This window comes from Astatotilapia calliptera, chromosome 19 (genome assembly GCF_964374335.1).
Source record: "Astatotilapia calliptera chromosome 19, fAstCal68.1, whole genome shotgun sequence".
NCBI classification, from domain to species: Eukaryota; Metazoa; Chordata; class Actinopteri; order Cichliformes; family Cichlidae; genus Astatotilapia; species Astatotilapia calliptera.
In genome coordinates this window covers 17,543,302-17,614,247 of record NC_137440.1, presented here as the reverse complement: position 1 = coordinate 17,614,247, position 70,946 = coordinate 17,543,302, and the positions used below count along the sequence as shown (strand labels likewise).

Genomic DNA, 70,946 nt, shown 5'->3' with positions numbered 1-70,946 from the left:
TCATTTTTATTTTTAACTCAAATTCTGTCAAATGTTCAATTTATGTCACTAAATTTGAAAAACTGCAAAATCATTTTGGATTAATTGTTTTGCCTCTCAAAAAGTCTAGAGTCAGGAAATAATGGAACTTCAAGGAGCTAAATATTCTTCATTGGCTAAGTCCCCCAGAATTATTCAGAGGATTTATAAATATTTTTTTTTAAACTAGGACAGAGTACAAGTATCAGTTAATTGACAAGATTTGTGTCTAACCATTTATTAGAAGAAAAATAACCACTTTGAAAGAAATAATAATTATAAACTTTGGTAAACTTTTTTTGTTTTTGTTTTGTGGTATCTGTAAATTACGGAGCCCCGCAGGGGACATGGGAGAAAAAAAATTAAGACTGACTTTTGCAAGATCTCGCAAAACAAACTCGGGATCCCGCAAAAGTTTTAGCCGCATTTTTCGGAGGCCGAGGCACGATGTGCCGGGAAAGCTGTGTTCCTCCCGGCTGTAGTAGGTCTCGACCTCCCGTTAGCTTCGAGATGGTGGGTGTCAGATCTCCGAAAACGTCGGCGCACTTTTGCAAATATGTGATGTCTTGTAAACCGAGCAGGTATCTGATGTCTACACAACTACATTCACGCCTCAAAATATCTTAAGTGTATTTTGTGACCCAGAAAGAGTAATATTGCAACTAAGTAGCTGCCGCCATTGTTGGAATAAAACTTTTGCAAAAGTTTTGCGAGATCTCGCAAAAGTCCGTCTTAAATTTTTTTTTTTTTTTTTTTTTCTCCCATGTCCCCTGCGGGGCTCCGTAGTAAATGGATGTGGTAAAAGATGTATTTTTAAAAACTGAAATGTGAAAGCTGTCTAATCTTGAACTGAGGACTTTATTGGAAACTCATAATGATGTAGCAAATGAGCATTTTGCTTTGAAAGCTGAAGGCCCACTTGACATTATTATCTCTAAAAATACCTCAAATTATAACATTTCCTAGAAGAACTAAAAAAGAAACAAGGCAATAACCTACACTAGGATCTGTGAATACCATCTTTAATTCATTTTGTCTGTCAACAGATATTTGATGATTATTGGACTGGAGAGTCCCAGCATCCCTGGTGGTCCAAAGATCAGCACCATGGACAACAATTATGACACAAAATGTTGTAATTGATTAAACTGTTGAGCTCAGTGTAGCTCTGTTGTGATTCAGAAGCCTCCAGACACATTAAGTTGATCCCCTGCTGGAGAACAGAATTGCTGGGTTAAAAAAATGCTGATCTTTTTGCAAGAAACAACTACACTAAAAAGAAAATGAACCTTTGGTCAGTAACTCTTTTGTTGGAGTTACTGAACAAATTATGGATTCTTTGTTTTTTGTTTTTTTTTTTAATTTACTTGAGTCATTTGTGTTATTTCAATGAAAGACTGTATTTTGGCAGGTTAACTCACTGGTTTTTGCTTGAGGCAGTTCAGGGTTTTAGAGTAAGATACAAACAATTTCTTAGGAGTTATTTAACACCGCTGAGTGGAACCACTAGACACTTGATTTTTATTTTATTTTATTTTTTTTTAAGTAAATCCAAAACCCATGGTAACATTTGTGACAGTGACCTCAGTTGCTGTAGTATTTAAAATGGGAGCAAAGGTGGGGATTTATTCATGTTTTCCCTCTTAGCTTCCCGTTTATTCGGATAATTGATTTTAAAATACTCCAAACTGCAACAACTGTCATGTACCTCTGTGCCGAGGGAAGGAAGTGCAGGAGACAGGACGTGAAAGCGCTTTAACTTTTATTACTGGTAACTTACAAAGAAGACAAAAAACAGAGTCAGGTGAGAGCTGAACTAGGAAACATAAAACTAAGGGTTACACAGCAGGCATATGAGGGATCACACAACAAGGAATACAGATAAACAAAGGGAGAAACAGTTGAAATGAATACACATGATGACACAAGGGGAGGCAAATCGAATGTCATGCACACAGGACAGACTATCACAACAAAACCGGAAACAACCGGAAAGTACAACACACAAACCTGACATAGACATCACTCAGGACAAGATACAGAGAGGCAAGGATTGACATGAGAGCACAGGGAGGCAGGAATACAATGCGACACCAACACTGAGCCAATGACCCAGGACCTATGGCAAACAAAGAATTCAAAACTAGAAAGTCCACAACAGCAGCACAAACACATTTAAGAGAAAAGAGAAGCACAGAGAGACCATTAACAACAGACGGGACAAAACACAAACTGCAGATGAGAAAAGACAAATGTTAAAGCATTTATTGCATAAAAATGTAATATTATGAGCAGTTGAGAAGAAGTGCTCATTGGATCATGGGAAGTTCCTCAGCAGCTTCAGCTTATGGAAGTATAACAAAGGGCTGGATAGACATATCCAGACAGACATATGTGCTATAAAATACAAAGTATGGTACTATCTAAAAAGATGGGTCAATAAGTTTCTGTTCTGTAGAATTTACAGATTAATGAACAGATACAGTCAAGGAAAAAAAGAAAGTATGTCTTCTTTGATTTCTAAGGTTTTATGTCTCATGACGTGATAAAAAATTAATGTTTGTTAGCAGGTCTTAAATGAGGTAAATGAAGCCTTAGATGAGTAAAGCACGATGACATGGTGTTATTATTTATTTAACAAACACTAAGCCAACACTAAGCCAAAACTAAGTCACCCTTCTTCCTTCCATAGGAAATACCAAGGTAAGTAGCAGCCAGGTGGTGATAATCAAAGGTTTAACTGATCATCAGCAAATGTGAGCGCTCTATAAAAGCAGAGATTTTGGCAGTTTGCTCATGTGGAGCATTCAGGTATGTGTTAACACAGTGCCAAGGAGGAAAGACATCAGCAACGATGATAGAGAAGCAACAGCTGCTGCCTATCAATCTGGGAAAGGCTATTAGGTCGTTTCCAAACAACATGAAGTCCAACATTCTGCAAGGACAAAGATTATTTGCAAGTGGAAAACATTAAAGACAGTTGCCAATCTTCCCAGGAGTGGATGTCGCAGCAATTCTAACCCAGGGTCAGAGTGTGCAATGATGAAAGAAACTGCCAAAAACCCAGAGCTTCACATCAGACTCTACAGGCCTCAGTTAAATGTTAAAGTTCATTACAATATAATTAGAAACAGACTGAACAAGTATGAACAGTTTTCAAGGGCTGCCAGGAAAAATCCTGTTCTCTCTAAAAGGAAAATGGTAGCACAGCTCAGGTTGCTTTTGGAACAATATCCTCTGGATAGACAAGACCAGAGCAGAGATGTTTGGCCACAATGCACAGCACCATGTTTGGCAGAAACCAAACACAGCATATCAGCACAAGACTGAAATACTGTGGGAGGACCTTAAAAGAGCTGTGCATAAACTAATGCCCACAAACTTCAAAGAGCTGAAGCATTTTTGGAAAGAAGACTGGGCCAAATTTCCTTGACGATGATGTGAGAGACTGAGAAAGTCATACAGAAGACGATTGATTCAAGCCACTACTGAAGGTGGCTTAACAAACTACTGATTCCTAGTTTTTGTTTGATAAATGATGACAGTGCGATATGTCATGTGTTGTTCTTTATCTTTAGTCACATTTCCATCATTTTAAGACCTGCTAGGGATTATATTATTTTTGTTATGTCCTTGAATTAAAGGAATGTGTACTCTCTTATCATAACTGTATCCCTTTATAGGGATAACCATTCGTTATGTGATCCTGGTTTGGTTCACTTATTCCTCTTGGGTGAGAGTAGTGACCCCATATCTTCCTTCCTATATCAAACACCTTCTGTGCAAGCTGGTATTAGGATGGATTTATTTTTTAAAAACCTTTTTCACTGTAAGTAATTTAGACACAGCTCAGTACAATTATACATTTCATGCTGAAGCTCATAATTAAATGAGCAGCTCACATAATACTGAAATCAAGCTAAACAGCAGATCTACACCTCTGACAATTTGTAGGTGGCTGATTTTGTGGACTTTTAGAATATTTCATTATGCTTTTACACCCACATCTTTTTTTTTTTTTTACTTGCACTGCAGCTCTAAACCAAAAGACATTCTCACATTCTCACTTACCCACAAAACCACCCTGGGTACTGTCAGCGTGTCCTCACATTCAGCCTCTAATTCATTACCAGTGAGGCTGTTCCAGAAAATGCTGCATGATCACATCACACACTGGTCTCGGCTCTTTCTGGAGCTTTTGAAGCAACTTGTCTGTGTCTATATATCTAAATCCAGCTGTCCAAAATCATTGGGAAAAAATGTGGGAAATGTATCCCAGGGTGGATTGTTGCTTTCAGTGTGACCCAGATTTGACTGTTCGTGTTCAGCTTTGCAGTGAGAAGATCTAATCTCTTGTTTACCCAAATCTCATTTTTGTTTTGTTCTTGTGTAAATCCAGCTAACAACATTTGCATTTTCTATATTATTAGTATTCTCTGTGTCATTTAGAATTGTAAAATCTCTCTCTCTTTTTTTTTAATTGTCATTTTGCAGACGGCATCTTATGCAATGCTGGTTTAAAGTCAGAAGCAGGAACAGGAACAGGCAAAAACAAAAACAGCAGAAGGATCTGAATTGTCTTTCCACTTGCGTAAATGGGAACGATTGTGTCAGTTATGATGTCATGCACTGATGTGCATCAGGTCGCTATGGTTACACCAATCTCTTGATAATGGAGCCATCAGATTGGATTTCCACACAGGCAACAGGTCTTTACAGGGTGAGTTAATGGCCTGAAAAAGAAAAAAGAAAATCCTGATGCTTGTTTAGATTTACTCAAATAAGATTCTGTATTAATTGAATTGAAAAAGTGTTGTACAACATTTCCTTTTCACACCAAACATGTCATTTCCTGCCCCTCTATATTCGGCTTTCTGCTATATATAGGCGTGCTTGATGAGTCTACAATAGCCTGGTACTTTACATAGTCGTACTGATGACCACAGTGTTGTCAGGAGTAATGTTATAAAACAGGCAGCCAGTGTGTCCTCCTCCCATCTGTTCTCTCTCCTCTGTCTCTATTTCTCTGTGTTCCATGACGCAAAGCCTGAGTGGGAGTGGACAAACCTTCTGCTCCCTGAGAGGACTGAGTGGGCCGCCGCCATCCGCTGTGCACGCACCAGAGATGGAGGCAGAGATGGAGGTATATGGTAGAGGAGAGGGGAGGGGAGAGAAGGGAAAGCTTTTGAACAAAAGTGAGTGAAGGCTTGAGAGAAAGTGACGGTGATCGATAGAGAAAAAGTAAATAACAGGGAGGAACAGGAAGGCAGAGAGGGAACGAGTGGTTTTTGGAGGGAGGAATGACACGTGGATTAGTGAGAAAATGCAGAGATGAGATGTGAGCCTAATAACAGGGCGACAAGGAGAGATGAGCGGAAACAAGCGGAAGGCAATGACAATGAGAGAGGACTGGTCAGAAAGAAGAAATCAGGATTTAGGAGGACAGGCCTTAAACTGACACGTTGCTGAGAAATCATTGTGAGAACAAGTTATTTTTAAATAAAGTGACTGTTTAAATCATAAAATTTTAGCTGTGGTGTCTGTTCAGTTCACACTGTAATGCAATGTAATTGCCAAAACACCTGTGGAGCTCAGAGTGTCTGCAAATAGAAGGTTAAAAAATGCATATACCATAGACTTTATATAAAATACAGAATGATGTCACCCATTAGTTTTGGACACTGCATTTTGAAGCTTCCAATTTAGCATTTTGGATACTGCCATGTTGTTTTTTAAGAGCCAAAAGTTACAATATTAAGACAAGGTGGTGGATTCCCAAATTGTGTGATAAAGATGGCAAGCTCAGTTAGCAAGGTGGATTCATAAACTGTTAAAGGTACAATACAAAAAAAACAAAGATACCTGATGATTTGTGATAAGTACATTAGTAAAATATTAGGAGTCAGTCATGTGTGTTTATTTTTTTTTATCACTGTGTCAAGCTCGCATGAGTTAGCCATGGTCTCAGTATCAAGCCAAAGTGTCTGCATGTCTCTCTCTCTCGTCCCTCGCTCCCATCCTTGGTATTTAGTCAGTGTACTGAGTTTCTGTGTGTGTGTTTCTCTGTTTCCTGTTTTAATGTGATAGTCTCTATTCCTGTGTGTGTTATGTTTGGTTCTGCTTCCCTCTTCTCGTCAGTCAGACTATGGTCAGTCATGTTCCCCAGGTGTTTCCTCTGTGCTCTGGCTCCCACTTGTGTATTTATTGTCCGTATTTGTCCGTTGTGGTGATCTCCCTCATCCTCCAGCTGTAGAATTCTTGGAATTTTTTTAGCACAATTAAGTGCGTAGCAAGTTATACTAATTCCATTAAAAATACCCCAGAAGGCATCGACGACACAAAGAATGACAGAGAGTACCCTTTCTGTCATAGCAATTATGTGAGCCCTGGAAGACATTGTGGGTACACCTTGCAATCTGCCTCCCTAAATCCAGCATCCAGATGGATGAATGATTAAAAAAAAAACAAAAAAAACAAACAGTTCCATACTGTAAACATTTTTATTTCTGCTGTAAGGTTGGGTCTGTTTACATGAGAGTCTGTTGGTTTAACCCACCTTTGTAGTCAGCCTCTAGTGGTCATTAGAAGAACTGCAGTTTTTGACACTTTACTTTAGAGCCACTCCTCTCTAACTGACTCTAACTGTGAAACCAAGTAAGTAGCTAGCATACCACAGAGCATACCATGAATAATCTGGAAAATCCTTTTCAAAAACGTAGAAAAAAAAACCTTAAACACAACTGAGCGCATAAACTCATCAGGAAAGTGTTTACAGAGGTCAAGCCTGGTGGTTTTCCCCTGGTGGCTATTATAATCCAAGTTTAAGGGCCTTTAGCTTAAACTTAATGTCCACTCTGTTTTTTATGCTGCTATAAGGCGCATCCAGGAGATGCATCTCTGCTGCTAACATCTTGCTCAGGGGTTCTGACTGTGGGCTTTGACTCAATCCTGAATAAAATACCAAACTTGAGTTGTTTTCAGATGCTGTAATGAAAGAAATGCCAAAACAAGCAAAGCAAATAACACTCCCCTGGTGGGAGGTTGTATTTACAATATTTTACTCTTACAAACATGTTAAATTTGATAGGTCTCAATATTAAGTCAGTTTAAAAGGATTACTGTGACTGTTCTGGCACTTAATTTAACTAATGCAGGTGTATTTAGAGAAAAGAAAGAAAAACACAAAACATTACATTTATAATACTGAGGGTTAAATAACTGCTATTTTTTGTATATACCCAAGTTGTAGATACAGAGACATGCAGAGCTGCACAGTTTTACAAAGATTTACGTTGTTGTGTGTAGATTGCCTGAAGATAAAGTTAAGACTTGTGATTTACGAAGCCAGAGAGACTTATTGACTTGTCTGCAGCTCTCATTTCAAGTCAGACCTTCACAGGACTAGACAGCTCTTTAAAATAACTGAGTAGCCCCTTCAGTTTTTATATTTCATGGTCAACTTTTAAAGCAGAATGTGCACCTGCACAGCATCCGCAATCATGCCCTGCCGACTTAAATATGGTACTGGGTTCTGCAGTATTGTTGTTCTTGTTGATGTGAGTGCGGTTGGCAGTGGGAGAGCAGGGGCCGCTGTGTGTATACAAGCAACCGTATTAATAAAGCATGCTGAAGAGCATTGGAATGTCACCGGGTCTGCTGTGGGTTTGTTACACAGAACACTGCAAAAAAGCACCTACAGAACTGTCATATTTTAAAATCTGTATTTTTAGTATGACATTATAGAAAGTAACTAAGTATCCCATATTATGAAACCAGTTTTAGCAATTGTAACAAACTGAAACTGGCTGAAAATCCATTGGAAATTCACGGACGCCTCCATAGACAAACATGCATTAGAAGGCTTATCTGCCCAGTGATCAATCCATGTGTATATATTTGGACTGACACTGTAACAAAAAAACTTAAAAAATGCTAATGGACAAGTACTTTTACTTAATCTCATTTCACTCAAATTAAATGATTAATTAACATAATATTATGTAGCATTACATTACGTAACACTAATGTTAGTTGATAAGTGTAATACCCGTGTGGCTACTGTATGTGATTGTATGTGTCCATCTTAAAACAGTCATGCAAAAATATATTTAGATGAATTTAGTTCATGTTGTTTGACATTTCTGCATGAATTAGCCTGGAATAGGTAAAGCAGTCATCAGCTAGCGAAATGCAACTAAAATGCCTGTCAGTGGGGCCCTTTCCCATAGGAAGTAGCACTGCGCTGACCACTACGTTGAGCAAATGAATGGGTGAATGTTGTATAAAAGGCTTTGAGCCCTCAGGCAGAATAGACAAGCGCTGTATAAAAACCAGTCCATTTACCAACGGGGCCCTGACAAGTGGAAAAATCAGAGTCTAAAAAATAAAGCCAGTGTGGAAGTCCTGAAAGCTACAGTTGCTCTAACAGCCTGTGCCAGACCTAGGGATGGGAACTGATAAGAATTTACTTACTTTACTTGTCACTTATCAATTCAATTCCTTATCGGTTCTCATTGGGTTCTCACTGGCTCCACTTTGAGAGTCAATATCATTGCTAAGCACCATATCAAAGACATTATATTCATGCAAATTAATTGAATGCTGTGGGTGAAATGTTTGTGCATGTTGGAGGCATTTCCACTCTTTGTCCTAGTGTTGGAATTGTTACTAAAAAAATGATTTCACATATTACACAAAACACTTTACTTAAAATTAATGTAGTACATTAATTCATTATACTACTCGTTATCTTACTGTCTCATAATAACCATTTAACATTATAAACATGAGGCTACAGCCCCACACACCAACACAAATCCTAGTAAGGGCACGCGTATGATCATTCTCTTAGTATTTAGGTATGAACACAAAGCCTTCAACAGACTTAAAATTGATCGCCATAGTGATTCTACTTTAGATACAGGAGGTAAATTTATTTTAAACATACATTCGCATATTAGTCTCATTTTGTACATATGGATTTGTCCACTGCCTTCTTTTCAATTAAATGCTGCTTTAAATGTCTCCAGTGCAGCAGTGATGCATCAGTGGACCTCGCAGTGACCTCTGTCTATTTTCTGATCCTGCTGCCTTCTCCTGCTTATCTTTAGTAACTCCATCCCCCTCATGATCTATGGATGGCTATTTTACAATTTGGCTAAATCCAGCTCTGAGGTAACAAGTGACACCTTCTGTTTCCATGCTTCCGGTCGCTAGGCAACCTCAGCAATTTATGCCACTGCCAAGAGAGCGATGGAGGAAGTAGCACCCCGAGGCCCCCCCACCTTTGTTCGTCTTGGCCACGGCCGGCCCGGCGTCATCCGTCATCTAAGAGCAGTGCTTCCATACCAGGCCAGTGACGAGGTCCGCTGCAGCACGCTGCGCTTCCTACTGCTCTCATTAAATCAGCTCTGCTTCCTGCACCACAAGGACGCATAAAAGAGGAGCTCAGCGACTGCACCAAAACACTCTGCTGCCCTCTCTTGATGCTGAACTGAAATATTTTCAGTGTTCTTCACAAATAAAACTACATTCAGCAAAAATAAATGTTAAGAAACATCCAAGCAGAATAAGTAAACACTCCCAGATACATACACTTACATACTGTAAGTGTATGTATTGTTTTTCTTTGCCTACTGTAATCATGAAGTGAATTAGCATGGCATTTGTTCTGTGCTCTCATAGTATGAGCGACAGACGGTGAACATGTCAGCGCTCCAGATTGAGATGGTAAATTAAGCTGTAATGTAGTAAAACTGTACATATGCATAATAGAAGTTTCCTGGTGCACAGCTATGATGAGGCAACTCGTAGAGTCTCCTCCTTAGTCAGGATTGTTTGTGCAACTGTCACCCCCACTACCACCTGACATGGACTTTGTCACTGTTTTCAAAATGGAAATGCTTATGTTTGCTCATATGGGTCACTTAATATAGAAAAAAGAAAGCAAGCAAACCTCTCAAGGCCTGTTCTTCTTCAGACTGACCTGAGCCAAGGTTAGGCGGCAACAATAGCAGACGAGCACTGTTGTTACAATAATAAAAAAAGAAAAAGAAAGTAAAACTGACTTTTGTTTTAGTCATTAAATCACTTGAATTCTTAAAGAATATAAAAAATCCAATTAACTCAAGAGATGAACCTTATATCTTCTTTCTTAAAATAAGAAAGAATTTGAAATAAAGAATCTATTTCAAATTCTCTCTTTGGACACTGTTATTAGCAACATCTCTCTCTCTCTCTCACACACACACACACACACACACACACACACACACACACACACACACACACACACACACACACACACACACACACATATGCAGTTTGTTGCAATTTCTTTTGCTGAATCTATGAAAAATGTCAAAAAAACTGTCTGACAGGGATAAAACTGTATTTTTTTTGCACCAACAAGATGATTCCCACTAGCTACAAACTTCTTGGTTTTGGTATGGTGTGCACTGTGTCCTGAACAAAAGGGAGGAAATTGAAGGAAAGTATGAGGCCTGAAATTATCCAGAAACATCAGTGAAATGTTTCTGGAACACTGAAATGTCAGTCACTCCTCTACCAGAAATGGTCTTCTTAAGGAAATGCTGAGATATGCCAAATCACACAAGAACTGGAAATGTGTAAGCAGGAAACAAGGGGAGCGGTACAATAGTCTGTGTGTACAGGCATCTATAAAACAAGGTGGAGGCTCTGTCATGGTTTGGGCTAATTTTCAGCCAGTGGTGTTGGAGATCTTGTCAAAATTAAAGGAATTAGGAAATAATGTCAGATTTTTATCTGGAAAAGCTTCATTTTCAGTGCAATGATCCCAAAAAGATGCAGTAAAAGCGTACCTGGATAGAAGAACATGCAGTTGGCCTCCATAGAGTGCAGACCTCAACATTGCTGAGGCATTGTGGAATCATCTTAGCAGACAAGAGAATAAAAGGCAGCCAACATCCAAAGAAGAGCTTTGAATACCATTGAAGAAGCCTGGAGAACTATTTCTGAAGACTAATTAAATAAATTACAAGAAATCTGCCAAAGAGAGTTCAGGCGGTGTTAACTAATACAGGTGGTCACACCAAATGTTGACTTTCATGTTTGTTTGAACAGTACAAACTCTATTTTTTGCCTTATGTGTTGTTGTTCTGTGTACATTTGCAGACGTCTCAATATATTTCAGTCTCTAGTTCCTATTTTCCTACCAAAATATATAAAAATAAGAAACTTTTGCACAGAGCTGTAGTTACATTGCAAATCTGCCAGTCACAAAGCAAACAGCCTCTTGCAGCTAATGAGATAATAAAAAGGCTGATTTCATTGACATTCTGTGGAAAAATGCAGCATTTCACAGAACATTCAGCAAATAAATGACTGAATGGGTTTGTTGTTGAATTTGTCACCACAGGTAAAATAATCTGTTCCAATAAATAGAATATCCAGCAACAGAGACTCCAAAAAGCGAAAATTAAATGTGCCCTTTCAGGCCACCATGACCTGTTGAGTGGAACACACACACAAGTGCACATTCATTTGACTGCTGGAACATAAATAAAGGCTGTGTTCCCAGAAAGCTATTCTGTATTTTCCAGCCTCACTAGAAAAAGAAAAGACAATAATAACTAGAATAAAACTTAAATAGAAGCATGCTGCACAGGGGAATGGTTTTTAAAGGTCAGCATGGTGACCTTTTCTTAGCCAACACAGTGTGGAAAAGGTTGCACATGTGTGTATAAATCCCCAACCCTCCAAAGACCTTCCTAAGGAGATCTCACTGTGCCAACATTCAGTTTTAATGCTCAAATTAAACTGGAACTGAACAATTTAGGGAACTATCATTTTAACATTAGAGAAAGAGAGGAGAAATGTCTCCTTCCTCACTGATTTCTAACCGGGGTATATTGAAGGGTATGTGGACACATGCATGACTTAAATAGAGAATATGAATATAACATACTGTTGAAATATCTTGTTCAAACTGGGACTAAAGTCAAAATGTAGGTGATTTTATTGATAAAAGAAGCAGGATAAACATAAAATTAGCAACGATAAGATGGAAATGATTAGAGGTCTTTGTTAGCACTTGCTAAAATTCAAAACACACAATTAGAAAAAGACTGAACAACTTTTGACTCTTAAATACTTTATACATGCTCTGAATTAACTTGGTCTCACAGCTTCGGTTTTCCTGGTTGAATCTGAATAAACTACAAGACTTATGGTTTAATAACATTTGGAAAGATGACAGCAAAGTGGAGCTAAACACAATATATCAGCACAACCATCTCACACCAACTGTCGACACGGTGGTGGAGGGGTGAGGGTTTGACCTTATTTTGCAGCCAGTCAGCTATGAACTCCTCTGAGTATCAAAGTATTCTAGAGTCAAGTGCGACCTAGATGTAGACCTCAACCTGACTGAAATGCTGTGGTATGACCTTAAGTGCGTAAACAAGTGCCCTCAGACTTTAATGAAACGAAGCAACATTGCAAAGACAAATCGGCCAAAACTCCCCCACAATGAAGTGAGAGACTGATAAAGTCATACAGAAAACGATTACATCAAGTTACTGCTGCTAAAAGCGGTTCTAAAATACAAACTATTGAGTCATGGGGCGTACTTAGTTTTCCAGTCACCTTCTCACCTTAGTTTTTGTTAAATAAATATTAAAACTATGTAATATATCATGCATTATTGTTCATCTAAGGCTATGTTTAATTTTTTTTTTTTTTTACATCTGCTAAGGATAAGTTATGTCTGGATATTTAAAAAAAAACTTAAAATATACTACACTTACATAAACCTTTAAATAAAACTGGAAATTGTTACTTAAAATATGGATAATGGTTCAAATCCAAACTTAAATGTTAAACTGTTAGCTAAATGTTCAGTTGCCTTCACCCTACAATAATAGAAAGAAGCCCCAACAATCAAAATGTTGAAACTGTTAAAGAAACATAATAATTAGAGTCTTGATATAGTCAGCAGCCATTAGCAACCATTAAAAAGATCAAAACTAATGACTCAAACTAAGGATAAAAAGTTAACAACGGAGGCCTAATTGGTCACTAAACAGAAAACTTAAAGCAGCATGACAGTTTAGTCTAATATGACATGATGCTAATGAATAGGGTGATCAACAGAGCTTTGGGGTGTTTTGATGAAAAAGGTATGGACTCCGTGGTGGAGGCCACAAGGCTGAGTTGTGGTTAAGAGCAGTTATCTTTAGCTGCAGTGTCAGCATCAGTGGTTTGACCTATAACTGAGATCATGCCCTCTTTTTTCCCCCAATAGTCGTCAGAAATCCCAGTAAGTGAGATTACTTCACATTGTCATATGATTACCGTCATGTGCTTTTGTAATTCCCTTTGTCATATTGTGTTGCAGCGTGAAGTAACACATGACACTTGGTAGTGTTTCTAATGTACCTCTGACACCATATCATTATTCGAGATATGTAGGGGATTAGAGCTCAGCTCAGCATACCTCCAGACTGATTGCAATTACAAGCAATTTATTCAGTTGCATAAAAGAATTAATCATGTTTAAATTTTACAGTTTACTCTTCCTGTAAGAGTGTGCTGCCATGATCCATGTGCAATGTTATGTAAACAGGACTTGTGAAGCAATAGGAGAGAGAACCAGTGAGGGAGACAAGTATTGCGTAAGTAAGCCCGTGCTTTGTGTTTATATTTAAGAAGAAGAAAAAATCAGTGAAGAGAAAAATAGCAGCCTGGGAGGCTAAAAGTAGCCTCTCCACCACAGATGGCACCCACGCTTTCCGCCAGTGGGTCAGTGGGTGAGGGAAGAGTGGAGGGGAGTGGGGGCGAAAGAAGAGGCTGTGGCCGTATGCCGCTATCCAGGGGAGAGTGTGGGCAACACGGGCAGCAGGAAAGAGAAAGACAAGGGCTTCTGAGGCCAAGTGGGCCGAGGTTTTTACAGTGTACGCTGCTAAAAACAGACACAATGACGCTCACGGGTCAGCTGGCTGATGTGTCATCAGCTATTTCAGCAATGTTAAACAAGTGATAATAGAGGGAAAAACGTTGACATCACCGTGAATGCTCACATCACTTCTTTCCCCCCCACGTTCCGCTGATTGTGTAATCATGAAGGCAGAAAAACCAGTTTCCTGGATTTAATATCATGCCTTATTTGGTAACAACGAGGCCAAAGTGGCTGACAAAAGGAGTCACACCATCACCTTTGTGTGCCCTGTGTCACTGTCAGTTAGGAATTGCACAAAATCTTTTGCAATCACTGATAAATCCTGTGGTGAACTTTATCTTAACATCCTGCAGTGGAATTACTGACACACACACATAATACGGTAAAAGGAGAAAGAGATAAACTTTGAACTCTTCACTTTAACAGTAAATGATTCCTGTGCTGTGTTTGGATGTCACAGAAGAATGAACAAATGTCTTCCACACTCCAAATAAGAACCTGGCCAACCTAAACTCATGCATGAAGTATGACTGAGCTGCCAGCAGAGAGCGCTGCTGAAACTGTGGCTGTTAGCAGCTGCAGGCACTGGAGACCACACAGTGAAAATTTCTATTAAATTGAATGGACCTCAAAAAAAAACTGCAGAAAAAAAAATCTGAAAATAGACAGCCCCCAAAAAGTATAAATTAAGTCATCTAAAAGGTTAAAAAAGAAAAAAAAACTAAATTAAAAAAAATTGCTTTATGAAATTATCTAAATAATTTACATTGGGTAAACAGTTTTTATAAATAAAAATATGAAAATAAATTGCTTAAAAAAATCATTATGGAAGTTTTCACTACTTTTTGTGCCACCTGTAAGCTAAAAAAATTAGGTTACTATTTAAAACTTCAAGCCAGTATTTTTTAAATTTTAAGTTATAAGAGTCATAATTCATAATCTATATTTATGTCTTATAACTTTGAGATATTTAGAGAGCTGAAAATTTGAGAAATGGCAAACAAACTTCCTTAAATGCTAGTAGACTAAATAAATGATAGGGAACCATAGGCTACTGGCAAAGTTTTTTTTGGAAGAATTATTTCAACTACTGGCAAAGTTCAAATAATTTGGAAAAATTCTGAATAAAAATTAAAATCTAAATACATGCTAATAGCTAGAAAATTTAGTATTAATTCATAAATTTAATTAGCAAAACTGCCTACCATTACAAATAAGTAGTATTAGCTAAAAATATAGCAATTAAAAAAATATATTAACACAATTATTTGCTAAAAATAGAAATACAGGCCACTGGCTAATTAGCTCGAAAAAAAATAGCTTAAATGATCAATGTAAAAATACAGTTTTATAAACCCAAAGTATAATCAATTATCTAATTAAAACCAATATAGATAGAAAATAGACTGCATAAAATTGTAAACACACTCATCCTTTCACACTTATCACCTTGCATGAAGTTGGCCATCAGCCACTTTACCCTTAATAAACTGACCTTTTTATTTAGGCTGCAGAACTTAGCAGACCATGGCTTGCAGACAGAAACAAGAGGATAAAACATACGTATTCAGCTGAATCTTAATTAAAATACCCAATGAAAACCCCCAAGAATGTTAACCACCTAAATCTGAACTCCATGGCATACCTGCAGACAGAAAGTGAGAGACAGTGTTTGGAGTGTGTGTTATAAATAGGGACGTGGAGTGTGGAGGCACACTCAAACACACCTGCCTTCAATTAACTCCCAAGCACAAGCGCTGGCTCTGAGCAAATGCGAAACTCAATCCACAAAAACAAAACCAATCCCAAATTAGTACCAATCAATGTGAAGGTGAGTTGATTGAAATAAATGACAACAAATTTGTGGGATACAGAACCCAGTTAATTAAATAAAAGTAAAAGTAAAGTGAAAAGTCCTGTCGAAGGGAGTGTGTATAGTAGTATTCTCAGAACCAATTCTCAGAAGGGGAAACAGGTGTAAATACTGATTTCAGACAAACTAGCATTTCATAGTTGATAAAAAAGAATGATAAAAAGTCAAATATACTTTGAATCACAGTTCATAATTCACAGGTAAAGAGATTAGTGTCAGTAAGAACACGTGAATGATAAGACAAGACTGACGTGGATCAAACTCAGAGTGAAACATGGTTTCTTAAAGGCTTGCTGGGGGTTTCAGAGACATGCTTGACCTTCTGAACTGCATCTGTGTGGAGAACAGTTCACCCTGCAGCACAATGATGAAGCCCAAACACGCCTGAAAGGTTTCAAAGAGGTGACATAAAGATCTCTTGTTACATTGTAAATTTTTTATTGTGTCTTTTCAAATTGGTACAATAAATCAGTTAAAACCAGCAATCAAATTATCATCCTATAAAATGTAACAGACCATTTTAAGCACTTCAAACTTAAACCACTCCCAGCACTCACACACATGCTTTTTCTTTTACATTCTGGATATTTTCTTTGACATGATTCTCTTAGTCTTGTCTTGCATACAAATACTGCCCTCATGTGGGGGAAAATGTCAAGCAAGAACACCAAAAGTAGCATTAGACTTTCTGTTAAGGCATTACAATAACAGTGATGTTCTTTTTCTTTGGTAAAAATTATCTAATTTTTTTATACTTGACTAAAAACACAGTAAGTGTGTCACGGACGTTTCTCAGGTCTTGAGTACTGTGTTGTTAACAGCTTACCTATATTCAGCCGCAAATAGGATTTTCATTGAGCTTGACCGAGAGCCAAGCCACACAGGTTGTTTAGAAAGTTGAACAGGTCATTGACCGGATGTGTTACTCCATAAAAAGAAAGCCTCTATCTCTCTCTTTCTCCCTCTCACACACACACATGCACACAAATAAGCAAAGCCTGAAGCCTTTAAAGGTGCAGCAGATACAGCGTGTGTGGAAAGGTGTTGAACAATCAGAAGAAAAGTTATGGTGCACTAATCTATTGTCCATTTAGGAATAACCTCATAAGGAGGTGGACTGATGTGGCATGAAAAGTAACTGGTGTCATGGCTGAATGGACAAAAAAAGAGAGCTAGACCTGCAGAAACTCTCCAAAAATTCAAATCAATAATCTTCTGAATTGCAATGCATTAGAAGATTTAGCAATGCTTGCAGTATGCTGCAGAGCAGGACATGTGTGGACTATCTGTGCATGTGCAACACACTTGCAAAGAATGACATCATTGAAACTGGATGCCTCACTTACACCAATTATACCTGCCATGCTCTCCCACTCTGCTGAATTCTCTCTCTGTCTTTATGGGAAAATGTCATGAAATGGTCTGATACACTGTATTTGTTTGCTTTATATCTGCAGCAACTGCAACTGTTTCACCTTCATCCTCAAACCTGAATTATCGCTGAAAAGAAGGATTGTATGATTGTATCATGCTGCCCAGGCTTTAAAACAGTCCTCTGCGTTTTGTTGAACCTTAACAAAAAGCAGCCCCAATTAGAAAACATGCACTACTGGCTATTACTATTATCTATTGTGGGGTACACTTTGATTTATGTTTTAAAACGATGCATGTTTTAAAATGTTTTCATTCACTTTCGACTGCATACTGTCAGTGGGTTTTTGTGATTATTTTAAGTTTCTGGTTTCTCCAGTGCCTCCCTTTCTCTGTTTTCGGTTGTTTCTCGTTTTACTTTGATAGCTGGAATTCTTTTATGTCTTGCTCTGAGCTGTGCTTCCTGTTTTCTGATTGCATTCATCTATGTCTTCTTCACTACCTGTTTTCTAAACCCTACAGTTCAGTCTTCACCTTAGCCTTAGTCAAAATATCTCTTATGTTATGTTCTTTGGGTATACTTCCTGTCTTCTTGTGCTCCTTTTCATTTTTTCCCTTCACCTTTAGCATTACTGTTTGTACCATTTTCTCTTTGTTTTGGATTTTTAACCAGCCACAACAGAGGTCTGCTTTTTGTATAGCATCCATCCTCTGGTCCGACGACCGTGAGACGTGCCACAGAGCTCATGTTCATCTTACACTTTTAATCACAATGTCACAGTGATTTAATTAAAGTCACATGGTTGAATGACATATGGTAAATGGAATGGTTCTTATATAGCATTCAAAGCGCTTTACACAACTTGTACATTCACCCAGCACCTTTTTCTAAGTGCCTCCTAACAAACATCCACACATACTCCGATGGATGCATCAGAGAGCAACATGGGGTTAATATCTTGCCCAAGGATACTGGGATCAAACCACCAACCTTCCGGTGAGTAGGTAACCTGCTCTACCACCTGAGCTACAGCCACCCTAAGAATTCAGACCATATTTTGATCACACAGACACAAACGGTGAAGGGCAGTTGCACATCTTAAGTAACTGAAACAGCTAATGAGCTGTGTTTCTGTGTCTAAAGAATACTCTTCTTGTCATAGTTTCTACAATTACAAATATAGTTTCTTACAATTCGAAGAACATACTGCCGCTTCCTTTTGTTTGTAGTAGTTTCATTCAATGTCAACAAAATTCAAAGCTTGTTACTCTTTAGTGCCATCTAACTTTCTCAGATGACTATGGCATCCTTACTCTAATTAAAACAAACAAACAAACAAACAAACAAACAAACAAACAAACAAACAAACAAAAAAACCCCGCTGTATACATTGGGTAAAAGCCAGACTAGAAAAGTGCATTTCCTGTAGAACCTGTCAGAATGTGGGGCATCATCTCAAGATGTGGGACAGACAGACATAGAACGAAAATACTGTCTGGTCACCATATAGTCTTATGCTTGTTTTATACACTGAAGGTAAAAGGATGCACTACATCTCTACTGTAGTTCCTTTTACCAGCCTCCTCTTACCTAAGTTTTCCAAATGCATTTCCGTGAGACATCCTTTAACACTGAGAATACAACACTAATGTTGGTTTCCAGGTCACAGGCAGGAGGACACGGAAAAGTACCGAACTGAGAAAAGCCTTATGAATAACTTATGTGCAAAACCTTATTCTTCAAAATATTTTCTACACTTGTCTTCTTCATTGTATTTATTTTGCTTAGATAAAATAAGTATTTATAAAGCTGTCATGTAAATAGTGTACTAAATAAATATGTAAGTATAATTTCCTTTCTTTGGTTCATTTAAAAGGAAAAAAAAGAAGTAAATGACCAACTGAAAGGTGCAGGCTGAAGCTAAAGGTTATGTAACACCTATCCCTGATTCAACAATCAGAAATGAAGGAAAATTAAATCAGCCTCATATGTGCTTGTTATCTCTCATTTAACAGCTTCGGGATACGAAGTGAGAATTGGAGTATTCAATTTTTTTTATATTGACTACACTGAAATTGAAAGATAAAAATAAATATAATATGACAAGGACCTTATTATGATTGAAGGAATGATCTTTATTGTCATCATAAATAGTACAATATAATTCAGTTTGCCTTTCTCTTAGGATAGAACTTAAAATAACAATAAATATATACAATTAACAAATAAACAGAATATATAAAATAGGTAAGTACTTACAGATAAAAAAAACCAACTAAAATTAGCAGCAAACGTAAAATGTAAAAATGTATATGGTCAGTTGTATAGGATAAAAAACATTTCTCAGTCTATATATGTGTGTGTGTGTGTGTGTGTGTGTGTGTGTGTGTGTGTGTGTGTGTGTGTGTGTGTGTGTGTGTGTGTGTGTGTGTGTATAATGTAAATGTAAATGTACATATCATATTTATCTATAAATGTAAACATAATCTTGTTTCCTGTCCTGGCTTTTCTAAGCTGGCTCACATCAGATGGGCCCCAAGCTCCATAATGAAAATCCTGGATACGCCCCTGTTGAGGAAATAAACATAGGAGAACTCTTAGCCCGCCTCCTCCTAGAGAGAGTAACACGACGTCACCGGGCCCGGCAGCCAATCCGAGAGCGATACGCTCTAGCTAGAGGAGATCTCCTATGTATTGGTGAAGCTGGTGTGCATTCGGCTGTGTGTATGTGTGTGAGTGTGCGTGTGTGAATGCGAACAAGTTGATATTCATTTAAATTTTTATTACCCCCTCCTCCCTCATCATAAACATATTTGAGTTAAACTCCGGGAGAGATAAAAGTAGTTAAACATACAGCAAAGGCAGAGTGACTCCGATGAACTCGAAAATAAGTTTGCTGCGCACTGCCTTTGAAAAGAAGCCGCATCTACGCAGTTTGAGGAATCTCGGTGTGTCGGTGTTTTTATCGACACCGGAGAGAGTCAGTGCAGCTGCTTTGTTGTGTGCCTTCTTTCAAAGTCGCTGGTGAAGTTGTTGTAACCGTCACGCTATAGGAGGCAGTAAAGCGGGGATAAGCCATTCACGAGAAAATAAGACAAAATGCTGAAGACGCTGACGAAGAAGCTGAGAAGACATTCACTCAATGAGATCCATCCTTTCCAAGTGAAGGTAAGTTCATTACACACCGTGAAATGGTTGTCATGAAACTCGCAGCACAAACAGCTGAGAAAGAAAGTGACTCGTGTCTGTGTGTATGCGTGTGTGAGCGCAGCGTGGCTTTACTTTTGTCTCGTGACTCGCTTATGAACCTTTATTAACACTATTTCTCTTTCACACGCACAGAGCAGCAGTCATTCCCAGCCTTATACACCCCGAGTGGCCACAAGCCCTATCAGATGGACTCCTCCATCTGCACCACCTCTGGTGGTCAAACGAGTTCATTTGGACTTATTTAAACGGAATCTGGACCACTTTCAGCTTACTGTTTACTCTTAGTGATTACATTCTGCTGACCATTTATCAGTTTTGGTTAGTAAATTGTCTCAGCTGTTTACCCATGACTCTTGGACGCTATTTTAACCATTAGTCCATTACTTTTAGTTACAAATTGAATTATAAGTTATTTATTACATCAAGCTACCTGTTTGAACAATGTATCCTTTATCTTAACGAATAGTTGTTATCTACTATTCATAATTTTGAGGTAAAGTCCTTCTAGGAGCTACTTTGACTTCTTGTTTATTACTGTTTGACCAATTCCTAAATAGCGTTTTCTTTCTGTGGGACAGGCTAGAGCTTCATCACTGCTGTGCGTGTTTTTGGAGGTACTCTCAGCCTCATTCATTATCAAGCAATTTACTCTTCATGGGTACTACAGGACTTTCTCTGGTGTTTACAAGTTAAAGTCTTAAAAATCCCTCTTGAGCTAAACATGTTTGCCTCGCTGTCATATAAGAAAGGAGAAACACTGAGAAACATTGGCCTTCTGTGTGTAAGAGAAAGGCTGGTGGAAGTAGTTCAGAGTGTGCATATGTGTGTTTGGGGTGAGTGTGGGGGTACAAATTGAAGCTCATTTAGGATGTACACAAACAAACATTTCAGTAAAAACCGTATTACTGCAAGCTGCCCCCACATCTACATCTTTACCCTCCAATTATCCACCACAGAATCCATGTAAGTGCTCCTCAGTTGTTGCTGGCTGTTCAGCTTGCATAATGCCTCTTTTTGGGGAGTTGAACGGTGAATTGTATCTTGCACGGGTCACTGACTTGCTCCATCTACAACACTATTGTGCGTCAACCAACTGCATAGTCGCATGGCAGCCATTTTGTGCCAAAGTGCGCCCATTCAAAGGCCTGGAGGTGGATATGGGGGAAAGTGTGCCATCCCTATTGTCTGCTATTGTTTGTGCTTGTTGATCTGCTCACTGGTGGAAACGTTCTGCCTGTCGTAGTGATGGGAAAAGTGAGTTGTGACAAGGCTGGTTGCCTTCATGCTGGACTGACACAGGATGGCCTGTGAAAGCCGCTACACAGCACTCTTAAACCAGTACAATGGTGATTTATAAGGAATTTCTGCTGGTATGACCCCTGCTCCAGGACCTGCACTAATGCAGTGTAATGATTCAAGAAGAGGCAGCCAATAGAGCACCTTTCACTGAAGGAATTTTAAATGATAATCAAGGTTTAGTACGATCTTAGAATCTTAGTTAGTGATAGAAAGTGTACTCATGTCGATTATTGCGACACAAAGCCACAAACAGGAAAAAAAATTGTTTTTTGATTGTTTTTTTTTTTTTTTCCATCATGGCTGATTTTTTTTATTTTATTTTATTTATTTATTTATTTTTCTTCTGGTCCTGCTTTTTGTTGTCACTAAGATAGTATTTAGTATTTTATCACTCAGTTGGAGGGATGAAGCTCGCTGAGGCCTAGAGACTGGTTGGCAACCATCTGGCAACCTTGAGTCATGAGGGAAAAATGTTTATTCTTTGATCTTATTGTGAGCGGTTGCTGGCAGTTGCTGTGGAAAACAATTATTAATGTCCTACTGATGCAGCCCTAAAGACCAGACATTGAGCTTCTGTAATCACTAGCTTCTTGGGAATACTCCCACCACTTTGAAAGTGGTTGGTGGAAGTTGCAAAGAAGTATGCAGTGGCAATACTTCCTTGCAATTGTTTTGGTCGCTTGCATGTTGTCGCTGTCACTAATAGTGTGCATGGAAGACATTAACTGTCTGCACAAATTTGCAAACTAATTGCCAAGTGGCCATTAAATTGAAAAGTACAACGCAAACTGAAAATGAAGAACTCCCACCTTCAGAGTAAAAGTGCCTTTTACAGCTTTTACTTTGAAGTAAAAGTTCAAAGCGACAAAGGGGGTCATCTGATTTTTGGCGTTTTCTGTTTTCTTTGTATTATTGTTGCATGTTTTCAATATAAAGCGCCTCGAGGCAACAGTTGTTAATGTGCTGGTTGGAGTGTTAAAGCCCCACATTTTTTCTATAGATGAATGTTTCTAGTTCGTGTCACATTTTTTCAAGTAGCACTGCAGCTCGAAGGGTAAACGGTGAGTGTCCACATCCAAGTCTGTGTCTTCCATGTAAGTTTCTATCTGAAATCTGCTAGCGACTGAAATAATCACAAGGATGATTTTGGTGCAGCATCATCTTTGCGCTGATTTCATTTGTTGAAGTACCGTCTGGCAACCACCTCCTAACCATCTGGGGAAAACACGTTTCCCTAGTGACCGGTGATTCCCGGGTTTTGTGACAAGTCCTTAGCCCTGTGTAATTGAGACCTAACCAAGCTAGCTACCATTAGCTCATAACTTTGCTATCTAGCCTCTTGTCTAAATAGAGCTTAACAATAACTGCCCACTTTTTAAGGGCCCCAGTTCCGGAATTGAAATTCCTATTCATTCTGTCCATTGACGTTCCAGAAAATCCTTGTACAAAGAGTTTTAATCCTCAAACCAAGCCAACCAGCTTTGAAATTAATCATGACCATAAAAAGATTTAATTTGAATGTATAAGGGGTCAGTAGGCTCTAATTATATGTTTTAGCAGATTTTTATGTCAGATGCCCTTCCTGATACACCCTTAGTAGGATTTGTGCCTTTTCCCGAGCTCTAAAGGGAACATTTTATTTGTTAAGGGAGTGTGTAAACCACTACACTGTGGAGCCACAGGAACTACTTATCACACAGTGCATGCACAGCATATGCAAAATCCACAGCAACCTTCAAACCTTTTGAGTTTAATCCATGTAATGTTTTATAGTAGTATTTGTGAATATTAAACATTCATATTTCCATGGTAACAATGACCACCAGCAATCACAGACATCAATTGCGGATTGTGGATAGAGTAGATCTTTTCCACAACATTGGAAACAACACAGTTTTTGTTAAAGTTGATATCTTAAAGATTTCTAGTTTCTACAAGAGCATGCACCATTGTTTCACAGTGTTGTAGCTCATCTACTTTAGATGTCAGTAACATCACTATGACGCATAATCCATAAACCCATACGAAGGACATGAACCTCACTATTGAACTCTGTGTGACGCTGCTGATATTTTATACCTAGTAAAATTTTGGAAATTATGGTCCAGATTTAAATTTTTGCAGCAGATTTTTCTTGTACACTTTGACTCCTCTCCTTGCTGTGTTGGCCCTTTACAGACTCAAAGAAGCCGATGTATTGGCTTCGGGATAGTTTAAAAGAGACTAAACGGTCTCTCAAGGTCCTGGAGCTTCGACAGATTAAAACCACTTAGAGCTACACTACTGTGAGGAAGATCCACCAGCTGAGTGTGAGCTGAAGACAGGCAAGCATGTCTGTCCCTATGCTGTGTGTCTTTATGAGAGGGGGAATGGAGTGTGACAGTGTCCATGACAGTGTGGAAGGGCAGAGCAAAGCTGATATGTGTGTGAACTGGGTGGTGTGTATTTGTGTGCGCGCACGCTGTGACATTGCCATTGATCCAGCTTAGCAAGCTGCTCAGTGATGCAAGGCACTGACAAGGATTTCATTCAACTGTTCTTGACACACAAACACACAAGTCTTTGTATGTGTTTGCATGCGTACACAATAGCAGTTTCTATGCTTTATTCCTGCAGGCTCATTTTCATTTTTGCTTATTTGTCCAAATGAACTTCAAGCACTCTCTTCTTTCTTTCTTTTTTCTTGTCTTCTGTCTTTTTATTCAGGACTAATGTAAAACTGTACTGTGAATAAAACAAAAGTATGACTCAAACTTTTCTCAAAATATCAGCAAATTACCAGGTGAGGAAATGTATGGGTCAACCAAATCTGAACACAATTCTTACCTGACCGCTTCAGAATCAGCTGATTTGTTTGGTTTAATAAGTATACCACATTTAATGAAGCCCTGCAAAATTTTACCTTCAAAATATGAGAATTTTTCCAAGTTACAGGCCCTCGAAGTACATCAGATTGGGCTGAAATTTGGTAGATTTTAATTCATGTGAGATTTTTTTTTTTCTCCGCAGCATGTTTCAGGAACATCAGTATGGTGAAATGTGTATCATATTTAAATAGCAACACAGTAGCAGTTTATTGTCTGTGATACAGAGTAGCAGAAGCAGGCATTGGTACCCCAAATGTTTAATTTCCTTTTCCACAATTCACCGAAAGGAAAAAGTGAAAAGTGCAATTTGGGTAAACTTCCAAAGGCCTTAATACTATGTGGGATAAGTGGCTAGTCAAAGCAGCATGTGCCTACATTGATTCCAGGCTCATCCTGTAGCTGTGATTTATTGTGTGTCATAATAACTTTGTATAATATAACTTGTAGTCACTTCCAACAGTTAAATGAGTTAAATGAAATCATGTTGATTTTGTGGGTAGTTATTCCTATGTTGATTCCAGGGAAATGGATAACTTTTAGCTCTCCATTGTAGGCTTTCTAAACTCAAACAACATATTGGCCACTGACATCTGTAAATGCTATCTTATTTGCTGATATATTGGTTCATAAAGGTCACCTTTTCTATTTTAAAGTTCTTCTGTCATACTTCAACTCTCTAAATGTTTTTTAAGTACTATATAACTTTACTCTTACTGAGCTTTGTAGTTAGTTTGGTGGAGTTATTCTCAGGTGTAGTGCAGACCCACAGCTCACAGCAGTCCAAGCCCTCACCTCAAACTTAATTTGAATATTTGTCATGCAAAGTAGCAGCACAGACCTGGGTAGTAGTTGGACCGGAAGATGAAAATCACCACCAGTGATTAACATCAAAATGATATTTGAATGCTGTCACTGCAGAGCTACCTCCTAACAATGTGAGAATGACTGTGGAGGGTCATTAAGCTTTTCAAATATTTTTTTCACACCTGTTTTCAGATTCAACGCGATTGGGACCTTAAATATTAGTGCAATGCTAATGTGGAAGGTTGTGCCGACTGAACTCCTGATTAGGTTGTGTTTGTGTTTTTTTTTTTTTTCTTTGCATATAGTTCTCTATATCAGTTAAAGAACAAATATAGTTCTTGGCCAGCTTTTCTTGGTGGACTGAAGGCTGGGTGAGAGGTTAAACTTGCCAAGCAGATGTTTCTCGCACAGCTTTCACCTACTTCCAAAGTGAATGGAGGAGATCATAAACTCATCATAAGACATATGATAACATTTATTAAGAAGCCCAAGAATAAGTTGCCTTATTTTCTAAATATTGACATATCCAAACATAACCTTCATTGGATTAGGTTCTTGTCTTTTTTTGTCTAATTGTGTTTCATTCTTGGCTCTCAATGTGTACTTCAGTCACAACATAATATATAATCTTTAGATATAGAGTAGCTAGGTAAGCTTCTGCTCACTTCTAATTTCGATGAACCTTGTAAATCCTTTTTATTGCAATGTTAAACCTAATCTTAAAACATTAATTTATGAGAGCTGAAAGAATTTTTGAAGAATGTGCTTACAGGTGGGGCACTACTGCTTTATATGCTATTTTTAGCAAATGTATTAAGATAAACAAAGTCTGTAAATAGTTGGGATTGTCTTGAAACTGATTGTTTGAAACTGGATAAAAACTGGCAGCCTGAAAGAACTAGAAAGTGTCTAAGTTTGCAATATTTAAATGGACAAAAATGTAGCGATATTGTATTGTGTATATATTATTGCTAGTGCACATGCAAATACTTTTGCAGAAATACTGTTTGCAAGGCACCACCCACTTTTCTGTAATCCATACCTACTCTGGTGTGATGCTGTGACAAGTCAAACGTGGTTATTACATATTCTCTAAAGAGTTGCAATTCCTCTAATAGCCACTTGAGGCTGGATAAAAAATGAGGCAGTTCCCATAGACTACCATGTTAAAATGCCCAACTTTACAGCAGAAATGAACATGTTTACTGCCTGCTACGGAAAAACTGCTTTAGTCTATATTTCTCATTTCCATATTTATATTAACTGTATATAGTTTCATTTTTTAAGTAAAGCAAACTTTTGTATTTTAATCATGTTATTAGAACCTGTTTGAGTCACAGGTCAGACTTGGGCAACTGTAGCTGCTACCTGTCTGCTAGGCTTGCTGTCAGCTGATTGGATTTACTGAACCAGAGCTCTGGACTGAGAGCATTTTAATGCAGTTATCTCTATCATTGTTTGTTTGTTTTTTGTTTTTGTTTTTGTTTTCGTAGCATCCAAGAGAGTCTGGGCTTCATTTTTTAGTGAGTGATATTGTAGTATGCTCAAAAGTTTAAATTGGAAGTCCATACCAGATACTTTGTTAGGCACATTTTGCTAATACTGGGTTGGATATAAGGTAAACCATAAGCTCTATGCTTTTTCTTATCAGACGGATAAAAATGCTAAGAAAATACATACATTTCTGTCAAGTTAACCAACTCAGAATCTTTAAATTAATTACATGCTTCCAATCGCTCATTTTTATCCAGGAAAAAAAATCGTAATATGATGCAGCCTTTTTAAGTTGGAGTTATGCAGTCCAGGCTTGACTAGAGCATTATGCATGAACTGAACTCATTATCTTATGCAGACTACTAAGTGAAATACTGCTCACTTTACAGTAGCAAGGGAGCAACCATTAGCACCATATCCTGGAGCTGAACAGCTGGTGCTACAGCACAGTGTGATGGTGAATGTCAGTTAAGCAATAGCTAGAGTTTGTTGTAGCTAGCTGTGCCAAAGGAGTACCCGTATCAGATGTGGTTCACTGAGAACACATGCAAAGTTTTTCTCTCTTTCATAGTAATACCTGATATCAGATAACTGTCACACGCCAAGTTTTTGCTGTCTAGAAAAACAAAGTGAAACTTATTCAAATACTCATACATGCACCACGGCTTTGCTTCACACTCCCAGAGGAGATTTTGCATAGCTTATTTTTTATCATCTGTTGACATGTACTTGTTTTGCATTAAGAGAAATTCATCAGATGCTGTAGTAGCTTTTGAGTTCATGGGAAGGGGTCTCGTTCTGTTCATGCTTGAGCTGTTGTTGGTCTTTTAACCCCTTCTGGTGAGAAACTAGAAGCAAAGAACTTCTAAAGTCTCATAGCTTAGATAGTCTAGCCCTAAAGAGCCATATCCTCTCCCTCAAAAAACTTTCATGTGGTAAAAGTTATTCTTCTGTCAATTTTTATCACATTTTTAACTGAAGAGGTCTCCAGTTAAAGTCATTTTTGCTTAGGAAGATTTCCAAGTGAATGAACGATACCACTATATCAGTGCTCAATGCTACATTTATTGCATCCTTTAGCAAAGGGTACTTTGGAGCATCCTTTATGAAAGGAAAGTCCCACAATTCATAGCAACCATCAGTTTGTGAAAACAAATAAACATAAATAACAAGTAATAGAAGTCATGTAAATATTAACAGTGCATTTTCCATTTTGTGACCTAACCTGCTAATATGTATGATTCTTTAACACAGTGTTGTTAAACCCAAAAATGAACTCTGAGAATAGATTTTCTATGATTAAACAATTAAGATTATGAGCTTTATCAAAGTGATCAAAGTCATTTTAAGGTTCACTATAATTTAGTTTGCATTAGTTATGTCCATTATTGTATTGCAGTCTTTAGGACTGTCTTGACTTCAGTCCCAGAAAGTCAGAATAAGATCGTCTCTCCAGTAGGACGAGAAAATATGAGTGGACTTGATAAGCAACTAATCACAATCACTGTGACCTCCATGAGATGAAGTATTTAAGATGTGGATGTCATTGTCATCTCCGGCTAGTTCCATGTCAACAACATTCACATTGTTAAGTAGTCTTATGTAAGTATAGTTGAATTCCCTGAGCACCGTGGTTCACTTTTCCTAAGTCCTTAGAAATTCTCCTTTACAAATTTCCCTGACATGTTTTCCATTGAGATCAAGGGTAAAGTGATTACGAAAAGGAAGTCATTTTTTTGGTCTGTTTGACCGCAGCCGGGGTCAAGAGAATAGCTGTTGCTCTATTTTCAGATTTTGATTGCATTAAAGTATCTTTCTGTCACAGTCAAAGTACCATGAGCCACTCCACCATCTGCCATTTTGATTTGTCTTTTTCCAGACACGAGTCACCTTCAGCCACCACAACCACATGCTTCTCACACACATGGGGTTTCTGTTGTGGTTCAACCACTTTACTAATGTTTGTTATCATTTGGAAACGGTTGTCATCGAGGGAGGACTTCCTACCATATATCCTTAGCCAACCAATTAGCATGCATTAGCAGACTCCTTTTTTGATGGACAAAATTGTAAGTGTTGGATTTTTTTTTTTTTTTTTTTTAAGCTGACATTTTTTGGAGGGGGCGTGGGGGGTCAAGATGCAGTCAGAGCATGTTCATGGACATTGGCATGAAAATGTCAAATGTAAACATGCCAGAATTGATCAGAATCATTCATTTTTCCGACTGACAGAGATTTGTCTGTGAAGAAGCTTTCAGAATTCCAAAGAAGCAGAGAAGCAAAAGCTGCTAACTTGATCTCAATGGTGATCTCATTGCGAGTGAAAACAGATTTAAGCGACTCAGACTAAATTCCTGTCTCTTCTGAGTACAATTAAAATGTTTATAACCCGCAACTAGTACCAGTTCGCTCTTGGTATCCTACAACAGTAATGTTAACAGGATTTCGACTGCTTTATGGATGCTGCCCAACAATAACTCTCTGTAGTATACAGTGGAGTTGAAGCCCAAGCCAACCACTTGCCAAAACACATTTCCTCCTCACAGTTATTCCTCAACGTCTTTTTCATATGGAGTTCATGAAGTGAAGCTGTTTAACTCGAGACTCCCTCAGCCAAGGGGTTTTGTCTTGTGAACTGGCTCTGGGTCTGTTCATTGAGTATCCTTCCCACAGCTCATGCACCAGTGAAAAGCATGAAGGCTACACTCTTTTATTGCATGGAATATACCCTTTGTTACACTTTTAGGTGACTTCTAGATGTCTTCATTAAGATAGGATAGCATCCTCTGTATATGTTTTAGAAAATGGTTGGTGATAACTTTTTAAAAATCTTTAGTGGTAACATTGTTAGAACATCTTGCCTTGAGATTCCTGAAGGTGGCATGTTTTTTAAAATGAATAAATTACTTTGAGCAAGTGGAGCTTCTGATTTAGCATTTTCAGCTGTAGCTCGTTTTCAGTTCGTTTCAGTATTTGTAGGATATTTATTGCTTCAGTTAATGTTCCTGTAGGGTTAAAAAGTTCTGTTAATTGTTGCCTTTCATTTTTAAGCATCGCCATGTTGTTCCTTAAACTCCTTAAACTCTTGTTGTTAGATTGTCAATAAATGTAGTAATTGCATTCATAGGAAATGGACTGTTTTGTACACTTTTCCATGCTTTTTCCTACATGAGTGCTTGGTGTCTAACATTCATACTACAATGGATGCATCAGAGAAAAACTTGGGGAAACATTAGCTGGGCTTCTCTACTGACTTAGCCTCTGGGTGCAAATTTTAAATGCACTACTCATGTAGTCAGCTGATATCTGGGACCAACCTTGGGGTTTGGTATCTTGCTCAAGGATAGATTGGCATCCAGACTGGAGTAGCAAGGGATTAAAAAATCAACTTCCTGATTAACAGAAGACCTGTAGCTCCTGAGCTATAGCGACCCCGAATGGCCTTTAGTTGATGAGCCATGTCATTGCTGGTAGTATGCTATATACTCGGGGAATAAGTCATATTAATTTAGCACATAGCACTTGGTCAAATTGGACACTTTGGCATGTAGTGCTTACTACCTACTGCTAGCACTGTCACCTCGCACCAAGAAGGTTCTTGCTTCAAATCTACTTTGCCTTTCTGTGTGGAGTTGTGCATATTCTGTTAAAACCTGCTTGCATTCCCTCTAGATACTCCGGATACACACATGTTTATTTAACCGGTGATTCTAAATTGGCAAATGACATGTATGATTATCTGTTTCTCTGTGTTAGACCATATAGAATCTGGAATAGATTAGGGACTTGTCTGTGGAGCACCTCAGCTCTTGGTGGAAGTAAACTGGGACAGGTTACGTTCATTTCACAAACCTACCACCAGAAACGTTATCTGGGCTTCTCTGCTGACTTAGCCTCCGGGTGCAAATTTTGAATGCACTACTGATGTAGTCAGCTGTCTTCTGGGACCAAAATTTCTCTTTTGTTCTGCAAATCTTTGTTTAAGGATTCAAATTGATTAAAAAAATAATAGAAAGCTAAGCCTTTGATAATAGGCATTTGGGAAAAAAATGTCCATCTTTTGCACCCAGCTTGGATTGTTTACCTGCTAAAACCTGCTCAGATGTGACTTTTTGATGTTATCAGACTTGCTCTTGGAGAGTATAAGCAACTGAAGTTTTTAAAGGAAGCATTAAATGAAGGGGGAACTCCAGTTAAACATTTGTAAATGGCCAATCACAAGGAGGTAAAAAACCTGTTATTAGATGGTCATAAAGTTTTTTGGTCTAGTCTAAAATATCATCTATAAATTAACATTGTTTTCAAGGGTCATTTAGACACTGTCCTACTTTGTGAAAGACAAAAATCATTGAGCTAGCAACATAAAGTGTGGAAAGAGTGTTTGCAGTGTTACATCATCAGACTTGGTTTGGCCTATTCTTTGGTCTGCACTGATATGACACATTGGACTGTAAGTATGACATGTTTTCAGTCAGTTTAGCCTGTAGCAATTTAAGGAAACTACATTTATGATTAATAGGAGTTTTGGCTGACAGAAAGTCGGCCAAAACTCCTGTTATTCATTACTGCTGATATAAGATGTGAATAATGTGATTTCAACGGCCTTGATGTTGTTGCATAACAGCATACTCTGGAACTTCCACTTAATATGAATTGAATACTGTCCTCCCTGTATTTGTCTTTGAAACCCTGGCTCATTTCCCCCTTTTTCACTGTATTTTTTTGAAGGCCTTCAGAAAGAGGAGGAGGAGGAGGAGGTGGTGTGTGTTACACACTAGAAGGGAGGACACTGTATGTTTGTGTGGATGTATGTGTGTCATCGTACACACAAGCTCAAGCACAGATGGCAGCTGCTCAGCGAAGCCTCGGAGTGGTAATTACTGAGTGTGAGGCGCATTACTTAACTGTTAGCTTTGCAGTCTGCAGGGTATCTGTATTGTTGTTGCTGCTGTAGAGGAGGAAACGATTTTTAAAGAGACAGTCTGGTTTAGGTTGAATGTTTTTCTGTACAGCAACTTGTGTATGTTTACTGAAGCCAGGCAAAAATTTACTCTCAAGGTATGAATATTTTCTAACGTAAAGGCTCTGGAATTATATAAAAGTGAGTTAAAGTTTTGTGATTTTTAGTTTGCATTATTGCTGTCAAAGCCTGTGACCTAAAAGAGATATACACATGAAATATTCAGGGCTAAAAAAACCACTTTTAAGCCCTGTTAAAACGGCAAACAAATCAGTTTTACACCCACGCCAAGTGTCACGATCTAAGACCAAAATCTTCCTTTTCTTTGGCTTGAAAGAGAAGGACCCTTATATATCCTTGTATGATAAACTTTGTTTTTTTTGTGTATGTGTGTGTAATATTAAGATTCATATCAGCAGGGGATATGAGGGGTTAATTTAGCATTGCATGTTTGACCTACAGTACAAGCTGATGCTTTTTCCAGATTTCCTACCATGGCAGCGGAGAGGGAGGGGAGAGCGATGACTCAGAAGGGGAGAACCAGGAGCTTGCACAGATTGACAGAGGTATGTTCCCACTGCCAGGCAAATCACCTTTAATTGAAAATAGACGATGATTTTCTGTTTTGGGTCAAAAATAAAGATTAGAGGGGAACACTGATTACTGGAGGAGAATTTTGACTCTGGAAATGTCCTTCAAATTATTACAGTGTTTTCTGGGAAACGAAAAAAGTTTTAATCACCTAAGAAATGCAGTAAAGGTGAAAAGAGGATGCTGAAAGAGCCATTGATACTTATACTTGTTGTTGGCCGTAACAGATTGCTTACAGGAAACTTGAAAAGCGTTTCACTTCAATCAACTTCAGCTACTTCAGAAAGCTGCTGGCAGAAGTTTCATTAGAAAAAGGAAATACGGCCAAATACACTCAACAAAAATGTAAACGCAACACCTTTGTTTTTGCTCCCATTCCCCATGGGATGGACGTAGAGACCTAAAATTCATTCCAGATACACAATATAACCATCCCTCCCAAACAGTGGTCACAAATCAGTCCAAATGTGTGGTAGTGGGCACATCTGCTATATTGAGATAATCCATCCCACCTCACAGGTGTGCCACATCAGGATGCTGATCTGACATCATGAGTAGTGCACAGGTGTACCTCAGACTGCCCACAACAAAAGGCCACCCTGGAATGTGCAGTTTTGTCTCACAGCAAAATGCCACAGATGCCACAAGCAATGAGGGAGCGTGCAATTGGCATGCTGACAGCAGGCATGTCAACCAGATCTGTCACCCGTGCATTGAATGTTCATTTCTCAACCATAAGCCGTCTCCACAGGCGTTTCAGAGAATATGGCAGCACATCCAACCGGCCTCACAACCGCAGACCTCGTGTAACCACACCAGCCCAGGACCTCCACATCCAGCAGGTTCACCTCCAAGATCGTCTGAGACCAGCCACCCAGACAGCTGCTGGAACAATTGGTTTGCACAACCAAACAATTTCTGCACAAACTGTCAGAAACCGTCTCAGGGACGCTCAACTGCATGCCCGTCGTCCTCATCGGGGTCTTGACCTGACTCCAGCTCGTCGCCGTAACAGACTTGTGTGGGCAAATGCTCACATTCGATGGCGTCTGGCACGTTGGAGAGGTGTGCGCTTCACGGATGAATCATGGTTCACATTGTTCAGGGCAGATGGCAGCTGAGAATGTCCCAGTTCTTGCATGGCCAGCATACTCACCGGACATGTCACCCATTGAGCATGTTCGGGATGTGCTTGACCGGCGTATACGACAGCGTGTACCAGTTCCCACGAATATCCAACAACCTCGCACAGCCATTGAAGTGGAGTGGACCAACATTCCACAGGCCACAATTGACAATCTGATAGACTCCATGCGACGATGTGTTGCACTGCATGAGGCAAATGGTGGTCACACCAGATACTGACCGGTTCTGGGTCCCCAGACCCCCAATAGCGCAAAAAACTGCACATTCCAGGGTGGCCTTTTGTTGTGGGCAGTCTGAGGTACACCTGTGCACTACTCATGATGTCAGATCAGCATCCTGATGTGGCACACCTGTGAGGTGGGATGGATTATCTCAATATAGCAGATGTGCCCACTACCACACATTTGGACTGATTTGTGACCACTGTTTGGGAGGGATGGTTATATTGTGTATCTGGAATGAATTTTAGGTCTCTACGTCCATCCCATGGGGAATGGGAGCAGTAACAAAGGTGTTGCGTTTATATTTTTGTTGAGTGTAGCAGCTGCACTGAGGTCATTTATAAAGCTTCTAGTTTTTAAAGTAGCTACGTCGTCTGGGATCTCATTATCTCTCAGACACCTTAAAAAGTAGATGTATTCATTGCACTTTTCTTGACTGATTCAGATTTTGTCTTTCTTTTAAATTCTAAATGTGACCTGCCGATACCGAATTATAACTGACAGAGCGTACAAACAATTTAAACTTTTCCTCAATGTAAAATTAGATTTTCATAGTAAAATAAATTGGTAAACTTCACAATTTTGACTTTATAGTTTGCACAAAGCTACAGGATCTTCTCTCACTTAAACAAGATGAAAATAAAGTGCTCTGCTACTGGAAGGAGGTGCAAATGATTAAAAAAAAATAAGTTGCCGAATGCCCACTTTTACCGGACATGTTTTACCTTACAAAAAAAAAGCAAATGCAACAGATTTATATAACAAATCCAAGTAGTTTTTGATGCGTGTCAGCTACAGTGATTGTCTTTGTCCCCTGATTTCCAAGAACTGGGAGAACAATAGAAAATAAATATATATTTTGATAGCGTAGAGTTGGGGTAATCTGGAATGATTACTTAGCCTTTATTAGGATTCCTGGTGACTTTTGTTCCTAGTCCTTTAGAGGAGGGAGAGAGAGATAAATCTGACTAGTGGTTAGCTTAAAAGTAGGAAACAGATGAGAGCAGAGGGGTACCTTGTTTCAGTGTAACTGGTCTGTTCGGTATTAAATTATAATCTTCTACATTTTTTAAAATTTGACTTATGAGTTTTTAATTCTCCTAGAGAGGCGGAGAAATTGTGCCCTCACCCCTCTGGCCACCAGCCAGCAGCACAACCAGGGTCCCCTCTCTCCTGCACGGCTGCGACGCCTGCGCCTCCTTTTAGATGCCAATCTGGATCGCCACTCTTCAGAGGAAGAACTCGAGCGAATCAGCTGCGGCGATAACAGGAAGTGGGTATCTTCACTCTCCCAGCGCCATGGCGATCACCACAGCAGTGCCTCCAGTGATGAGGAGGTGCGGGACCTCTGTGGCTGCAGGTCGCCTGCCGCCTCCGCCAGGTCGCTGGGGGAGCCCGGTGCTTGCCTGGCTGCCTCCCCCAGCCCTGTACTTTTCAGCTCCAGCCCACCACGTAGCCTCAAGCCACCCCCCATGCGATTTCAGCTGCAGGTGGTTCCGCCGGTTGCACGACCCATCATCTTGACCCACTTTGACCAATCAGCACCTTACAGAAAGTATCGGCACAGCTACGGGGGGGAACCAGGGAGACCCAGTCTGGACTTGGAGAAAATGCAACAGGTCCGTGAGTTAAATACGAGGAGCATGTATATGTTAGCGCTAAATTATTAAAGCAGGGTTTTTCCTGCAGCTAGTATAATGCACCCTTTTTATTCTCCCCTGAAAGAAGGCAGTATGTAATTAGTTCATTTTGTTTGTCTGTCTGTTTCTTAGCAGTCTAAGATTTACAGTTTTCAAGATGTCATATTTTTTGTGATGGTAGATGCAAAAAAACAGCTCAAACAGATTAAATTTGGGTAAAATCTGGGTCAAGGTCACACTAAATGTAAAAAAAAAAACCCTTTTGTATTACCCACAATTTGTTTTTTTTTTATCGCCTTCAAACTTCTCAACAATATACTAGGCCTCAGGAGACACGAGTATCTAGGTTGGCCAAGCATTTGACTTTGACCTTCATTGAGCCCAAGGTCAATTTTGACCTTGGAAAAAATCGCAAGAAACCGTACTGAGTAATACATCCTCTGAAAGGTTGTGGAAAGAACTCTTCAACACACTTTTAATTTTTTCCATCTGATGTCCTACGACGTCTGTGTTACCAATAACACGTTGAAGTCATCATATTGTAATAAAAACAAAGTTTTACTGTAGTATAGCTCTTGCCTTCGGGAGGACTTGCGCCCTCTGAGCAATCTTGTTTGTTATGTTGCCTTAAATGACAAGAAAATGCCTACAATTTTGCAATTTAAGGTAAAACTTGTTGTTTTCATGTAGACTTATTATGTTATGTTCAGTCAGCCCCCAACAGCCAATTTTGAGTCCGTAAAAACCCTGTTAACGATCGTAGTATCAATGGGCCCTGAAGGAAATGGTTTTGTTGTCCATATTGGAGAAAATGGCATGCGTTTTTATACTTCCTTGACCATAACAGGGAACTCTCTTTTTGAGGCAACTTGTGAGGGCCCGGGGCACTTGCCTTTCACATATATCCTGCAGCACCGTGTACCACATTGGCTACACTTCAGTGGAGGCTCATTACGTTAAGTGTATCAAGTCGTCAGTGTATAAGGACATAAATCCAAGCAGTCTATGGAAACATTTAGTAAAAGTGCATCACAGAAAACTTAGAGTTCACATCTGACTAGCTCATAGTTTGGCTGTTGGCACTTACAGGTAAGTAATATGTGCTGGCAGCCTAGCACCCACACACAGAGTTGGCTACAAGGACAGGTAAAGACTTAAAAAATCAGTGACCAGATTCTGTTGTTAGGAGGTATTGTCCTTTAGCATGTAAAGGTCAAATGCAGTGTTTCAAACTCTCTTGCTAACTTATGACACAGATACTGCATCACATCAGGCCATGTTTTCTTCTGTGCAAAACTGAAACTCCAGCAATTACGGCAGTGTATGCAGCACTCACTTCCTCTTCATTTTTTGATGGTAGTTTCCATCATATTCACCAAAATTCTGCAAAGCTTGTGATTTCTATTTTTGATTTTTTTTTTTTTTTTTTTTTGGGTGACTTGTAAATTTCCATAGGGAGTTTAGTATTAGATAGGCTAACATTTATAGCCTTCACTGCACATGCACACACTATAGAAAAAGGGTATGTCCTGCAGAGCCAGTTAATATTTGGGACAATATCTCAAGATGTTAGACAAGGGAACACGGGATAAAAAAATGCTTCACAATCCCACATAAAGAAGGATATCCGGTCACCTTGCTTAAAAGTAACACATACATGAAATTGCATAACAGTATGAATCCCTATTTTTACTTGTGGATTAACATGTAAGCAATATTTTGTTGTTGTAAATGGTTCGGGTGGAACTGATTAAATACTTTTGGTTAGTTTAAAGAATTACAGTGCATTATATATTTTATAACACTGAAATTTTCCTAAAATGTGAATGCACTTCTAGCTTTTAGCACAGTAAAAATACTAAGTACTTCCAAATTATGCTTCAGTACAGCACTCTAATCTACATTTACTTAATGGCTCTGCGGTTTAGTCCCCAGGGCACTGTATAACTGATTAATAATAATCAATTTTTAATTGCTATCAGTCGTTATTGCTGTAATTGAAACAGATCACTGACAGACCATTTCTCTCTCAGTAGGATGTTTAACTTGGAGCTTGGAATGCCATAATTTTGGATAATCAGTGAGTTTATGTGGGGATGTTGTATTAGGAGCCAGATTTTCTTCCCTCAAATATTTGGATGCATTCACAGAATGCAGTCTTTTCATGTCCAACAACCCGTTTCACTGTATGCTGAAATAGATTCTCTGTACCTATTTATGTAATATCATATTTAATTCTGACACTATAGCAGTATGTGTGCCAAATGGCAGATGAGCCTTAACCCCCCCGTCTCCACCCCCCTGAGCAAATCAAACAGCGATCTTGGGTCGCACATTTGGTCCAAAAATTCAAGCGTGAATACTCTTCAAATACACATGCACACACGCAAACAAAGTCCTCCCTTTCCATAGCCGGACGCTCGCCTCCACGGTGGTCTGGCTGGAGAGGGATGAAGGAGAGGGAGCCACGGACGGCAGATGTCCGCCCTCGTTTTTCACAAAGGCTGGCGAGTGAGGGGAAACGATGGAGGGGTGGAGGCAGAAGGAGAGGATTAAATAAACAACAGAAAAACGACAGCCACTAATGAGTCACGGCGAAGCTGGTCCGCTAATCATTAAAATCCAATAGACTTGTTGGCCCACACTGTGGATGGGGAAGGGTGTGTGTGTGTGTGTGTGTGTCTTTGCAAAGAGAGAAACTGCAGGTTTCAGGGGTCCATATGTCCGTGGGGTTTTTAGAGGGAACGAACAGATGATAAGAGACAGCGGGCAACTTCGAGAGGGGTGAAGTGTAAAAAGAGAAGTAGTGTGTCGATGTGTATATGTGTGTGCATCCATCATCCTGCCTGTCTGTCTGTGTCTGCATGTGTACATCCTCCTGTCTGTGTCACTGTGTGTGTGTGTGTGCACGCTCAGTGAAGTGGAATGGGAGGTGCTGCAGGGAATACAAAAGGGGGCCTACAGAGGTAGCCAGCAGACACATTAACCCTTTAGCTGGACATCTCCCAGTCATGAAATCAGCCTCGACTTCTACACCTCATCCAGGGTCTGATGTACAACAAATAGCACATGTTCACTGGTGTTTGTACAGGAAAAAGTTAGCTTATAACCCTTGAATTTCTTATTACCCCCAAAAGCGATCTTAAATGTGTGTTAGAAAGATATATATGGCAAAGCTTCACATTATGTTTGGTCTGAGTACACCATAAGAATGCCGCGGTCAGACATTTAGTGGAGGACCTCGCCCACGCATTTGTAGTACAACCACTTCTCTCTTTTTCTATGAACATAAAGTTGACAACCTTTTTTATCCTCTGGTTTTTATTCTGTTCGGAGTTCCAGAAGCAATTTGGTGCAAACAGTGTTTTATATGCAAATGACTAATTAAGGAGCACAAGCCAAGAAGACTGAGCTCTATAAAAGACGACCATGCCAATGCACGGCTTTATAAATCTAATGAAAAGGATGCATTTCTGCCTGTGCTCGTACACGCAGCTTCAGTCATGAGTTTTATGAATCTGGCCCCCAGGGGAGCAAGAAAGGGAAAGAGATGCGGTTCTTGTTAAAAATGTAATTTAAAGGTGTCAAATATGGGGATTCTGTGCCAAAGGTGCAGGGAACACCTGAAACATATTCTTAACTACATCCTGAAACCATACAAATGGACATGCAAGCAAAGGAAAAGCATTTTCAAGGCCAGAAACGAGAAGAGTAAGAAATAAGTATATTTGGCCCAAAATATAGCCTCCCAGGCTTATTTTCAGTTAGATTGACTCATAGTCTATTTTTTTTCATTTCGAAGAGACAGCTATAAAAAAAACAAGAGCCATAACTCTGTACATGCAGAGTGGGTGGGCTTACACAGCTTCATCTTACAGGAAGATATTTGTACAGCAAATCTGAACACAATAAAAGAAGAAGAAGAAGAACAAGACTGTTCCTTTAGTTCAAAATGAGGCTTGCAGATACTGCATAGAACTAAATCCCGGGTTATGTTCAGTAGCATACTCCAATATAAATTCAATTTAGTTAGTGTGGCAGATGCTGGTCATTTGAGCAAAACAAAAAACTGGATGACAATTTAAAGGAAACACCTGAACTGTACAGTGACTTGGTCAAAGTTGTTCCAAGTGATCGACTGTATCCTGATGTGAGTGAAAATAGCAAAAGATTGAATTAAATTCACTTCAAAGCACTTTATATCATAAGGTAAAAAGCCGAGAATAGTGAGAAAACCAACCAACAATTTAAAAAAACAAACAAAAAAATAAACCTGTTATGAGCAAGCACTTGGTGACAGCGGGAAGGAAGAACTCTCTTTTAACAGGGCAGAACCAGGCTTAGGGAGGGACAGCCTCCCTAATGATAATAATAATGATTAAATGCTGAGTGGTGTATAAACACATAGAGTGAAAAGACATGAGTGAAGATAACTGCACCCACAGCAGCCCAAGACTATTGCAGCATAGCTAAGGGAGCATTCTGAGTTACCTGTTCCAGCCCTACTTCCTTTAGGAGGAAGCTAATTTCGGTCACTTGCATCTACAATCTTATTGTTTTGAGTACTTCTCATAACTGGTGGGCGTAGGTGAGGAAGGAATGTAGATTGAGCAGTAAGTCATCTGGCTTGCTTTCACGCTCTATTCGGCACAACGGGCTGGTACCAAACTGATCTGTTGGTCTCTGTCTTCACTCAGCTCATGAACAAACCCCAAAATGTTTGAGCAACTCCCCAAACACTGAGTGGGCACTCCACTTTCTTCTAGGTGAAAACAATGGCCTCAGACTACCATAAGAGTGCATGGAAAAAAATATTAATTCTTCAGATTGAAATGGTCCTTAAATGCTGAAGGATATTGACAGTGCACTTAGTTTTGGCTCCGGTGCTCCCTCTCTAAGACCAGGGGCTAACGTGCAGGTCTATGATTCCCCAGTGTGACCGTAAATAATTAGAGTCATGCCTTTATTTATTTATGGGTTCGTTCATTTAGTCTCTGATAACTCCTTATGCTTGCTTGTCCGTGTCCATTCCCACAAACTGCACAGATGTTGTTCTAAGTGATCGACTATATGCCGATGTAAGTGAAAATGGTTTTGATTGCTACATATACTATAACATTCACACCCACCAGGTCTCAACCCAGCCAGTTATCTATGAGAGATTCTGGTCTGACCTGTTAGCTCTCTGCACTGTCATCCAAACACTAAGTGTTAAACTGAAATGAATAACACCACTGTGAAAGCTAAGTAGAACTAAAAAGCAAAGATTCAATTAAATTCACTTCAATTCAATATTATTTACATAGCACTAAATCACAACAATGGTTGCCTTAATGCACTTCTATTGTAAGGTAAAGAGCATAGAATAGAGAAAACCCCAACAATAAAGCAGCTCGGATTGAGCAAGCACTTGGTGACAGTGGGAAGGAATAACTTCTAACAGGACAGACCCAGGCTTAGGGAGGGGCAGCCTTCTGCTGGGACCAGTTGGGGGTGGTGGGAGGAAGACACACTGTGAAAGAGAGTGAGAGATTAAAAATAACTAATGATTAAATGCAGAGGGGTGTATAGGCATATATCATGAAAAGAGGTCAATGAAGATAACCCATTGCATCCTGGGAAGCCCCCAGTACCAAGCCAATTGCCGTTCAGAGGGAGCGCTCAGAGTTACCTGTTCCATCCGTAACTCCCCTTAGGAGGAAGCTAGTTTCAGCTGCTTCTGTCCACTTATTGTTTTCATCACTGCTCACAGCTGGTGGGTGTAGGTGAGGAAGGAATGTAGATTGAGCAGTAAATCAACAGGCTTGCTTTCTGGTCTGATATCTATTCAGCACAACAGGCTGGTACCAAACCCTTCGTGTCGACTTCACTCGTCCTCAGGTCATGAACAAGACCCCCAAATTTTTTAGCCCGGAGAGAGGTGCAAACGATGGCCTCACACTACCATCCATTATAAGAGTGCAGTGTTAAGGTAGTACTTATGCCCTGGATTCACTTTTCAGAACCTGGAGTCTACATCCATCTTAACTAGGCGGCCCATGGATGTAAACAGTGGTTATAGCTTTCACCAAGGATTAGCCTAGATAAGTCAAGGCTATTTTTGTAGCATGTTGCATAGAAGACAAGTTCTGTACCCACGTTTCTACAGCTCGTTGGCAAGCTGTGACCTGTTTAAGGTGAGGGTGGTGTGCAGGGGTGGATAAAATTATCACTTTGATTTTTCTCTAAGATGGGTTCTTTGAAAGTTTGCACGAGGCCAGCTCAAACATGTAGCATCTAAAATAAACATTGGATTTGGTTTGTTTTTAAATTCTTCTTCAAGCATTTTGCACTCAAATACTGTAGACTGTAGAGTCACCGATGGGAAGAGGGGAAAAAAAAGAAAGATGAGGGCTGGCAGGAGGTGAGCATGAGGGCAAGTGCACGTTGACTGTCTCCCACATCACAGCAGCAGGAGTCTTGTGGTGCTTCCATTCTCTCCTGCGCTCCCTTCCCCTTTGGAAGCTACCTCCGCGACTCCAGACAATTCGATGATTGTGTGGTCCCTCCACCCCCACTGTGTTTTCTTTCTTTTTTCTTTTTTTCTGAAAACAGTGGAGCTGCGTGGTCATGGAGGGGAGTGGGAGACAGGATATTGCATAAGCTTCATTGACCAACTGTTTATACTTGAGTGAGACAGCTGGATTTGCTGACTTCCTCGATCATCCCGAATTAAACATTAAGCCGGTGCCTACTTTGTTTTCATGTGTTGGTGTTTTGCTGTTTTTGATATGGCTGATTATAGAAAAATACTCACATGCACCGACACTAGCTTTAACCAGTCATTTTCTCTCATAAAAAGTTCAGTCTACAAGAAAAGGTGTGGAGCTTTTACTTTTCCTGTCACAGAGGAGCTGCTGCTGAAGTTTTAATATCGATAGAAAAGTCACTGTGCTTTCTTCTTGTCTTCACAGAAGATGCTGCTGAAAAAGAACTGCGGAGGGAAAACACGGACCATAAAGATTCGGGTGAGTTCACTTTCATTGCCACACGAATACCCTGCTGGCAGGAAACGCTCCCACAACATTGGCGAACATTGGAATAGTATTCCTGTAAGCTTCAAAGCTCAGCTAAGACATAACATTTTGACTGCAACACTCGAGATGTTTTGAGAATATTGTCACGGTGAAGGTTATGAAGTTTACTGCTATCAGCTGTACGCAACATTCCTACAGCTGATAGCAGTAAAAAAAAGAAATAAAACAAATTGTCAACACAACAGCTGGCGATGTTTTCAGGCTGTTATGAGCTCTGAAGGGACAAAGCGCTCATAATGTTCCTCTAATGGCATTTGTTAGCAAAGTTAGTAGTTTTGACTGCAACATATAGAGGTTTTTGGTATAACAGATGATAATATATTTTTTTAGCTTTCCCACATCAGTCAGTCCATCTGTAAACCCTTGAAGTGGACAGTATTGTGCAAAAGTCTTGAGCCAAGCCTCATTTCCATATATTTTGCTTCCAAGGAGCCAAGACACACAACCCAGTGAGTGTTGTGTCTACACAAAAGAGAAGAAAGCAAAAATCTGTCCCCCATGTTTTAATAGGATCTATGAAAAACTCCAAAGATAACACAATTTGATGGGCATATAAAAGTATTTTGACGCCAACAAGGTGATTCCCTAAGAACTAATAGCTGAAAACTTGGCAGGTTGTGCAGTTTGTCCTTAATAAATGTGAGGAAACTGGACAAGTGGAGGACACAGGAAGAAGTTGCGGGCTTAAATAAGTATTTGCAGAAGATGAAAAGTATTTGAAGGTAATGTCCGTCATCAGAAATGGTCTCAGAGGAAGGTGGCTGTCAAGAAGCTATTCTTTAGAAAGGGAACCAGGTTGAAAGGACTAAGGTACGCCAAATTACTCAAGAACTGGCCTGAAGATCAGTGACAACAAGTCTTATGGAGTAATGAATCCAAATTTTTTTTGGTTGGCGGTGTTGTTAATCTGTATGTAGAGCGGTCCAACAGTGAGTGCCTGTAGCCATGTTTAAAAACCATCCATGTAAGATAATAAACAGGATCCCATATTTAAATGAGGGCAAAATAAAAGCTTCGTTTTGAACTTTTATTGCTGGGTAAAAAAAAAATTTTTCTGCTCAGGCTGAAGCGTTCCATTTATGGGTTGTAATATCTTTAACAGGGGCATCATCATGATATACAGATGCTGCTAACTTGAAGATAAAAGTGATATAAAAAAACCCCAGTGCTATCAGTTAAAGCCACAGATTCACTTTGCAGTTTATCACAGCTCTCTCACTGGAGACAGCATCTACACACTTAATGCCTAATTAGAGCAATGTGACAACTGCTAACAGAGTTCACTTTCCTCTTGCACACCGAGAGACTCACTAGGCTGAGTTCACTCTTAGTTTAATTGCCTTTTTGTCTTCTCCTTTCTTCTCTCATTTGAGCTAACGCTAGCTACACACTGACTCAGAGGTGTCTGCTCAATTTGTTGCTGGCCTTGAGTCACTGCAGTGAGTTGCACTATTTTTACTTTACGAGACTTGAACAAACCGAGTTCCCCGTGTATCACTTTGAACCAGTGCTCATACTGGTTTAGCCTTATTGAGATAAGAGTGACTTAAGAGAGTCATGTTAACAAAATAAATACATCTAAGCATGATTTTCAATGATAATTTTCAATGGTTACATGACGTCATTTACAATAGTTATATATATTTAGCTTCTTTAGCTGAAGAACCAGTGAGCTTATCCAATGATGAAACGTCCGTTCCTTCACAGTTCACACCATTCTTCTTATTCTTTCCTTGAGTATTCGTCAGATTATAATGAAACTTGCACTCAACAATGGGTCTTCACTCAAAACGGTGCTGAAGGTCGTCCAACTCACGGTAGATTAGAACGTTAACCAACTATGAACGGGTTAAAGTTCTAGTTAACTTGAAAATTTAGTTTGAAATTAAGATCCATCCATCCATCCATCCTCCCATCATCTGCTGCTTATCCGTGCTGGGTCACGGAAGCAGTAGTCTAAGCAGAGTCCAGACCTCCATCTACCCAGCCACCTCCTCTACGTCATCCAGGGGGACCCTGAGGCGTTACAAGGCCACGCGAGAGATCCAATCTCTTCAGCATGTCCTTGGTCTACCTCCAGTTCTTCATCTGGTAGGACATGCCTGCAACGCCTCACAGAGGAGGTGCCCAGGAGGCATCATGGTCAGACAGATGTTCAAACTACCTCAACTGGCTCCTTTTGAAGGGGAGAAGTAGTAGCTCTACTCCTACTTCCTCCTCTATGACTGAACTTCTCACCCCAACTCAAAAGGAGAGATCAGTCACCCTTCGAGGAAAGCTCATTTCCGCCACTGAGGAAATGTGTTGGGCTGTGGTCAAGGGCGGAGGCCCTGGTGGTCCTATACCCAACTGCTGAGGGTGGATATAAGATAAGATAAGATAAGATAGAACTTTATTAATCCCTCGGGTGGGTTCCTCTGGGAAATTCGACTTCCAAAAAAAGCACAGCAACGACCGAAGTTACAGTTACAGAACTGTTATATATATATATACACACACACACACACACACACACACACACACACACACACACACACACACACACACACACACACACACACATATATAAATACAAAGACAAATATAAATAAAATATACAAAGGGGATAAATAGAATAAATAGGAATAAAAAATAAAAATACAAGTGAATTGCACATTTCAAGTATTGAGTCTATTGCACTGTTGACTATTTACAAAAAGTATTGCACAAGGTATTGTACAGTGAGGTGCAGAGGCACTGCAGCTTAGTTGTTCCCTCCTTTGTCCTCCTGTTTCCCCTCCCTCTCCCCTCCAGAGAGAAGTTAAACAGTCTGATGGCGTGTGGGACAAAGGAGTTTTTAAGTCTGTTAGTTCTTGTCTTGGGGAGAAGCAACCTGTCACTGAACAGACTCTTCTGATTGTTTATGGCCGTGTGCAGAGGATGCCCAGCATTGTTCATAATGTCCAGCAGTTTCTTTAATGTCCTTTTCTCTGCCACTGTCACCAGAGTGTCCAGCTTCATGCCGACCACAGAGCTAGCCCTCCTGATCAGTTTCTCCAGCCTGGATGAGTCCCTCTTTGCTGTGCTGCTCCCCCAGCACACCACAGCATAGAAAAGTACTCCAGCAACCACTGACTGGTAAAACATCCTCAGGAGCTTCCTGCAGATGTTAAAAGACCTCAGCCTCCTGAGGAAGTACAGTCGGCTTTGGGCTTTTTTATACAGGTGCTCTGTGTTGCATGACCAGTCCAGTTTATTGTCCACCCACAGCCCGAGGTACTTGTACTTGTTGACCACCTCCACCTCCACCTCCTCCCCCTCTATCTGAACTGGATATTGGGACATGAGAATAAATTCTTATAATAAACTAGACATTATGGTTTATTTTTGGACCTATTTTTGATCGTGAACTTGTATCTCATCAGTAGCAGATGGCTATCAGGTAGCAGACGTAAAGCTGTTAATGAATCAACTCCATCTTGCAAATTATCTGGAAAAAAAGAAGCAGTGAAAACACCAAGAAGGAAATACTACTTAGGCTCATGTCATTATCACAGCTGTAATTATAGTTTTGGGCGAGCCGCAGGCGATTTTCAGATTTCCAGATGGGTCTCGGCAGTCTTTAGAAATGCCTGGTATATGAAAATCTAAAATCATGACCGGTCTAATTCCTGATATAGTCAGCTCTTACAGAGGATGCACCAACAGGCTGCAGTATAAGATAAATAAGAATTATTTTGAACTGTGAATCACACAAAGCTACTGTAACAGAGTCTAAAAATAAAGTGAAGAAAACCAGTCAAAGCAGATTATCATTATCAAGTGTGTCTTACACGTAAATTAATTGAAATCAATTTAAACACGACTTTGCATGCAGAGCCTTTCCTTTAATGCTGGCTGATGGGCAGTCCAGATCAGGGTATCCATTACAGTCGCGATAAGGTTGCGAGGTTGCTCAGCCCCTGTGAACAGACCGGCCTGCCTTATTGCCAGCACCTTGATCTCCATCCAACTGCATACTGGGACAGCATCTGGCTGCAGCGTTTGTTCCCATGCCCCACTAGCTACTGAGCTATAGAGACTGTGGAAAATCTGATAGCGCCATTGGATTCCTTTTGCAAACTTTACTGCAGTGATACATTAGCCTAAGAATGAAAAAATGCCCTCCTTTTCACGTTTGTTTGATCTCTTGATTTCACTCAACAGCCTTTAATAGCTGTGCTTTCCGCTTGTCCCATTAGTGCACATTTACCAGCCTGAATACTTCTGTAAATACAACAGGAATTTCCCAAAGAAGTCCAAACGCAACGGCCAACAATTAATCATCAGCGATGCGACTGTGTACATGGTGATTTTTGCTTAGAAGGACGGAGAGCTGGAGGCTGGAACAAGCTTTGTTGTCTTGGCACGGAGGAGGGCGCTCCAGAAGGAGGCACAGTGTGGTGAGAAAAGTGACGTTATTATCACGTCGTGTGGGATAGTGTCAGTGGAACCTTATCACACACTTGTTTATGAGCGCACACATGTGCGTGCACACGTACACACAGCGACTGTAACAGCATCGAGTATACCTCAGTCCTGCATGATGATGAGTGAAAATGTAAAAAACCGAGGTGGCGATGAGAGATGGAGCTGAGGAGGAGGAGGTAGAGTGTGTGCGGTTCCCTTGTGGTGTATTTCCAGGGATGGAGTCATTTTCCATTTATAGCCTGGCCGGCTGCTATCTGTTTAGTTCCACTGATACGTGGAGATATTGCTCATTATCCCGTGTTCTCACTGGTGAAGCTGGTAGTGTTGCTGATGTCCCCGTCAGTGACGTCTGTGGGCACTGTGTTTGTTCCAGTTCAGAGATTTTTGTCTCAAAGTGAGTGCACAGTGGATTGATGAGCCATTTGGAAGCTTGTGTCCACTCTTTGTGCACTTTTTCCCCCTTCCATCTCCTTCTGTCGACCCACGGTTTCCTGGCCAAGATCCAGCACCAAGGCACTGGATCTCGCTGGGTGGGTGCAGGAGGGGGTTGAAACTGGACTCAATTTTTCAAGCATGGGAGTTGTTACAGGGGTTGAGGAGGTTGATGGTGGTGGCGGTGGGGGTTTTGTGTAAGCAGAATGAAAACACAGCTTTGGACCCTGTAGCTGCTGCTGAGGCCTCCCCCTCAGGGCCTGGAGGTGAATAGGAGAGTTTATTGATGAGAGCTTCCCCGGCTGTAGCAGGCAAGAGTGATGGCGTCTGGTTTCAGCCACTGTAAAGAATGGAGGAGGGAAAAAATTGATTGAGCTGAGGGAAGTGGTGCAGATATAGGCAGAATTGAGGGAGCTAAATGTAAGGAAAAAGTGGTGCATGACCCTTTGGTTTCTGGTTGAGGTAAATCCGACTTTTGTATTACAGCAAGACTGAAATGGACTCGAGGTGAGGGCTCAGTGAAAAGCTACAATCCATGCTCACAGCTTTGAGCCATCGACCAGCACCAGTTATGCTCTTGTCCTGATAACATCTCCCCCTGGCATTGCAAATAAATTAACACTCTGAGAAGCTATCACATTCCGCTAGGCGCGATTGTGTTAAATAGGGCGCAGTTGCTTACTGCAGACCTCAGTATCGTTTGTATCATTTATTTAAATATAGCAAATGTTGCAACTCTGAAAGAGAGACTCCTAAAATAAATATGCAACAAACTTTTTCCGTGCTTTGAAGTCACATGATTGGCACAGTAAGCTCTTAAGTAAATCCCGTCAGTGGCTTTTCGATGCCAATAGCGGCTGTTAAATCTTTAGAGTTTAAGATTCTTTTAGATGTTTAACTCAGCGGTCCCCAACCTTTTTTGCGCCATGGACCGGTTTATGCCCGACAATATTTTCACGGACCGGCCTTTAAGGTGTCGCGGAAAAATACAACAAAATAAAACTAGTACCGGCACCGAAAAAAGAAGATTTATTCATAAAGCACGTGAAAAGACCCAGGAAAACAGAGTTAACGATAAAAACGATAACAAAATAACGCTGAAAACTGATAAAAACCCTGAAAACCATACATTTCACACCTGAGCCTCAACTCTTGCGGCCCGGTACCAAACGACTCACGTACCGGTCCGAGGCCCGGGGGTTGGGGACCGCTGGTTTAACTGATCTTTCATGCCATCGTTCCTACTGCAGAGATCTGTACTCGGTCTGACCCTGAATGCCGCAGATGTAAACTCTGTGAGGAGGATTGTTAATGTGGACAGGGAGTTGTCCTGATGTATGACTTTTCTCTGCTGTTGGAGTAGCTCACAGCTACCATATGGAGAACATCTCAGCAGAGTTCACATCCATCAAGTTTACTGTGGCTCAGTCTCAGAGTGAGATTTTCCATGTCTCTCTCTCTCTTTTTTTTCGGCTCTTTATTCAAACATGAGTACACAGAGCGGCTCTAAGTGGTGATGGGAATTGTTGCTGAGTTACTGTTGTAGAGCTGAACCCCTGAAGATGTCGGTTGAAGTCATAGCAACACCTGTAGCTTCACATGCACTGATGTTATTGGGTGATTTTTCTAGCAGCGGCGGGTGCTCTCCCTGCATCTCAGGGGATCCACTTAGTTACTCTAATGCATCGGTCTCCCAATTTACAGCTCTCTGTATAAGCACACGCTCCAGTCTTTCCATGGTATCAGCTCGCTGCAACAAGTCTGTCTCTGAAGAAATGTGCTCCCTCCTTGGATTTGGCTCTGAGGGAGAAAGTGCCGCCTCACTGCCAAATCCAACAAAGTCATTTCCTGTTGTTTCCTGTAGGGAGGAGAATGACGAGGGCTAAATTTAGACAGAGGCCTTCTAGAGCCATGAGAAGCTCAGAGAGGGGTCTCTGCAAGTGGAAAATCATTTATGTCACTGAACCTGCAGTGTGCATAAATAAATAAATAAATAATTAGCGTGAAAATGTTCTAATTAGGTGCAGTAACTTTCCAACAGTGCCAGTTGAGTTTTCACTTTGCTCTGATGTGTCCTGAGGATCCAGCATTTCCACACTTCTCCACAGACTGTCAATTTAACTTGATGTGTGCTGCACTCTGTCGCACGTATCGAGCGCCCAGGTATCAAGTCGTCAAGACTACTTTATGCAAACCAGAAACATCCAGCCTCTAAACCAGGGCTGTCAAACATAAAGCTTGGGGTCCAGAATCAGCCCAGCCCAAGACTCCAATCTGGCCCACAAGATGGCACAGATACAGACTTCCCCCATGACCAGTCATACTACACCAAAGTAAATAAGTAATAGATTACAATACATAACTGCTTACAATTGAAGCCTCGGGCCCACTATGGTCAGTGATTTTTGTCATCAAACAGGGAGAGTGATGAGTGATGAGAGTGTGGATGTCTTTGTGCCTGCCAGTTTTTTGTGAGTCCGTGTAGTCATTATAAGGGGACCAGTGTGCACTGAATTCAAAGAGCTGTTTTGTGTGAAGACATTTTTCACTACCCACATCTTTGCAATTCTTCATTAAAACAACACAAGAGACACAGCAGCTCCTCTTCTTCCTTGTTGTCATTTTGAGTAGGTTCGTAGCGCCTGTGCTTTTTATAATGCTAGTGACTGCACATGTGAAAACAAATCCTTTGTGCAGAATTTACATGGACTTGTAATGACTATAATAGGATCACCCGATGTCTCTCTGAGTGACCTCATCTGCAACTACGTATATACTACTACTAATTTACACTACATAACTGTTGAGCTGTCAGGCTGAATCATTCTTTGTATTTGAACTACTGGTAGAGTCACCCTTTTCTCCTCCATCATTCTAGAAAAGGGAATTCAACCTTCAAGGGAGGGTTATGTTGTGCTTTTTTGCACTTGGGCAACACAAAATGCATCACTGAGGGTGGAAAGCATTACCTCAGTGCCTTAACTCAGTCCAGATAGGATTGGGTTATGGATTATTGTTTGGGTTATTGTTTGAAATCTAGGAGCAGACACAAGAAGTTCATTGCTCGCTGAAAGTGAGGAGATGCATTGTGACCGTTGCCAAAAAGGCCACTGTTGACACTCAAGTCGTGTGATTAACTGATGCAAGTCCTAGTTTTGCTCACAGATTTTGTTTTCAACAAACATGAAATCAAGAAAATTCTGATTTTTATTTATTATTTGAATTTGTTTGTGTTGTGAACTTCTCATTATCTCATCCCATTGTGATACATCCATAATTCACAGGGATCACTACTCCTCCTTCAGCATTGGTCAGTGAGTTTTTGGTGCTTTTTTGCCCTTGCCAGATAGTACAGTGAAGATGAAAAGAGAAGATGCACAGTGGGGGGCCTTTGGTCAGAAACACCAGCTCAGTTTGGGTCTAACTCTATCTGATGGCCTTGTATATTTAAAGTTTAACAAAACTACATGTTAAAAATTCTTAAGGTCAGCAGGTAATCGTTACCAAAGGCTGCAGTCACCCAAACACATGCTCTCTCTATCTGTCTTTCAGAATCTGACGGGCAGTCGTCCCCCGCCCAGGTACACCTACGACCCCTCCATCTTCGCCTTCCGCTCCCTGAGCACAGTCCCCCCCTGCAGCCCTCTGAGTCCGTCCGAGGATCCTCCCTGCTCATAAGGAAACATCCTCACACCAGATAATCCTCCCCACTCCTCTCTTCATTCCCAGACGGCTGCTTTTTTTTGTGGTGTCTGCCCTTCTTAGACCAACGAGCAGCTGGTATGAAAGCGTTTGTTTGAAGGTCGAATTCTTGCACACTCAGGTAATCCCACCCTGTCACTTTGAGCGTCGCTCTCTGCCTGAAATCAACAGCGGGCCCAGCACAACCCATCTGAGGATGCTTCAGGTTTTAGAAATCCTGTGATTGGAGGAAGAACGCTCCGGAAACGGACACGGCCCACCTGAACTTAAGTTTTCAGCACAATATTCAAGGGAAATAATGCATGTAAGACAATCAAATGCTTCCAGGGTTTCTTCCTTTGATGTGATAGCTTCATAAAAACAGCGAGGTGAGTCCTCTGACATCAGTGGTCACATTTGTCTGTTTGAAATTAAGTTAATAAAAAAAAGCTTCTCTGGATGTATTATTGAATATGCAGGTCATGTAAGGCTGAGCTATAACAAACATGTATGGCTGTAGTTGAACATAGTCGACCTTTGACCTTTTGATGATGTACATTTCTTAATGAATTTGTCACTTGTAGTCCAGGTCAAAGTTCAGTACTTGTATCCTCTTTCCTTGCATGAATTTCACTGCTTTGCAGAAAGAGGTATGTGGATGAGAATAGTTTGCTGCACATTCGGCAAGTGTACACGGTGCTGTGTTCTGCATAGCCTACTTGTAGTGTGCCATTTCTTTTCTCCAATATTGTACCTCATTACTGTCTAGGTAGAAGAGGACCACTGGTGTAATTAAGATGTCCCAGTGTTTCTGCAGATCTCTTAATGCCTTGAAATGACATTCCTGTTGTGTTGAATGAAACTTGGGGTCGATCTCGGCCCCGAGAACTGAGCTGATGAACTTATTAAATGCGAAATGTCACCACTGTAACTAGGATTTTGCTGAAGTGAATGTAACATTGTGACATGTTTTCGTCCCTTGTTGCACAAAAATTAGTCAATAAATGCCCTGTGGCCTCTTGTTTAGGAGGTGATTTTTTTTTAATGTGATATTATGAGTATTTAAGGTTGGATCGAAAATTCTAGCTCACCTTCATGGGATTCTCTGGACTGTTTATCCTTGTGTGAAGGATCCTTGCTGGTGATGAGGTCTGGGTCTCTGGCAGCTACAGGGCACTTTTCATTTGAAGGTCCACTGTCTCCATGCCTGAAGTCAGCACATCAGGTGAGAAGTATGACCAGGAGCGTGCTCAGTTAATACTCTGAAGCAGCAGCCCCCTTCATAGTTTAACAATGTCATGTTATCATTTGTATTTGGGGACCATCGAGAGAGTTTATGGTGTCGTAAATCCTTAAGTGGACAACTGATGCTGATTGTGGTGCTTTATAGCCTAAAATTTGTGTTTTATATATTGAGATTAAATTTTAGATTCAAAATGGCCTTGGTTTATGACTAAAATATCTTGTTTTCTTTATTTCCCTTAAAGTCATTTTCTGCAATAATTGATTATGAAACTTTTTGTAACCAATAGCTTCTTTTGGCTGTTTCCTTGTTCCAGAGGCACTGCCACAGCAGATGGATCTGGATTTCTGATTTGTGACGCAAAGTTTTAGCCCCCAAAAAAGAAAAATCCCTGCAGCACTCTGCAAAGGTAGATCTGTAGAGAGTGGCGGCGACTCCCATTAATCACGTTGTACAGAAATTGGCTGCAGTTTAGCCTGAGGCACAACAGGGGGCGCTTGCAAAGCAGTTTTTTTTTTAATGGATAGGCATGCACACAGCTATAAACGGCTTAAAGAAATATTTACATTTACGTCAATTTAACTAAACCCACATACAGCCTTTAATTTTTCTTACAGTGAAGCCAATAAACAATTAGTTAGCTAATGTTGATGCCATTTGTCAGCTGTAGTTTAACAAAACAAAGCCTTCCTTTAGTGGTAGTAAATTCAACCACCACAGCAGCTGCTTCTTATACACAAACGGAAGTTTGTTTTGAAGGTCATCACTACAAGGCTGCTGCTACAATTTCTCAGCTGCTCCAGGTCAAATGCATGAAATTAAAATGTGCCTAATACTTAAATGAAGCCAACAGGCGGACACTCACTGCTCACTGGCTACACTTTCTAGTTCTGTCAATAAAAAGTTCTAAATGGAACCTATGACAAAACAACAAAGCTCACAAGTGAATTGCATACCAGCTCTCCTCTGTGCAACACCTGGAAAATGGGAGGGAAAAAACCCCAGTAAAATATTTTCTGCTGATGGAAGACTCTTGGTTTAGGTGAAATGTAAAGAGGTAGAGACAAATCCCCACCTTACCTAAAATTACACCCAGGACAAATTGCTCAGCCACATTATTATTATTATTATTATTTTTTTTCAGTTTGATTTCTGCAAAAGTTAAAAATTTATTTAAATATTTATCTTCTACCACTTTATGTTCACTGCCTCCTGGCCAGCTGTCAACCCCAAACTTCAGTTTACCTCTAAGGAAGGAAGTGCCAACTGGTTCTGAAGGCTGATCTGACAGGTGCTCTCTGGCAGCAAAAACAAAATCCAGGAAGTTGTTGCTTATATAAAACCACCACCGAACAAAACATAAGGCACTGTATTCAGCAGAAATCCTTGTTGATGATTCTAGGGCTTTTCTCAAATGATGGTTTTAGATTGCTAGAATTTGACAGGACAAAAGAAAATCCAAAAATTTATTAATCTGCTACTTTTTCCTGTTCTTTTGCCTGTGTTCAAGCTTATGTTTCATCATGCTGTCTGTGCCTGAGAAGGGTCTCCCTGTGTTTCAGGAATCCATCGGCTGATTAGTAGGTCACTGCAAAGACCTACAGCCAAGACCAGAAGCCTCTTTGTACTCAATCGCAGCCAGAGAAACGCTCTTTGTGTGTGTGAGAGGGAGCTTGAAAGGGAGAAAAAGAAAGTCTGACGTCAAAACCGGCTTCGGTGAGAAGTGGAGCCCCAGAGAGGGAAAGTTTCAGATAATCCTAAAGCAATAAACAAACAGAGTAGCTCTGAGGTTATGTACAGACAATTTTATTATACATTTATGTAACAAAATACAGTTTATTAACTTGTGTTTGGAGCAAAGACAACAGGAAAGAGGGTGGAAAGTCTGGCAGGAAACCAAGAGAACAGCAATGAGTGGGATTTTGCAAAGCGAGGAATCCTGCTCCGGGCAAACACACACCAACCGCTAACTCGCTCATAAAGGCAATCTTGTTTAAAAAAAAAAAAGAACTTTGAGAAGGTTGGGCTCTGTGTGTGTGTCTGAATGGATACAGACACACACACACACTCCACTTAGCTTGAGTCATTATCAGCTTGCGTTTCATCCAGTAAGCCATCCAAGTGTCCAGATGGTCAGAAAAGCTGCTCCAATGCTCTCCCTCTTTCTCCCTCCCTGCTACACACACTCCTTTGGAGGAGGAAAAAAAAGGTTATGCCAGCAAGCGACTGAAGCCAAACAGGGGAGGGATACAGATTGGATGTCAGGTGGATTTAACTGCAAGAGGAGCAGCCAAAGACTAGAAAGCTGAATTTGGATCAGTTGCTGCTCTTGCTCTGTCTCCTCATATTTTCTGCTCAGATGTTATAGAATTCAATTGAAATTTCCCACCTTTCCTTTTAATTTTTTTTCTTTAAAAAGTAAAAAATTCAAGTGCTACCCAACTCCATTATTATGAGTGGGGAAGAGTGCCAGCACACTGGCTGCCCAGTGTGCTGGCACTCTGCTTGTTTAATGTGAACCCAAATGGTGTGCTGTTTCGAATAATCTCCTAGAGAGAGAAGTAAAAACGTGCAGCATTACTGTCTCAGCCCGTCCTGCTCTGTTACAGGCTTCTGTGTTGTTAAACAGTGGTTGGGCTGGGCTGGAGGGGGTTAATGGTCATGGCTAAGGAGACTGGAGGCTTTGTACTGCAGGTATTATCTCGCGTAGAAACAGAAGAGCTCTGTTACGTTTCCCCCTCAGTAGCCATACTTGTCATTTAGGTGTGTGCGTCCATCTCCAGTCTGACCTACAAGTGAAGAAAAGACACGAGTAAACACAAAAGGTGCATCCTCCTCCTCACGCATAGAAACTAAAAAGCAAATTCTTGTCAAACTGGGCAACAGGAGTATCACATGCGTTTGCATACCTCATCATTAACCTAATCGGAGCAGTGTAGTTAAATCTGACCTAAAATAAAAGCTCAATCTGGAAGTTTATGCAATTCAAGCTTATCTTATCCCTTAATTGTGACTTTGATCTGCATTCCTCAGCAAACAATGAAAATGTTGCAGCTATTTCAGCTGTGCAAATGTACCATGAAAGCCTGTTTGATTCCTTTGGTCAGGAAAATATTTGGGCCTTTCTTCATTCAAGCAGAGGAAATATGCAACCCCGCCGGTGTCAGCGAGTCAAAAGAACTGCTGTAATTCTATCTCTTAAAACAACAGCAGGGTTAACCTAACCGCTACTGTTCCTGCTGCTTAACAAGATTGAGTGTGATGCAGGGAAGTGATCAGCTGATCGTCAGTCACACAGCTCGGGAGGTTTACCTGCAGGAGGCACCCACACAGAATAATCGGGGTCGTCTTGTGGATACTGTGCTGACAGCTGCACAGGAGGCTGTGGAGACACATGACGAGGAAATTCGCTTTATGCATTCATGTGGCAATAAACTGTACAGGTATACATTTACTGCTGTGAGTATGGGCCTACCCTGCCGGGGCCCATCACTCTCTTTTTCTTCTTGGGGCTGGGGTCTGTCGCTGGCTCGCCGGCACCTTTGGATTTGGACTCTGGGGATATGCAGGTAATGTAAATTAGTGGTGGAGCACCAAGTACTTGATGCATGCTCATCATCCAGGTAAGTAAATGCCAAAAGGTTGATTCTGTTCATCTGGACGTAGCGTTCTCAGTTGGAGAATCGTTTCGTCACTCATCCAAGTGACTTCTTCAGTCTCAGCTGACTGCAGGTTTCCCCAATCTTATAAACAGTACATTAGATCAATGACTGAAAGTGGGCTAGTTTCAGTCATTCTGCAAATGTACTGTTCATTGCATTCCTCCACCTCGACTCTTGCAAAGGTCACTCAAAGTCTTAGCAATAAAGTTCAAATTCAGAAAAAGGACATTTATGTGTTATAAAGGTTGTGGTAATCTTTTTTTGTTTTTTACTGAATGCCAGTGGGGAAAGAAGATTTAACACTACATCTAAGAGAGAGTACAGAGAAATATTTTACAGCAATAAAACACGACACCTGGACTCAAAAGGGCCACCGGCTTGTTGCTGCTATGCTCGGGAACCTGCTCCGCTGCTTCAGACTCCCCGCTCCTCCTCTGCTGTTTGTGGCTTTGATCTGACGTGAAGGCATGAAAACAGAAATAAAGTGTGTAATAATGAGGACACGCACGATTCAGCACATCCTGTTAAGACTTTAAATACGAGCCACAGGCACAGATATTACTTGACTTTGTACCTAAAGTGCAAAAAATAGAACATGAAAGAAGGAGATCTAAGCATTTCACTGCGACATATTTAATCTGTTTATATGTACGAGGAGGCGTTACAGTATGACAGCAGCATGCATTGCAGATTTACTGCCATCCAGTGGCTTAAAGAAAAATTTAAATTAAATGCATGAACATAATAAAAAAAAATTTAAAAAAAGGCATTCTGCATGTTTTTGTGCTTTTACCTTTCAGGTGTTCTGAGACTTTGAGTTGATCTCTTTTATTCTCAGAGGGAGATGATTCTTTAGACGTCGATACGCCGGACTCAGCAATACGTTTACCAGGTAGTTCATCATTATCCTCACTTTTGTCTGCCACTGCCTCCCCTTCTTCTTGTGCTTTTTCTTCTTCTTCTTCCTCCTCCTCTTCTTCCCCATCAGGTGGAAGTTCTTTCATGTTGAAGAGCTCAGCAGGCAGGTTAGGCCGCTTAGGAGGCAACTTCTGCAAGAGAAAAGACAATGCAGTTAGTGCTGGGTGCTATGACCTAAAATTAGCGTCACAGTATTTTATTAAGTACAAAAAATTTAAATAAAACAAACCACACAAACAAACAACTGAGCTCTGTTAGTAGGAAGATAAAGGCCACAACTTAAGGGAGGGTGACATACAATACAAGGAAAAGCAATTATCATAATAAAGCAGGAAATGGAAACAAGGAAAGCAGGCAGAGGTGCCGCCTCCTCTCCTTCATCCTCCATCCTACTGCCTGTGGCCTGGATGTCGCTCTCACAATGCCATGCTGAAGGATGTATCAGTTCCTAATGATGCACTAAAGTTTGTCATTTTCAATTTTGTAACAGTGTTTTTATCTTCAGATATAAAAGAGGTGTAACTAACAGCTGTACTGTAAAAGCCAAGGTGAGAGGAGGACTCTTAAAGCCACTGGTCCTTTTTATTCATGTTGTATCAGTTATTTAAGATAGTAAAGGACAAAGTCTGACAGTCTCTTCCTCACCACCTGTGCTTGGCTCTCATTCTCGTGGGGAGAATGTACAATTTGGGAAATAAGGAGAAGGGCAGTGACCAAAAAAAACAATAACAAGAAGCAAATAAGTGAAATCCCTTACAAGAACCCTGCACCATTGCAGTTACCTTTGCCTCCCATGATTTGCTGTTGCTGCATGGGCAGAGTAACGTGAGCCTGGCCCACAGTAAAAGCCCAGTACAGGCACAACAATGAGCTCCTTGCTTAGTGCTCTCTTTTCTTTATCCTTCATTTATTTTTACTACAGCGCAAGGCCTTTCCCAAGTCTGCTACGCCATCTGGCTAGCTATCAAGCTTTTTAGTAATTGTGCAGTTATTATGTTAGACATTTTTATTAACCCAGACTTCATATGTAGTCACCCTAAAAGGCTCAATTTATGCAGGAAACCCTTGACTTATATTAACTTATTTCTATCTGATCAGAACCTTGAGTACGAAGTATGCACAGTTAATGCAGGTCTTACATATAATACATTTAAAAGTCACAGTTGGTAGGGGAGTATTTGAAGAAATCATATCATGCATAAAGTTACAACTTAAAAGCACCAACTTCAGTGGAAATGCAAGCATGTCAAAAAGCACATACCCCAATAGTACCAGTTTTCAGTTTGAATTTGCTCCCTCCCTTCATGGCTCCAAACATCGGCAGGGTCTTTTTCGACTTCTGCTCTGAGCTGCTATCAAATCAAGACAGATCAAAATATCAACTTCAATCTGACACATTCATAGGATAACTTTTAGGTTAAAAACTGCTGCTTTGTCTGACCCGGGCAGCAAGGAGGGCATCTGCGCCGGCCTCGTGAGTTCAACCAGTTTGCGGAGCCTCTGAGCATCTTTCCGCAAGTCGGCCATGTGCACGTGAAGCTTCCTGCGCTCCACCGCGTCCATCGCTACCTCGCTTTTCACTGCGGTCATGAAGGCCTCCAGCGAGTCCTCAGTCGATGACGTCAAAGACTCTGATAGGAGTGAAAAGTTACAGACTGGACCTTTTAAAGTCTGTAGAAGTGTGAACAGGTGATCACAGCTCACCTCCTTTTCCAGCACTGAGCTTTTTCTGAGTCTCTGCCAACTCCTTCTCCACCTCTTCCAGTTTGGCCACCTACAGAAAAATAATCAACAGTTATGGACACGTGCAGAAAATCGCTTCTTTCTTTAGATGTGTTTTAATGGCTAATGATGCTTTAAATGCTCTTGATTTGTCTGTCAGGTATAAAATCTCCTTCTCAGTTTGCAGACAGACAAGTCCTGGACATACTACATGAGTAAACTTCTTTGAAGTTAGACAGGATGAACTGAGGGGCGGCACCATGGCCCAGCATATAAATATGGAGCTGGAAATTTACAGAATAGGTCCCCTTACAGACAGTGGAGCCCTTAAAACTTTCAGAAAACAGCCTGAAAGACAGTACCCAGTTGATGCTCTCCCTGTTGTCTGTTGTTTTTACGCTCCTGTCATTTATAAAACTATGCAGATGTTTACCAGTGAGTCATAGGTCTCGGGCCGCTCCTCGAGCTTTCCCGCTTTCTTCATTCGTTCCTGCCTTTTCCTCTCCACTGTGCCGGTTCTATCCAGGAAGGTGTCATCATCGCTGTCATAGTAGTCATCGTCTTCCCAGTTCTTCTTCTTGCGCTTACGGGACACTGAAAATCAGATGCAGAAACTCTTAATGAATTTTCCAACACAACTTCCAGTCCTCTCAACACGGGACTGAGCACACAAACCTGCTTCCTGGCGCAGCAGCCCTCTGGCTTCCAGCATGCGACACGCCTCAAGACAGCACTGGATGGCAGCTTCTTTCTTCTTTCCTGTGTGGGTCACCTCTGCAACCAGCTGACGACCCATAGCGTCGTCCACCGGCAGCCTGTTTTTAAAATAAAAAATAAAAAATTAACAGTCAGCACATACAGCTCGATAAACACTTCACAGCCTGCCTGGAAAAAAAACAAAAGAATTTATTCCCCTTACTTTATTCTACAAAGCCAGGTGCCGTGGTTCTTGTCCTCATACTCAAACTCCAGCTCCTCCCCTACAGAAGACAAGCAAAGAAGTTCAGTGAAAAAAAAAAAAAAGCAGAATCTGCTGTCTGTGAGTTCTAGTTAACTGCTAGTTAGTATATTCTTTAACCTCTACAACTGAGAGTATTTAACCATTCTTTAATCTCATGAGACAGTAAAGTTTCTTTTGGATTTTCAGCTGTTGGTCATAAAAAACAAAGAATTTGGACCCTTCATTTTGATGTATGGTTTTTAACTATCTTAGGCCAACTTGCCCAAAATAACCCTCGACCTTTTGGAGTAACTGATTTTTTTTCCAGCAAATACGTACAGACCTTAATTTCCTTGATTTTAATTTCAGTCTTTTAATGCCCTGCAATACTTCTTCTCACCTTCTCTGTCATAAAAGCCCTGCAAAGCCTTCTTGGGGTCCTTCAGGTAGGCTGCTTCCTGGTCTTCGTGGAATTCTGTTGAAAAGGGGTTTTCCTCGTTCTCGTCTTCCTCTGGAGCTGCTTCTTCGACTGCAGGGAGGATTTGTGCAGAGGTAATGTGAAAGGTAAGAGAAAGACCCAAAACACTGAAATCATGTATCAAACCAAATGACACGTAACACACTCCAGCTTCATCCAGCAACAGCAGTGACACACTCACCCATTCCCCACGAACAGCCAGAGTCTTCATTTGACACTCTGCCATCGTCCCTGTTTTCATCCTCCTCCTTTTCTTCTTTTTCCTCATCAGAACCATCTCCCATCATCCTCCTCTCCAGCTCTTCCTTCTGTTTGCGAGCTTTTTCCCTCAACTCTGTCACTGTCAGTTCAGACTCGTCTTCCTCATCAAACTCTGGACCCTGCAAAAAGAAAATGAAGCTCAACACTCAAATGTTACTCTTTTTAAAATATATCCCTTCACACCTGAAAATCTTACATGCATAAAACATTTTTCTGGTACATGAAGAAGAAATCAGTTACAGTACTGAATGTTTGTAATTTTGATTGATGGATGATTCTTTTTCTTTGCATAACACACAAGCTTCTCTCTCCCAGCTCTTCTAGAAACACAGCATGGCATTTCAAGCCAGTTAAAAGAAATGTTCTCTCTAGTCTGTCCTGAATCGCCTCCCAAATGGACATGCCCAGAAACACCTCAGCAAGCACACATACAGGAGCAGCTTTACACGTCTTTTGGCTCTTTTTGATGTTGAGCAGCACCAGTCTATTCTCTCATCCCATCTCTTGCCAGTGTAGAAAGACCCCAAGATAACTGAACTTATCATACCCAGCACAATCTGGATTTCACTGCTCGGTAAAGCCAGCAGACATCATTCACAAAAGGAAAGTTGTGATTCTAAGGCCACCAGCCACCCTCCACCTTCTGGCTGTATTTAAAAATTAAGTCCATAAGAGTTATGGAAAGAATCATTGATAAAGTGCAGCCCTGGGACTCTCATGAGTCTAACTTAGTGCAGTCAATGCTAACCAGGTGTACATGCAGTAGTACAGGGACTGAATAACTCATAATAAAGGGTCATGCTCCGAAAACATTGACCAAAGGACTGCCCTGAGGTATGAAGTTGAATGCCTTTTCCAAATTTATGCACCCAAAACATCCCTGATGTAAAAGGCTGGCTAAAAACTGCACTCACAATCTGGGAGTGCTTTATATGATGGATAATATATTTTTAATGATTAATTGGTTAACAGCTTAATATCTTTCTTGTATCATGTCAGATACACGCTGATGTAACCTTCTAAAAGTAAAGAATGATGCGGTAAAAGATGCTTGCGGTAACTGATGTGTGTGGTACCTGTAGAGTAACATATGGTGGTATGACAAGTAGTGTTTTCACACCACTTACTAAGTATTATTATATATTGTGGCAAATAGCAGCCACGTTATTCTGCCTTTTTTAAAGTAACTATCATACTGCTGGTACATATGAAGAATATTGCCTCTATATTAAAGTAGACCTCTTGTCTTTTTTGTATTTTCCGTCATATATATCCTGTTTCAGTTGTGGCTTATCATGTTAAATGTGGCCAAAGACTGAAATGCTAGTGTGTAGATAATTTGTGTAAGCTGAAAGCTCTAAACATGGCATTTCTTACAGTTTTCCCCAACACTTTAATCTGTATGATGCCATAGTTATACTTAGGCACACAGAAGCCGCACCCATCTGCTGCTCAAATGTTCTGCTTAAATGCCATAGCCAATCACAATACAATTTCCTTAATGAGTGAGAAGCTAAAACTGCATACTGCAAACAGAGGATGAACCAGGGAGCAGCACAAAGGCCCAGTATGGGAAAAATTTGGATTATTTTGAAGTGTGAACCACGCAAAGTTACACTAGAAGAGTCCAAGAGTAAAGCATAAAAAGTATCATTCAAAGCTGTTTAATAATGCACAGGCATGATTAACTGAATTCGTGTTTATTCTACAGAGAAACATTTTTGTGTAGCTGCAAGGAATCCATAAGAGAACTTGATCAGCCCAACCAGGCAAGATTAGCACTGTGTCAAACAGCTAAAATCAAGACCTTTTAGAGACCCTCCCTGTCATCGTTTATCACCACAACAGACATTACCTGCAGGATAAAAAGCCTCGTGCTTCCTCCAAACTTCAACACGTGCCCCACGCGGACTCTGATGTAAGTTTTCGGTGGGATCTTGTTCTTGTTCACCACAGTGCCGTGCGTGCTGCTCAAGTCGTAGATGTAGAAGCCCTTCTCTTCTCCCATGCAGCCCGCGTCCTCCCCGGCCTCTCCACGGTATTGAATCACTGCGTGGTACCTGGAGATCGAGGGGTGCTCCAGGGAGAGATCGCACACAGGTAAACGTCCAACCACAAAGTAGCTCTTGTCCACTAATGGCACCTGATCCACTATGGTGCCATTTTTTAGGATTTCAAGAGCGTACGGGGTATCCGAAGCAGTGCCACCCCAGGGAGGCTCTGTGTAAGGGAGAGGGGGTAATTTGCCAACTTGGGGGGCTTTAGTAGTGAGCGCTCGAGGTTTAGCTTCTGGTTTGGTTTTGTCCTTTTCGGACTTTTTGTCCTTTTCTTGGCCTTTTTCAGAGGTTTTGCTTTCGCCATCAGCTTTATTTTCTGTGATGGGTTTGGACGGAGCAGTGACGTTGGTGCGTTTTGCGGTGAAGCTAGGCGCCGCAAAAAGAGCCGGTTTCTTGAAAGGCTCCTCCGCTTCTGGTTGTTTAGTTTTACCCGAGTCTTTCTCTCCGGCTTCCTCTCCATTTTCTGGTGCCAAACGCTCATTAGAGTCCATTACAGAGTTCATTTCGTCGCCTGTGTCCATCACGTCTGCTGCTAGCGGGGAGGCAGCCATGTTTATTTGGTGCAGCTCTCAAACTTGGCCGGGTACTTTAACCTTTAAAAATTTACAACTACATCTGATAAATTATGTAAATCGAAGGAAAGCCGTCGGATATTATAAATTCTTAAACAGTCCCACATTACATGAATATATTTTTTAATTTGTACAATTCAAAACGAACTTTTTGTTGTGGAACAAAACATTCAACATAGCTATTTACCCGAGTTCTTTTCCTCCAAGGACGAAAACCCTTAGTTTCCCGTTAAGCTTTCTTCAACATTCAATCAACAGCAGACGTTTCCTCCATCCCAGGGTAACAGCAATGTGTTTTTTTTAAACCTCATTTACATTAATAAACATGCCCGTGATGCATTAAAATATGTAGCTCGGCGTTGAGTTAAAATAAACGAGTGCATCAGTAACTCAAACCGCAAAGGTCCTGGAACCCAGCTTTATACTCCAGCCAGACAACAGACATTTTGCGTTTTTCTGTCATTCGAAAAACATCAGGTTTTGTTAATCATAGACTTCAGACTTTAAAGGAACCAATGCAGTTTGATCTTCTTTTCGGGATATAAAAGCATAGCGAATAGACATGTATCCTGCCGCTCTTTCATCAGTTATTAAGTTTGGAGAGGCTGCTAGCCACGCTGTCTTGGTTTATCATAAATGTTGCCCTTAAAGTATGTCAAATGTACGAAAAGTGATCATGAGATAACAATGTAGTTGTAACAGATCTTTTAAATGTTGTGTTAGCGTTTTCAGCTTTTCACAAAACCAGTATTTCACAACTTGTTCGCCTGTGATCAACATTTGGCGTAATTTGCTCTAAAATTAACCGGAGTCGTATACATTTAACGACTCGGTTTTATTTAGAGACCTTTTTGTCAAGAGGCATTTAAGTACAACCCGAAAGCTGGACATTATTGAGGGTGATTGGCCTCGCAGAATATTTAAATTAATTGCAATACTGGTGGTGCAGAGTGGATCAGGATAACGTAAATTGAATTGTTCAATTATTTACATTTTACAGTGGGGTTTAAATTACACATATGCTTGTAACATTGCAAGAAATAGCAGGAAGCTTCACAGACTTCTGTTAGGGTGAGAAATAAAACAGTTTTGGTCCCTCTCTAAAGAGGCTTTGAAGTCCCAGCAAACTAAATCACAAGAGTTTTAACAGAAAAAGATGACAATCATTTGTTTTGTACAGTAGGTTTTAATTTATGCGAGCCTAAAATACTTATAGGTTTACTGTTAATTATGTTAAGAGAGGCTCATTGCCTTAACTAAATACCTGACAAAAGGGTAGCTTTGATTCAGCAAAGCTCTGTGTGTTCCTTTGGCAGCTGCACACTTTGTTCAGTGAAATAATCACATTTTAATGCATGGTTTAAAGCCAAACCAGACAGTAATGCAGGAAAACAAAGAATAAAATTGCTTGAATTTAAAACAAAATCAGTTTCATACTGAACAAATTAATATGAACAATAGTTGCCTTGATGTTTTCAAAACTTATTCACATTTTCTATACCCCTTTCTGTTTTAGTCTCAACTGCAGTCTATATTCTCCTTGTGTGGTCATGATGCGTTACTGGGGTGAGATCCCGGGGCCTGCGGGGGCTCCTCCCAGTCGCAGTTCCTTTGACTTGCTCCAGCGTGAGTTTCGATCCGTGGAGATGCAGGACCCTCCCTTGCACCAGCCCTCTGCACAGCGGCCACGGCCCACCACAATGCTTGATATCCCCTCTGAGCCGTGCAGCCTCACCATCCACACAGTGCAGCTGTGCCAGCATGTTCGCCGTCTCCGAGGTCTTCTGGCAGCAGCCCAAGCCCAATCTCAGGGTCAGAGCTCAACATCCTCCGAGGGTGGCAGCAAGCTGGACGAGGCTGATACCAACCTGCCGTTATGCCCTCCCACCCCACCTGTTATGCCAGATGACCTGCTACCTGTGGATAGCAAAGCCCCCCGACAGCCCTTTCAGCTCCGCCACAGCGACCCTGAAAGTGACTTTTACAAGTAAGTTTCAGATTGCAGTCCTCTTTTCTAAATCAGTACCTCTATATCTATAAAAATTTATTTCATGGGAAATCAATGACCACCTCCCATCATGATCAGCTGATGGGAGAAGGAAGTAATAGATTTAGACACTGAAGGACTCTAAATCCCAAATTTCTGTGTATTCCACATTTCTCATATAAATCTTAGTCAACAATGATTCTTTATCTCCTTCCTTCTTCTGTTTTTAGAGGTAAAGGCGAACAGGTCACAGAACTGAGTTGGCCCTCCTGTAGGCAGCTACTGTATCAGTCTGTAGCGACTGTCCTGGCCCATGCTGGCTTCGAATCTGCTCAGGAAAGCGTCCTGGAGACGCTCACGGATCTGGTCCACGAGCATTACCTGCGTCTAACCCGCCTGCTGCGGGTGGCAGTGGACAGGGAGGCTCGACTTGGAGCCAGTCCCTTCCCAGATGTGGTGGAGCAGGTGTTCCATGAGGTGGGAATTGGCAGCGTCCTGACCTTGCAGCGATTCTGGCAAGTGAGGATCAAGGACTATCACAGCTACATGCTGCAGGTAAGGCTGGAAAGAAAATAGAAATTAAAAATAAATACATGAGACAACATCAATTTGTCATCCTCCAAAGTCTTATACTAATCTGTTTCATATCTCTGGCTGTTTAACTGTATGTTTTTTCTACATTGAATTAGAGCTGAATGACTTCATAGAAAACCCTTAACAGTTACATCATCCAGACTCCTACTTTACCACAGAAATATCTTATTCCTACAGCTCAGTAAGGATCTATCAGAGGAATACGAGCGACTGGTAAATCCAGAGAAAGCTCTTGAGGACTCAAAGTCCCCGAAGATCAAGGTGGAGGCCATGAATGACATTCCCTTCCCTGTTAGTGAGGAGCCTGAGGCTGACTTGGCCTCCGGGGACCAGGCTTTGCCAATGGGGGTCCTTGGTGCCAATGCTGAGAGGCTGGCTTCAGGGCTGGATGGAGATCATTCTCCTCATACCTCAGGTAAGATCATCCTAATCAAATGTTTTCTACCACTCGGACTGATTAGTAGTTATTTCCAAGTTCAGTAGTTTAGTGTTTGAAATGCTTTGTGTCCACAACAGGTCATTACTGATCCCAGTGGTTGCATTACCCTCTTTCAATTACAACTGCAGTGTTGTCTGTAAGCTTTAACTCAGTTCTAAGATTTGACAATATTTGTAGGGAGAACCCTAATGAGTCCCTATAAGAAGCACTCTGAGATAGTGGGGAGGAAGAACTCCCTTTTAACATTAGCAACTTTATAGTAGTTTGTAGCAATGTTATTTGTTTGGTAATGGGAATTCTTAAATTAATCTTAATTAATGGGGATTCTTAATTAATCTTAATTGTCACTTCAAGCACAAAGAGAAGTTAATATATATTATAGAACTGCGACAGCATGGAATTAACCACATTCATATACTTTAACGAATGATTGTTGTGTTTAGTCGTAATTTTCATTTACTAAGGTTTTCAAAGCATCGACTGTAATTTTAAAAGTTATACATAACTGGTTTCTCTCATGCTTCTTCAGCTTTCTCTTGAAGACAAGGTTTCTCGCTACAGCAGGTTTATTTAAATAAATGTGACTAAATCCATTTGCCCATTTAGTGGTTAAAAAAAAAATTCCAATTCGCTCCTTAATTCGTCTTTGTTTCATGCATTTCCAAGGTGGAGGTGTGGCAAACAACTCCCCTCTGTGGCCTCAGGTAAAAGTGGAGCCACAGGACGGCGAGGAAGGCCAAGCTTCGGCTCACCATCATCATCACCACCACCACCACGGGGTCCTGGGCGGAGATGTGTTTGAGGACGGTGGGCCCATGTCCACCATGAGTGAGTCAGGAGGAGTAATGGGGCCCTCACCCGGAGGGGTGGGATCTGATGGAAGCTATGCTTCCCATTCGCCCGACTCCATGATGGTTGACGATTTTGACCAGAGACCCAAGAAACGGACAAAGAAGATGTGAGGCTGTTTTGGCAGAGAAATTGACTCTGAGCCAAAGTGCTGAAACACACCAGTGTTAATCTGACAAGAGCGCTGAACTCATGGTGGAAGGCGGTGCTTTTGTAGTTCTTTGTTTTTACTAAATATATTAATGGAGTTAATCACCAAAAGAATAAACATCTTCTGGGGAACCAGCTGCACTAATTCTGGTCATGGAGTGTTTTTCATAAACAAATCTATAAGGAGTTAGTCAACAGTTAGCTTGATGAACAGAGGAAAAGGAAAAACTATGAAGCTCTAATACAAATTGTTTAGTTGAACAACTAAATAATTCAGCTGCAGGGTTTGTTTTCCCGAGCCATTAAGACTCTTGCTCCCTACACACCAATTGTTACCATTTAAAATTCATTATCATTAAAAGATGCTCTAAAAAGAGAAAATCCTTGTTCTCGTGAGCATGTCTCTGCATGCGATTATGATGTGTTCTCAACTTTGCCTGCTTCGGTTCACTTTACGCCTGGCCCGACAGAGTGGAACGATCTGCACACACCTCACACACCTGTCAACCTGAAGCCGCTCCGCAGAATTAGCATCTGTTTCGGTAATGAGGCCAACCTGTGAATGCAACACCAGAGGCAATTATGGGTTGGTTGTGTGCATCGCGAATCCAGTCTTAATGGCAAATTAATTAGGCCAGGCATAATTTTGCATGTTCAATGAGCAGGCCTGTTTGAATACATGTGCTTTGCTTTTGTGTGGTCCTCTTTGGTTTTTACAATTAGCCAGGTAATTGTCTGTGCCTCAGGTAGGTCCTGATGGGGGTCATAACTATTGATATTCAATTAGCTGCATCTATTGATTGATGATTGATTTGTTTTCTGCAGTTGAATGTGTCTGACTGCACAAAACAGTCTTCCAACTTATGAGGGAGCTATTAGAATTTCGTTCCTCAAACACAGTTGCGCACTGTGCGTGCAAGCATTCTCCACAACCCCGCGCGTCCACACGTCGTCCGTCAAACTGTCGCTCTCCTGCAAAACTTTGGAACTTCATCACCCACCCACCCTACAGTTCGGACTTCGCACTAAGTTATTCCCACCTGTTCCCAAAGGTGAAAGAACATTTGTTCGGAAGGCGATTCTGCGGCGTCGGCGAGCAGGTATGACATGGGCATTGTAAAACTGCCTACAAAAATTTCTACAACAATGCATCGACCGAAATGGCATGTAGACAAATAAGTCTTCAAACTTTAAAATGATTTAAATATTATGGAAAATAAACGGTTTTTTGTATTTATAAAAAAAATAGAAGGCCTTACTTTTGGGATTGGCCTCGTACTTAGACACATACATCAAACTGCTCGAGCACCGTGCCTTGAAACAGCCCGTCACTTTATTCCGAGAATAGCTGTTTTAGCTCTTTCTGTTATCCGGGACCTTCAAGGATAAAACTCCTCTTCAGGATCCAAGTTTGTTTGATCAGTGTGATATGTCCAAACTGTTACATAACACTCCAATGCTATTTCTCCATGTCACAGCCGCAAGCTACAGTCACGGTCAAAACCAAGTACACCCTCTATAAATTCTAAGGTTTTACATATTAGGACATACATTATCTAGTTGTTACCAGGTTTTAAAATTCCTGTCAAAGTCATGATAAATGCTCGATGATTCAGATAAGGAAATTAAGCTACATTTAAATTAACTTAATTAGCGTTCTGGGATCCTGACAGTATTTTAGTCAGCCTGAGTTCTGGACTTTGACTGGGCCATTGTAGCACTTTAATTTCTTTCTCCTCCAGCCATTCTGTTGTAGATTTGCTGCTGTGTTTAGGTCATTGTCATGCTGCATGTCAATTTTGGCCAAGCTTTAGTTTTTAGACAGATGGCCTCCCATTTGATTCTATACTTTGGCCGTAATGCACAGTACCACATTTGGCTGAAGCCAAAAATCAAAAGCAAACATCTCCATGTTGGTCTTCTCTGTCAGGAGGACATTGTTCCAGATGCTTTGTGCTTTGTTTTATTGTGGTTTGCATCTTTACTAAGCTAAGCTGTGGTACCATATTCATTTTAGACAGAAGAATCTTTTCTCCCGGAAATGTTTCCCAAGAATCCACATTTGTTCAGTCTTTGTCTAACTATATGTCATCAACATTTTACATGCTAAATGAGGCTTGAGATGGAGATCTTGGGTTTTTTGGGGGCAATTTCTCTGAGCTTTTATTCTGACCCTCTGTACGTCCACTCCTGGAAAGATTGGTGGCTGTTTTGAATGTTTCTATTTGTGAATAATTTTCTCACTGGAGAATGATGGACTTATAATCCTTACCAAATTGATGAATAGCAATATTTTATTCTCCAGAATCATGATGTCTTTTCTCCTTGGCATTGTGCTAACACACATCTGAATGCTGCAGACCAGCAAACCATTAATAGTTCTGCTTTTAGAGAGGTGCTCATACTTGCTGATGACCATTTAGTCAACTGCATTTTATTATTAACACCTGGCTGCTACATATACTCTAACTCCAATGGAAGCAGTGAGGGGGTATACTAGGGTTTTCACACAGTCCTGCATTTTGGCTTAATTTTTGTTAAATAAATAATGATACAGTGTCATAGTGTACTTTTTCTTTTTTTGCCATGGCTTTACATTCATCGGTGGCATTGACATGAAGGTAATATTTAGATTATACCAAGACAAAACTATTTCAGTGACAGATGAGCAACTTAAGGCAGACCCATTATGCTAATTTCTAGCTCCAGAACTTTTTTTTCCCCTTAGACGTCCCTCGGGTGGAAAAAGAAATTAGCATTCTAGACTTTTGTGGGAAAACAATAATAGTTCTAAGCCACGCCTGGATTATTTTCTGCTTTGACATGCAGCTGGTAAGCTTCACAGATGGAACATGAAGGGAATTCTGTGCCAGTTGTTGCAGCAAGAGGTGCCAGCACCGTCTCTTAGGTAACTAAAATGCAAATAACCAACATAAATCTGCAATTTTCCCAGATATCTGGACACACACAATTCATTGAGTAGTTTTAGGAACCCCACCTGCCACATTTGTATCTTTTCAACCCACCCCTTTAAGGCAACTCTTGTTTTAAGCTGACTTTTTTCTTATTGGCTGCCACTCGCAAACCTGAGATATGAACAGCAGGTGGGCGGGGCCTCTGATTATAGCCAGGGTTGTTTGCTTAAGATCATCATCTGCTCTCATTGTGAGCTTTCAGGCCTCACTGCCTTTGTTATTTGAACCTTGGGTCATTTTAAAATGAGCACCCACTATTCAAACATTGTAGAAAATTAGGAAAGAAAATGTGTGCTGAGGATTGAGGCGATGCGTGCCCCCTTAGACTATACTAAATATCTATTTGAACAATACAGAAACATTATGTTCTAATCTTTTGCTTTTATGATTCACTTTAAAGTGTATTGCCAAAATAACTTCTGTCATGTGTTGTTGACAAGTTGATAAAAAAATAAATTTTTTACAAACTTAATAAAATTGTGGTGTAATGGCCATTGCTGTGACTGGTGGGATTAAATGCATTAAAGCTCAGTCTTTTTATAAGTGTGCTCTTTCTGTTTGACCCCCCCCCCCCCCCCCTTTCCAGTTTGTCAACAGCTGCCGAGCTGCTTTACACTGGGGAAAAAAGGTGTAATTACAAAAATGTCATGATGGTTTTGGAGAAGGGGTCTCTGAGTGGGGCCAGAACGCACTGAGAGCCAAAGAAAGCCCCCAAACAAGTGATTAATTACCTTCCTGTGTGCACCCTTATTCTTTTAGCATGAAATTTAATCTCTCCAGCTGAGTTGGGAGTTTGTGAGCAGAATGAAGAATATGTTTAATTTTTACACAGTGAGCTCAGAGAATCCTCCAGGGTACATGTTTGTCTATCAAAGACTCACAAGAAAAGTGGAAATAAGACGCTCCTTATAAAGTAGTGCCATCATCCGATTTCTCAGACTTCTATTTATTGTAATCACATAAGAGATACTTTACATGTGCAGTGGGAACGAATAATATTTTATGAGTCAAGATGATCGTATCAACA

At 40.5% G+C, this 70,946-nt stretch overlaps 3 protein-coding genes and 2 long non-coding RNA genes across 10 annotated transcripts; 3 read left to right on the top strand and 2 right to left on the bottom strand.

Annotated features, from left to right (window-relative positions):
• Positions 1-4,612: 4,612 nt before the first annotated feature.
• LOC113012779 (uncharacterized) lies at positions 4,613-15,576 on the bottom strand. Its single transcript, XR_003270745.2, has 4 exons — positions 15,453-15,576; positions 9,974-10,041; positions 9,303-9,435; positions 4,613-4,751 (listed from the first exon to the last, which is right to left on the bottom strand). It is a non-coding gene; the product is annotated as an uncharacterized LOC113012779 (long non-coding RNA).
• LOC145422405 (uncharacterized) lies at positions 4,616-10,082 on the top strand. The gene is made up of 3 exons (XR_013903686.1): positions 4,616-4,738; positions 5,065-5,161; positions 9,235-10,082. It is a non-coding gene; the product is annotated as an uncharacterized LOC145422405 (long non-coding RNA).
• Positions 15,577-19,894: 4,318 nt separating the features above from the next.
• On the top strand, positions 19,895-52,098 carry LOC113011957 (uncharacterized). Of its 2 annotated transcripts, none has more exons than XM_026151848.2 (5): positions 19,895-20,370; positions 32,321-32,402; positions 34,899-35,413; positions 42,388-42,441; positions 50,944-52,098. In XM_026151848.2, exons 1-5 carry the CDS (start codon positions 20,302-20,304, stop codon positions 51,067-51,069), a joined length of 846 nt encoding a protein of 281 aa, XP_026007633.1. In that variant the 5' UTR covers positions 19,895-20,301; the 3' UTR covers positions 51,070-52,098. The 2 variants fall into 2 exon arrangements, with proteins under 2 accessions (XP_026007633.1, XP_080149575.1); XM_080293449.1 differs by lacking the exon at positions 19,895-20,370 and adding an exon at positions 31,610-31,749.
• A 2,007-nt stretch (positions 52,099-54,105) lies between these two features.
• On the bottom strand, positions 54,106-62,935 carry slc4a1ap (solute carrier family 4 member 1 adaptor protein). 2 transcript variants are annotated; one of them, XM_026152051.2, is made up of 14 exons: positions 62,152-62,935; positions 60,217-60,415; positions 59,958-60,086; positions 59,537-59,597; positions 59,293-59,432; positions 59,051-59,211; positions 58,600-58,669; positions 58,337-58,526; positions 58,157-58,247; positions 56,771-57,026; positions 56,333-56,431; positions 55,791-55,870; positions 55,628-55,697; positions 54,106-55,104 (listed from the first exon to the last, which is right to left on the bottom strand). In XM_026152051.2, the coding sequence occupies exons 1-14, from the start codon at positions 62,902-62,904 to the stop codon at positions 55,055-55,057; spliced, it is 2,349 nt and encodes a 782-aa protein (XP_026007836.2). In that variant the 5' UTR covers positions 62,905-62,935; the 3' UTR covers positions 54,106-55,054. The 2 variants fall into 2 exon arrangements, with proteins under 2 accessions (XP_026007836.2, XP_026007837.2); XM_026152052.2 differs by having other exon boundaries at positions 58,157-58,244.
• On the top strand, positions 62,262-67,089 carry supt7l (SPT7 like, STAGA complex subunit gamma). 4 transcript variants are annotated; one of them, XM_026152057.2, is made up of 5 exons: positions 62,262-62,396; positions 64,442-64,912; positions 65,143-65,467; positions 65,684-65,921; positions 66,612-67,089. In XM_026152057.2, exons 2-5 carry the CDS (start codon positions 64,476-64,478, stop codon positions 66,905-66,907), a joined length of 1,296 nt encoding a protein of 431 aa, XP_026007842.1. In that variant the 5' UTR covers positions 62,262-62,396; positions 64,442-64,475; the 3' UTR covers positions 66,908-67,089. The 4 variants fall into 4 exon arrangements, with proteins under 4 accessions (XP_026007842.1, XP_026007839.1, XP_080149558.1 ...); XM_026152054.2 differs by lacking the exon at positions 62,262-62,396 and adding an exon at positions 63,066-63,205; XM_080293432.1 differs by lacking the exon at positions 62,262-62,396 and adding an exon at positions 63,159-63,216.
• The last annotated feature ends 3,857 nt before the right edge of the window (positions 67,090-70,946 follow it).

Excerpts from the sequence above, each read along its gene's own strand:
- slc4a1ap (XM_026152051.2), bottom strand. The coding sequence starts at position 62,904 with ATGGCTGCCTCCCCGCTAGCAGCAGACGTGATGGACACAGGCGACGAA. Across the intron at positions 58,248-58,336 it reads ATGCCCTCCTTGCTGCCCGG|CAGCTCAGAGCAGAAGTCGA; the intron begins GTCAGACAAAGC and ends TTGATTTGATAG. Across the intron at positions 55,105-55,627 it reads TGTGTGGGTGCCTCCTGCAG|GTCAGACTGGAGATGGACGC; the intron begins GTAAACCTCCCG and ends CTTCACTTGTAG.
- LOC113011957 (XM_026151848.2), top strand. The coding sequence starts at position 20,302 with ATGCTGAAGACGCTGACGAAGAAGCTGAGAAGACATTCACTCAATGAG. Across the intron at positions 35,414-42,387 it reads ACTTGGAGAAAATGCAACAG|AAGATGCTGCTGAAAAAGAA; the intron begins GTCCGTGAGTTA and ends TTGTCTTCACAG. Across the intron at positions 42,442-50,943 it reads CACGGACCATAAAGATTCGG|AATCTGACGGGCAGTCGTCC; the intron begins GTGAGTTCACTT and ends TCTGTCTTTCAG.
- supt7l (XM_026152057.2), top strand. The coding sequence starts at position 64,476 with ATGATGCGTTACTGGGGTGAGATCCCGGGGCCTGCGGGGGCTCCTCCC. Across the intron at positions 65,468-65,683 it reads ATCACAGCTACATGCTGCAG|CTCAGTAAGGATCTATCAGA; the intron begins GTAAGGCTGGAA and ends TTATTCCTACAG. Across the intron at positions 65,922-66,611 it reads TCATTCTCCTCATACCTCAG|GTGGAGGTGTGGCAAACAAC; the intron begins GTAAGATCATCC and ends TGCATTTCCAAG.